We start from the raw sequence: 57,977 nt of genomic DNA on the forward strand, positions 1-57,977 counted from the left end.
GAAAGAAAGAAAGAAAGAAAGAAAGAAAGAAGAAAAAGAAAGAAAGAAAGAAAGAAAGAAAGAAAGAGAAAGAAAGAAAAAGAAGAAAGAAAGAAAGAAAGAAGAAAGAAAGAAAGAAGAAAGAAAGAAAGAAAGAAAGAAAGAAAGAAAGAAAGAAAGAAAGAAAGAAAGAAAGAAACCAGTGGCCTGAGTGTTGGACAAGGAAGGGTGACATTATCACCCAACAGGTGGCTTTTGGATGGCCTCAATTTCACCCCTACCCCTACCTCCACTACTTACCCTGCCCCCATAGGTGGTGAGCTCCCCGTCCCCGGAGGTGTTTAAGCAGAGGCTGGATGTCTGCTTACGGGGTATGCCAGAATTGGGGTTTTGTATTCCCGTCCTGGTAGGAGAGGGCAGGCCGTCCCAGACACAGAACAGGTGGTGTAGGCAGTGGGTCCAGCACCCGCAAGGAAAGGAGGCTTTGCGCCACCTGGTGGACCTATCTTTGAACTGCAGGCCTTTCCAGGGGGAGAAGCCCAGCTCCTGAGTGTCCCCAGAGTCCTGGGCAGTGAAGACAGATTAGGCCTCTGACGGCCTCAAAGGGACCCGAGTTAGTGTGTGAGAGCTCGGCGGAGCCTCAGCGTAGATCCAGGCACCAGTAGGCTCCCGAGGGGCCACTGTTACAGGGAGGATTTATTAACAGAACTCAAGGCTTGCTAAGGCATGTGCCTGGGATTGGAGGGGACACAGCCCCCCTAAACTCAATCCAGATTCCTGGGAGGACAAACCGAGAAGTCACCTGGCAGGAGGAGGCTCATTTCTTCATTCTGCTTGCCTCTGTATCTGGGAGTGACCCTGGACTCTCTTTGCCCAGAAGTAAAACTTCCCAGTTCAGCTCCACATGAGCCTCCGTAAAACCACCCATAAAAAAGCAACACCTCGGGATGCCCGGGTGGCTCAGTGGTTCAGGGCCTGCCTTTGGCTCAGGGTGTAATCCCGGGGTCCCAGGATTGGGTCGGCATCAGGCTCCCTGCCTGGAGCCTGCTTCTCCCTCTGCCTGTGTCTCTGCCTCTCTCTGTGTGTCTCTCATGAATGAATAAATAAAATCTTAAAAAAAAAAAAAAACCTCTAAAAGTGTTTTGCCTGGTGGATGTCACGTCCAAAGAGTGTGTACCAAAGTGCATATTTTCATTATGTTTGTTATTGGATTGCATCATTCATTATCATCAAAGGCCCTTTACAACTGCTAGTAGAAGCCACGACAGGCCTTGCCCATCACCAGGACCACATGGCATGCCTTTAATTGAGCAAAAGCGTAGACGTTTGAAAGATCAGTGAGTCCATGCAGCCCCCTGTGAGGTAAGTGTTGGATTATGCTCAGCCCCCCTAAAACACTGAAATGGGCTCCAGCTCCCAGCCCAGCCTTCCTTCTGCTCTGGGCAGTGAAGCTCAGGGCTCAGTTACTCCCTAAGAGACATGTACTCCCTGCCCAGCGCTGGGCCCTGGCCAGCTGCCCTTCTCACCACTTCTCCTTTCATTTTCACTTCAGTTCTGAGAAGAGGGCATAGTTTTAACCAACAGTTCATCCCAAGCCTGGTCCTGGGTGACAGAGGCCCATCAGGATCCTGCAAAGTGGGGCAGGGAACCCCGGTCCAGGACCTGGGGTTTTCTCCTGAGTGAACACTTGAAGGCCCCCTGTGTGAACTGGCTCTAAATCATGTCTTTCCCCAGCATCAGCTGGCCCATGAAGTGGGGTATGTGCAGTTGGTGCTGTTGGGGTTGACACAGGACAGCCCCTGCCTGTTCCCAAAGGCTCTCTCCTCCCCCTTGTGATGATCTCAGCCCCAGTCCTGGTCTATTTTCCCGCCTTGTGAACAAGGCTGACCCAAGGATGTAACTCGGGGACCCCTTTGCCCTGGCCCAGGAACGGGCCTCTGTGGTCAGCCCCTGACCTACCCTCACTCACAGTGATCAAGAAGCCCACAGCCCCACCACACCTCCAGGTTCTCCAAAAAAAGGGAAAAACAGAGCAGAAGCCTATAGGATCCTCCTAAGGGGCACTCTCTCTGGCACCTCCCAAGCAGAATTCACCAGTGTTTTGTCCTCACTGTCTCCAGTGGGCATGGACTGTGACAAGGTCTAATGTGTGAACTTCCCCAAAGGCAGGGCCACATCATCCTTCCTATGCCACCCCTATATCAGCAATGAACTTACAAGGATTTGGGAATTTTAAAAAATTAAGTTCATGATTAAAATATTTTTAAAATATGCACATTCTGATTTTCAGAACAGCATACTCAAAACTCCCTGCCCAAATCTTGGAGCCATCCCAGGGCAGCTTAGTTCAATAGTCCCTCCGGGTAGCCAAGTCAGCACACAGGAAGGGACCTGGCATTCCACAGACTCCTTCTGAGCCAGGATCACCTTCGTATTTACCGCCAGAAGCTGGATAGTTTGGAGGTATTAAGACCTCGCTCTATAAATGGATGTGTCTTCTGAGCATCTCTATAAAACTTCGGAAAAGAACGCTTGAGTAGAAAATGTGGATTTACACCATAATGAGGGACCAGAGGAAGAAGCCAAGGAGAGTTGTCACTACTAGGCTCCTCCAGGAGAGAGACGATAGGTCACCAGCATCAGCCCAGGCTTCCCATAGGAGCTCGAGAGGTGGCAGGGCCACCAGGATTGAAGGAAGTGCTAGATGTTGTCACCTCAAGTTTACACCATGTTATACGTCAATCATATCTTGGGGAAAGCCAGGGAGAAGTGGAACTTCCTTGCAAGAGAAAAAGACTGTTGGCAAGAATCCATGTAGCAGAGATAGAGAATCACGGAGCCCATGCTTTGGGTTCATGCTGTAAGTGGCTTGACAAGATGGTGACAGTGACTTGTGTCATTTATTTCATTAATGAACTTCTTTACACACTCAGTTTTTAAATAAATTATTTATTTACTGTTGACTTTAATATTATCTGTGAAAAAAAAAAAAAGAAAAACCGACATGGCTGGCTCTTCTTTCAAACTATGAGAATGTATCTCTTGCTTTTGAAAATTATGTGAGGAAATCCGTTTTGACATGTTTTCAGTGACCCATCACTTTTCGGGAATCTGTGCCAAAAATGGTTGTAAACCCAGAGCTTCACCTAGTTCCAGGTACACAGCAAGTGCTCAGTTAATGTTGGTGGAGGGAAGGGCTGAATGGATCTTTTTATTCCTGGCACCCAAGTATACATCCCAGACCCAGGCCTAACATGCATGGGGAGGTGGGGAAAAGGTGGACTTTCCCCTGGGGCTGAGTGGGGAGGCTAAGGATCTGGGCTCTGGGGTGGAAGAGTCTGTCCTAGCCCAGGCCCCTGTGGCCCCAGCACTGGGTGAGATTCATCGCCTTGGGTAGAGACATATTCCCTGGGACACACAGCTGTTGACAACCATTAACGAACGCCAGGCAAATGCCAACATCGTACCTGGAAGAAGTGACTTATGGGGCAACGTTAGGAGTCAGTCAGGCTGAGCTGTTTGTCCTTGAGCAAGTTACCCACCCTGCCACCACCATCTCTGGCCTCAGTTGCCTTATCAATAAAAGGAGGGGCTGGACAAGGGAGGTTTCAACAGTCTTTCCCCGTCCAATTGTGGAGTTCTGGGTTAGAGATGCTGAGAAACGCTATGGAGCACAGGTTCATCCTGGTCCAAAGCGGAGGAGATGGAACCGTCTCAAGGAAGAGGAAAGAGGCCAAGGATTTTCATACTGAGCCTTTATGCCAAGGCCACCTTGCTGTGGCCCGGCCACTTCTGGTGTGGAACAGTCGAGGCCCGGGACGGGACTAACCCAGGACAGAAGCCCTGCTCCTGAGTGATCAAGCTCTGAGTGCCAAAGTCCAGGAATCCTTCTCAGCTTCTGTGTGGTGACTCAAAGCCAGCTCAGGCTGGGGATTTCCTGACCTGCCCAGGGGGTGAGAGGCAGAGGTTTCCTCCTACCAAGAAAGAAGATGTGAATCCAAGAAGTTCTGTTTTCGGTGAAGTGAAAACATCCCTTCCCTTTCTCCCCCAAATCTTACTGGAGGAGGTCACAGGGCAGAGGTTCTGACCCCCTCCCAAGCCTCCAGCCACTCCTAGGGGCGTTGGGGAGAAGAGAAGAAAAGCTGAACCCATAGCGCAGAGGCATTTTCAAGCTTCAGAGTGGTTTGGGATTTGTGGAGTCACCAATGTTGTCACCAATGTTGTCGTATGGAGATTTCTGGCAATCCTGTGAGGTCAGCTCAGAATAGCACCTGCATTTTATGGGTGAGAAGCCTGAGGTTCCAGGGAGGGGAAACCACCTGCCCAAGGTCACATGGCAGGTGCAGGTCCAGGAGCAGGAGCACAGGAAACCACAGATACTAGGAGGCAGTGGCAATCTCCACTGGGCCATAGTCATAGTGTCACCAGAGGACTGAAACCTCAGGAAAGAAGGTTGGGCCAAGTGAGATGAACCACTCAACAGAGACCCTGAGGGCAGAGAGGCAGGGCCATGGCTTCTGCTTAAGTAAAGTGCCCCATACACGCAGAGTCACTAAAACAAATGCACAAGCCAAGTAACAGTGCTGCCTTCTGGAGAGACTTCCCAGCTCTGTAAGCCTCTGCCTCTGTTTCCCCATCTTTAAGCCTTGGAGGTTTGGAGGGTGAATTGAATGAGATAAAATGTGGGTAGGAACCGTAGCACAAGGCCTGGCATGTAGTGAGCGCTTACATGTCAGTTCGCATTATTATGTTGCTATTACTAAGACTGATGAAGCCGTGTCCCTTTCTCCCAGGCCAGCATCAGCCCCCTGAGGGCAGGTCTTCAAGAGCATGTCCCTTTTACAAACTAAGGCTCAGTGAGGGGCCTCTGCTTCCTTCTTCTGTAAGTTGATGGAGCTGGGCCGGATGCCCTCTCAGTGCCCCGCTACCTCTCCCAAGCTGGGCAGGTAACAAGGGGTAGGGCAGAGAGGGTTCACACCCGGTGCCCCACTGAGCTCCAGGGCTGCCTACCCAAGGACGATGCCCACCATGATGCCCTGAATGTAAGGCTCCCCCTCCCCCCGCAGTTCTCAGCCTCCCGGGTGGGCAGGCAGCTTTGAGGTCTGGGACAATAGCTGGGATCTCATGAGTGCAAAACCCCGTCAGGGATCCCTGCTGCTCCGGGAGGAAGGCGGAGACCACCATACAGCTAGCTGCCTTCAAGGGAGACTCAGTTTCTGGCCTGTCACTGCTTGGTGCCCAGAATCCACCTGCCCCTCACGGAGAGACTTCCAGCATCTCCTCCTTGAAATCCATCCTGTCCTGCTCCTGGCTCTCCGGCTGTTCCAGGTGGCTGCCCTTGTCCTGGCTGACCTTCCTGGGTGTCTTCAGAAATCTGGAATATTCAGGCCCCAGCTGCAAGTCAGCCCCTGCCCCATCCGCTGGGGGTTTCCAGCCCACCCAACCACTGCTTCCCCTTTCCTCCTCAGCCCCTAGGCTACTCACCTGAATAGCAGTTTTTGCCCAGGTTCTTTCTTAATGATGTTCAGCTTATAGTAGTGGCGCAAGGCACGTGACATCTTCTCATAGGTCATGTTCACCCGGTTCTAGAAGGCAAAGCAGTCCCACATCATCCTCCGCTCCCCACCCCATTCCCTCCGGGCCTCAGTTTCCACACCTGGAATGGAGCAGGTTGGGGGCACCTGGGTGGCTCAGTAGGTTAAGCATCCGACTTTTGATTTTGGCTCAGGTCATGCTTTCAGGGCAGTGAGATTGGCCTCAGGCTCCATGCTCAGCGGAAAGTCTGCTTGAGATTCTTCCTCCCTCCCTGTGTCCCTCTCCCTGCTCACATTCTCTCTCTCAAAAAAAAAAAAAAAATGTCTGTCTCTGTCTCCTTGCCTCCATCCTCCACCTCCCACTCTACCCCATTTCCTTTTTTTTTTTTTTTTTTTAAAAAGGAAGAAAGAAAGAAACAGGTTGAACCAGATGGTTTCTTAACCCCCCGGAACCAGAGTTTTGCGAGGGCTTATGAGAGCTCTCTTGAGTTTGGAAGGAGACAGGCAGGGGAAGGTTGGAGGAGAAATAATGAGTACCACCTACAGGGCTCAGGACCACAGGGCAAGAATGAATCACATGTTGCTTTTATTTATTTATGTTTTAAGATTTTATTTATTTATTTATTTATTTATTTATTTATTTATTTGAGAGAGAAAGAGAGCACAAGCAGCAGACAGGGAGAGGGAGAAGCAGGCTCACCACTGGGCAGGGAACCCAATGCAGGGCTCAATCTCAGGACCCTAAGATCATGACCTGAGCCGAAGGCAAACATTTAACCGACTGAGCTGTCCAGGCGCCCTTCATATGTTGCTTCCAAATAGCAAATGTCACAAGTAGTATATATATATATATCTCCTTGCTACCTGCCCCCCAAGTGAAGGGTGTTGGCGCTCTCTCTCTCTCTTTCTCTCTCTCTCTCTCTCTCTCTCTCTCTATATATATATATATATATATATATATTTTTTTTTTTTTTTTTTTTTTTAGTTGGAAATGCAGTCAGAGAGACAGAATGGAAAGGGAAGCACAATGGTAGGGGTAGCTCGCCATGAGCTGCGTGACTTTAGCCAAGTCATTTTATTTTTCTCTGAGGTGTGGGCACTGCAGAGTAAGGCAACGAGGCTGGGCTTTAGTGTCAACGTAAGCCCCAGCTCCACCATGTGGCAGGTTCGTGGCCTTGGATAAATCTCTTCACCTCTCTGCATCTGTTTCCCCAGCTATAAAATGAAGATGAGAGCACCCATCTCACAGGTTTATTGTGAGGATTAAATTAGCTAATCCATGGGAGCACTTAGCACAGCACTTGGCATGGGGTATATATGCTCATTAAATGGAATCGCTGCTCCCTGGGCCGCAGTTCCCCTCCCTATACTAGAAGGGGATTGGACGAGGTGAACACACCCAGGCTTGAGTCATCTGCATCCGTTCCAACCACCAGCACCACAGAGAGGCAACAGAAGCAGATCATTTTGAGTACCTGGGTGGCGCGGTTGGTTGAGTGCCTGACTCGTGGTTTCTGCTCAGGTCGTGATCTCAGAGTTCTGAGACTGAGGCCCACATGGGGCTCCTTGCTCAGCAGAGAGTTTGTTTCTCTTCTCCCTCTCCCTCTGCCCCTCCCCTCACCATAAATAAATATATAAATCTTTAAAATAGAGTGGAGGCAGAGGCACACACTCTGTGTTCAAGTCCATGCTCCGCCACCTACTGGCTGCAAACTCTTGGACAAACTACTTTGTGTGCTTCTGTTTCCTCTCTGGTGTCTACTTCACGAGGTGTCCTGAGGATTAAACGAGTTAATGCAGGGAAAGCCCTCAGAGCAGTGCCTGGTGATCAAATGCTATACCATTTTAGGAAACGCTATCTATTATAGATTACCATGATTGATTGCTAATAGTTTTTTTAAGACTCTTTTTATAGCTAACTGAATTTATTTATAGACAAGGACACTTGCTTTACATCATCGCTGTAAAGCAAGAGATTGACGTCATAGTTAAAAACTTTTAATCCCAATTCTTACTAAAATAAATAATTAGTAAAATTTGGGGTAAACCACCTAAAATCTTCTGGCAGATGCCCTTTTAGGTTATGGGCATTCCTCACATTGGGAATGCAGACCTCAGTGCTTAACAGGCTTTCCCAGCCCTGATACCCAATGCTCCCACACAGCCTGAGACCTGAATCTCTACCCCAGCTCCCCCACCTCACCCCGGGAAACCAGTTTCCTCACCTGGCCTAATTACCCCACAGCATATGCAGTGTAATTCATGTAAAAACGCTTTGAGAGTCTCAAGAACTAAGCAAAGGTGGGTTTAAGTGAGTAGAAGGGCAAGATTCCTGAGTTTCGGGGACAGTCCCCATCCTCAAGAAGTAACTTCTTGTCCCTTAGGATCTCCCAGAATAAAATGATCCCAATACTTCTGGAGCTGCTGGTGAAGCCCCTCACCCCCACCTCTGTCAGTTGAAAACCGTCCCCTAGTGCTGAGGGGTCCACTCTGAACTCCTGCTCTGTCTCCTTCTGGAAATGTGGAGGCCAGCCCACATGCTAGCTGAGGTTTACCTTATGGTTTCCCCAGAGTCTGGCAAGCCCATTTGGATCCACAACTCTGAAGATCTTGGCGTTCTTATCTTCCCATCTGATGTAGGGCTCATACCTGGTGTCACAGAGCAGCTGGTACACATAATCCCACAGCAGCCGGCAGTCTACGATGGAGCACAGCCATTTGCGGGGGCTCATTGTCTCATTTATTCACCTTAACTCTAGGAAGTGCCCCCCCTTAAATAAATATATAAATCTTTATCCACAGCGAGATATGACGAAACAAGCCCAGAGAGGTATGGACATATCCCAGTCACCAATCTCCTGAGTGACACACAGACTGAAAAGACTAACTCAGCTCTGCAAACATGAGAGCCAACACCCTTCACTTGGGGGGCAGGTAGCAAGGGCAGGCAGTGGGGATGCTGGATGGCGGCCAGTGGCCTGCACCTGCTTCCAGATCCCTCTCTGCCCTTTGCCCTATTCTCTGTTAAATCAGGATTGTTAAATCCATCCTGTCAAGTCCTTTAGTGAGAAGCTTGAGAAAATCAAATCATCATGGAGGGCAAGTGGCCAAGGGAGCCTGGGAGCAAGAGCTTAAGGCCTCCTACCTGGGCCACCTGGCTGGGTCATTTCAGGCAGATTACCTAACCTCTTCTGAGCCACAGTATCTTTGTAAGGGATGATATGAGGATTGAGTAACATAATAAACCCAAAAGCCCTTAGCACTGTGCCTGGTACAGAGTAAGTGCTCAGAGAATATTAAGCATTATTATTAAAAAGATCAAATGCTTGTGCTTCAGTGATTCCCAGGCATTTCCAACCCAGAAGCCAGGCTTAGTGGTGTCTTAGGACAAATGTTATTGCCCTAGCGTGGCTCAAAATTATGCTTTGGAAAGGCAGGCAGGGGGTACCTGGGTGGCTCAGCGGTTGAGCTTCTGCCTTTGGCTCAGATCATGATCCCGGGGTCCGGGGATCAAGTCTTACATCAGGCTCCCTGCATGGAGCCTGCTTCTCCCTCTGCCTGTGTCTCTGCCTCTCTCTCTCTCTCTGTCTCTCAAGAATAAATAAATAAAATCTTGTAAAAAAAAGAAAGAGAGAGAGAGGAAAAAAAGGCAGTTTATCTGTCAGTTTTTCTGGTGGCCTGTTAGTCAACACTTTAACAATGAATGTAGAGTGGAAGTGTGTTGCCTGCTTAGAGCTCAGGCTCTGGAGCCAGACTGCCTGGGTTCATGCCCCAGCTCTGGCACTTACTGCTGTGTGATTGATCCTGGGGGAGTCACTTAAGTTCTCTGTGCCTCATTTTCCTTCCTATAAAATGGAGCTAATACTAACCTCAAAAAGTTGGTGTGGGATTAAGTAAAGTTCTCAGAACCATGCCTGATACACAGTAAGCACCCAATTGTTGAAAAATAAATAAATAAAAATTTAAAGAGAGGAATACTCCATGCCAATCTCACTATCTGACTGTGACTAGTTTAACTGTCCCTGCCCTATTGTGGCCAGATTATGGCAAGCACATGGGACAGTCACCCTAAACTCTTCTAAAAGCTCAGCACAGACTCCATTCCTCAGCTCAAAACAAACCTCTGCCCTGCCACCACCCACCCTCTAGACTTGGCCTCAGCCTACCTCCCAGGGGCACACAGCCTCCTACTCACCAGAGATCCTGCCATCGATGGGGGCCTGTGGCATCGTGGGGGAGGAGCAGTCTCCCTCAGTCTTGCAGCCCAGCTCCTCACAGTGAAATACATCGAGGGACTCCTCCCTGCCAAGGGGCCACTTAGACAGGGGGCTCAAGAAGCTGGCAGGCCCCAGATGTGATGGCTGCTGCAGGAGATCCCTTTGGGGGGCCAACTGAGGGGGCCCGGTCCCCTCTGCAAGCAGATAAGCACCAATTGATTCTGTGGGGAGAATCCTGAGCCTCCCCCAGCTCAGACCCCTCAATGCCATGCCTGGGAGCCCCGTGAGGCAGCACTCCCAATGCTCTTCTTCCATCTGGTCCCCAGGTGGAAGGTCAAGGAGACATAGGGTCCCCGAGCTCTGGCACAGGTGAGGGCCAGACAGCACAGGGGCCAACCTCAGCTCTGAGACAAGTAACTTAATCTCTCAAACCCACCCCTTGCAAAGCCAAGAGGTGACAGAACCAGGTCCAGAATCCAGATGCTTGTATCTTAGTCCTGTATCCTCTCCATCCACCCAACAAATATTTATTAAGAACTTTCTGTGAGCCAGGCATTGTTCTAAAGCATGTGGGGGACATATCACTGAACCCAAAAACCCATATCACTGAACCAAAAAAACCCCTTCCCTCAAGGAGCTTATATTATAGTGGGAGGGTAAGGGGGTTGCAAACGGAGAGAATGTGTAAAATAAAAAAGGAAATAGTATACAATATGAGGGGGGTGAGAATAAAGCACTGTAAGACAGATAGGGAATCCTGGGAAAGACAGGTACATGATGGTAAGGGAAGGTCTCACTGAAGTGTTAACATCTAGTAGACATCTAAAGGAAAGAGAGGAGTGAGCTATGTGAGAATCTAGAAGAGGGAATGCCAGGCAGAGGGAGCAGCAAGAGCAAAGGCCCTGAGGCAGGAATGTGTCTGGCTTATTCAATGACCATGGAGGCTGTTGTAGCTAGAGCAGCATGAGCAAGGGGGAGAGGGTTGGGAGAGGACAGCAGAAGGCAGGAGTCATTTATAAGGACTGTGGCTGGGCAGCCCGGGTGGCTCAGCGGTTTAGCGCCACCTTCAGCCCAGGGTGTGATCCTGGAGACCTGGGTTCGAGTCCCATGTCAGGCTCCCTGCATGGAGCCTGCTTCTCCCTCTGCCTGTGTCTCTGCCTCTCTCTCTCTCTCTGTGTCTCTCATGAATAAAGAAATAAGATCTTTAAAAAAAATAAGGACTGTGGCTTTGACTCTGAGTTTGATGGGAGCCATTGGAAGATTTTGAGCAGAGAAGTGACATGATCTGATTTATTAATCTCTCTGGCTACTCTATTGTGAATAGATCATAGGAGATCAAGAGTGAAAACAAGGACATCAGTGAGGAGATTCTCTAGAAGTGATGAGGGCTGGGCCATGGGCAGCAATAGAGGTGTGTGAAGTGATTGAGTTCTGGATAGATTATGAGGGTAGAGTCCACTGGTCATGTTGATGGTTGGGATTTAAGTGGGAAAAAAAAGAAAACAAGCAGAGGTGACATCCAACATTTTGGCCAGAGCAGTCAGGAAGATGATGTTGCAGTCTGCTGAGATGAGGAATCCCAGAAGAGGAGTAGAGTTGTGGGGAGAGAGGTGGGACAGGTGTTTGCTTTAGGAGCTCTTAAGGTTGAAATGCCCATTAGACATCCCAGGGGAGGTATAGGGTAGGCAATGTGGGGTGTGAAAGTCTAGAATTTGCAGGGGTCTGTAGGGGTATATGTAGGGGTCATCAGTACTAGATGGTATTTAACACTCTAGGTCTGAGTGCAGATAGAGAAGAGGCCCCTTGAGCCATGGGGTACTCCAACATTTAGAAGAAGGAGAGAAAAAGAAAAGCCAGGAAACTGAGGAGTGACCATGGGGTGTTCTGGAAGTCAAGGGAAGAGTTTGAGGGGAGGGGGTATGACCATTGAAGGCCATGAGAGGTGACAGTGAATAAGTATTGACAGTGGACAGAGACATCCCCACATTCAGGTTTCTAGAAAAGAGTTTCCACAAAGAGATCAGGAGGAGAGGGAATAGGGACACCAGACAACAATGCTTTGCTAGAGAGGAGTGCAGAGAAATGGGGAGATGGGTGGTCTCAGGAGACCCACAGGGGCCAGGGGTGATGGCTTAGGAGGCAGGGCAGAGGGGAGCTGGGAGCCCAGCCCACACAGCTGCCTCTTCCTTTGCCTGGAGGAATCCCTGTTCTTCCAATGAAGCCAACTTGGGGTAGGGTCCCAGAGCTCTGAGAGGAGCCTCCTCACCTTTCAGGAGGCAAGGGTAGCGCTGAGTGGGCATCTTCTGCCTGAAGGCCCCTCCAAAAAAGGGCCCACACACCAGGGCTTGCCTCTGGGTCTTGATGTACTGGAGCAGCTCATACAGGACGTCCCCTAGGGGTGAAGGCAAGAAGCAGGTCGGTCACCTGCCTCTTGAGTGAGGTCTGGGATCAGTTACAAGCTTCATGCTGATGAGATGAGAGGCAGCAGAGTGGAAAGGGTTAGGGGAGACAAGAGCTGTGGGGAAGGCGAGGGGAAGTGACAGTAGGACAGAGCTCTGGGGCTCTGCAAACAACACCCAGATTCCTTTGCTGCAGCCTGCTTTTGTGAGGAACCACTAGGCAAACATTTATGGAAAAGGGGATGTCTGCCATGCTGGAAGCTGAGAATGCTCCTCCAACCAACACGTCCATCTCCCTCCAGCTTCCTCCCTGGGCCTACCTGGTTTTCATCGGAATGTTTTAGAGGGAATTCAGTGAGTTTCTCTGACCTGAACCAGGTGCACGAAGCCGGAAGTCATCCTTGGTGAGGATGCAGAGGGCTCGGCCATTCATCTCAAATCCATGCTCCCCAGTGCGCTCCAGAGAGTACTCCTGCTCTGCCCAACGCAGCCAGTGCAGTACGTCCTCCCTGCTCCAGAGTGCCGGCTGGATGCCTGCAACCAGAGGGACAGGGACTGAGAGAGAGCACAGGGTGGGGACAGGAGCTCTCCCCTCAACAATCACTCATCCTTCCATTTCAGGCCCTCTCTGGAATATCACCTCCTCCAAGAAGCCCACTCAGAACGCTACATCTGAGCAGATGCTCTGCTGTCCTGTCTCCTCCTTTGTCACCAGGTCCTGTTCTTTTACTTCCTGGTACCTTACTTTTCCTCGTCATTGTACTTGATATGGTCATATGTTTAAGTTAATCATTATCTATGCATTTTGTATATGTTCACTTATTTTACTTTGGGTACCCCCTCCCCCTGGCCTGTTTTCCAACTATTAAGTCAACAAATATTTACTGAGGAACTATTATATGCCAGGCACCAGGCTGGATGTGCTAGGGCACCTTGTTCTATGTATTCAGCACCCAGGACAGCGACCGGACCACAGGAGGCGCTCCACAGACATGTGTTGAGTGATGGCATGTATGATTAGACGTGAAGAAAGGGTGTTACTGTGACTGTTTCCCCAATAAGGAAGCTGAGGCTCCCAGAGGCTAAATGACTAGCCCCGGGTTACACAGGTAACACGAGGTACAGCCAGGCCCAGAATCCAGGTCTGTCTGGCTGCCCCACTCTTCCGCTCTCTTGTACCAGCTCAGGTCTGGGTTTGCTCAGAGAGCAGCCCAAGGGACCAGGAAGTCTCCTGCACCCATTTTAAGTTTGTGTGTTCTTGCCTCTGGCAATACCCAGACAATGAGTTGCTTTCTTTTATTCCTTCTCTCTACATGTCTACACTGCCTGGACCTATTATGCTTCTAATGCCAATTATTTGCCTCACTCATCTGGGTTGCATTTAAGAGGGCCACGTGACAACTTTCACGGTCCTTGGTACTCTTGCTTATAGGCCCTTTCCTTCCCTAAAAAATATTTTTAATTTTATTTTATGACTACACTGGTATAAAGACGAGTATATTGTTATGTATTAAAACATTTTCTTCTGCCTAAAAGTTTTTTTTCTCCTAATTTTAAAATAAATCAGAACATTTCTGTTGGCCCCTAAAAATACTGGGGCCCCCAGAACTGTGCCCACTGTGTTGACAACCTGGGGCTTTGCTTTGTGTGGTGTTTCTCCTCTCAAGAGCATTTCAACCCTGCCAGGATCCTGGCCACGTAACAGTGGAAGGAGCTCAGGGTTCATCAGGGCTGGTATGACAGGTAGAAAGCTGAGGCAGGGGAGATACCTGTCCATGGCCATATCTTGGCAGTGACAAAGATGAAGCCAACCTGTGACTACTTTGGTCCCAAATCAGCACAAGAGATAAAACTCATTTTCAAGTTTACGAAAGAAAGAAAGAGAAAAAAGAAAAAGTGCAGTATCCACTTATTCATCAATTCAGCCAATATCCCAGGCAAAGTGAGGCTGGCAGGAGGGAGGTAACCAATGACTATCCAATGAAATCCTGCTCAGCCATGCAGAGGGAAAGAGCCCTGAGCTACAAACACAGAAAGCAGGGCAACACAGCCCAGCATGGGAGGAAGGAGGGGCTCCTTACTTTATTTTGGGACTGAAGAATGAATAATAAAGAAGAAATTTCTGAAACTGACTGAAAAATTATTTAAGGGGGAAAAAAAAGAACAGACGTGGCAACTGGCCTTCATGGTACTACATACCACAAAGCCACGTAATCAAGATCTGACGCTATTACCTGAGACTCACAAGTATCATTGGAAAAGAAGGAGCCCGAAAGTGTGAGGTGGGGTTTTAATTCAGTGGGAAAGGATAGTGACTTTAAGCTATGGTAAAAACCACATTGGTTGTCCACCTGGAAAAAAATATATCTGGACCTTTACCTGTCACCATTTACAAAAATCAGTTCCAAATGGGATTAAGCCTTAATATATAGAATAATAGAAACTCAATAGAAAAAAATTAATTAATTAAAAAAAAAGAAACTCAATAGAAGTGGGGGCACCTGGGTGACTCAATCAGTTAAGCATCTGCCTTCAGCTCAGGTCATAATCTCAGCGTCCTGGGATCGAGCCCCAAGTCGGGCTCCCTCCTCAGTGAGGAGACTGCTTCTCCCTCCCCCTCTGCCTGCCACTCTCCTCAGCTTATACTCGTCCACCCTCTCTCTGTCAAACAAATAAATGAAATCTTAAAAAAAGAAAAAAAGTGGAAATAGGGGGAGTACTTGACGTCTTACTTGGAGGAGCATGCAACTTTTTATTTCAGGGTTGTGAGTTCGAGCCCCATGCTGAGCATAGAGATTACTTAAAAATAAAATATTTAAAAAGCAGGAATAGGAAACCCACATGCATTCAATAAGGATGGGGGAACCTCAAACCTCAACCATGACAGTAAACTCAGAGGCTATAACATTATGTGGAGGATGCACTTGACTACATTAGGTTTTGTATGTGTGTGTATACCATAAATGAAACTAAAAGAGAGCAGAATAAAGGAAAATAATTTGCAATGTAGATGACAAATAAAGGATGAATGTCTATCATAAGTGAAGAGCACCTTTAAATTGATGTTTTTTTTTTAAGACCAAACATCTTACCAGCAATTCAGGTGGAGCAATCAGCCTCGGCACTTCTGACACTTTGCACCTGATAATTCCTTGCTGTGGGGGCTATCCCAAGCTTTGTGGAATGTTCAGCAGGATCCCTGGCCCCTGCCCACTAGATGTCAGCAGCAAACACACACACACACACACACACACACACACTGAGATGTGACAACAAAAAATGTCTGCAGACACTGGGCAGCCCTGGTGGCTCAACGGTTTAGCACCACCTTCGGCATGGGGTGTGATCCTGGAGACTCGGGATTGAGTCCCACATCAGGCTCCCTGCATGGAGCCTGCTTCTCTCTCTGCCTGTCTCTGCCTCTCTCTCTCTGTCTGTCATGAGTAAATAAATAAAATCTTTAAAAAAAAAGTCTGAAAAAAAATGTCTGCAGACATTGCCTCGTGTCCCCAAGGGAGAGGAGAAAAATTGCTTCCACTTGAGAACCTCTACAGTAGAACAATCCACTAATAAAGATGCGCCAAGACATGACACTTCACAGTCAGGGACAGGCATAATCACAGAAGAATGAGATATCATTTTAATGATAACACCTACACCTGACAGGAATGCAGGGGAAAGGATGCCTTGCTGGTGGAAATAGGAATTTAGAGCCTCCATGAGAGATCAGTCCAGTAATCACAGAAGTGACTGAGACACAAAAGCTGAGTGGTATGAAAGCTGAAGCCACCTGACAGTAAGATTCAGGAGTATCAGGGGCAGGCCCATCAGCCAGCCAGGGCTTCTGGGGCTCTGGGAGCCCACTGGCCATTGCATTTTTGCGGGATTGCCTATTTCATGATATTTGAGGCTGTCATCCTGAAAATTCAAAACTATGTTCCAGAGTCAGAGGAAAACATGGTCCTGTGTTTGGCCAGAGTGAGGGGATGGAATCTACCCCCTCCAGCTGTCCTGCTTCCAGAGAAACACTAAAACTACAGAAAGAGGAGGAAACCATGAACTTGGCAGATAGTATCAACCACAGATGTGGTCCTGCTACCAGGTCTGGAGACAGGGGCATAGGACTTCCCAAGCCATCTGTGACTGACTCTAAGGTCACACAATAGTACCTGAAAGTGAAGCCAGTCGTCACTCCGGAGTGAAATTTGGTTTTTCTTTCATTACCTCTTCTTCTCTCCTACCCTCACTTTTCATCCCTCTGCTGTCAAAACCTCCAGTCCAATAAATACAGAAAAAGGACCTTCCGGTTCCTTGTGTCCTCAAAGAATACTAGGGTCACAAAAGGCTTTCCAATAGGATTTGAGCCCCCAGGGAAGGACCAAGTTCCAAGCAGTGGCTCAGCCATCTAGTTCTGGGCCAAACCTCCAACCCCAGGGTCTGGGTCCCAGCTCAACCCCTTACTAGCCAAATCACCTACAAGGTGTTCTTAGCCTCAATCCCCCCACCCCTGTAAAATGGGATAAAATTTCACTGCCTGAGTGGGCTGCTGGGCTGTATGAGGGGCAGGATGGTGGAGGGGTTAGGGACCCAGGCTACATACTATATCATTCAGCATCTCACCCCTACGTAAAGACCCAAGAGACATGGTGGGAATGCATCCACCAGAAGACATATATGCGAATGTCCGCAGTGTCAGTTCATAACAGACAAGTATGGAAACATTCCAAATATCCATCAGCCAGAGGAGGGACAATCAAATTGTGATGTGTCCACGCAATGGAATGCTGCCTGGCCATTAAACAGAGAGTATAAGGCACTGCTAATCCATGACACATGGATTAAAGTTTACTGATATATTGAAGGAAAGAAGCTAGACGTAAACATGTAATCAAGAACAGATACTAATCTAGGGGGAGAAATCAGAGCAGTGGTTGCCCTTTGTAGGGGAAGGGACCGGGGAGAGGAGCAGGGGAACTTCCTGGGACACTGGAAAAGGTCTAGTTCCCGATCTCACTATGGCTCACAGGTGTATCCAAACATAAACATAGGGATCCCTGGGTGGCGCAGCGGTTTGGCGCCTGCCTTTGGCCCAGGGCACGATCCTGGAGACCCGGGATCGAATCCCACGTCGGGCTCCCTGCATGGAGCCTGCTTCTTCCTCTGCCTGTGTCTCTGCCTCTCTCTCTCTCTGTGTGACTATCATAAATAAATAAAATCTTAAAAAAAAAAAAACAGAAAAAAAACAAACATAAACATTTGTAGACTCAAGATCTGTACACATAATCTTATGTAAATTATACCTAAAAGAAAAGGAGAATCATACAACAAAAAGGATCAATGATGTTGCCAGACCAGCTGAAAACTGGCAAAACAACTATGCTTCAGTGTCCTCACCAGCACATCGAGGGTGGTGACGAATACAGTACTAGCAACATGGGACTGTCATGAGGGTTCTACAAGATCACCAACTTAAAGACCAGGGTCTGGCACGTGGTATGTGCTTTCCAAGACAAGTGGAGCTCCTGACACTAGCTGAGGTGACACAAGTAAAATGGTTGGCACAGGACTCAGCACAGCCTAAGAGCTTAGCAATTGCTGACGAGCATTATCTAAGGTGTCCACTACCCACCCACCCTCACACACACAATGTCTTCCTGACCTCATTACTGGGATGACCCTAAGAGTCTCCCCTTACCAGTCTAACCACCTTTCAAGGGCTTTACCTGCAAACCAACCCATGCTTTTCCCTCTCTTGGATGTGATCCACTGTATTTTCAGTTCCTCACATCAACCATCTTTGTGTCTCAAGACTCCAGCTGATACCACCTTACTCTCCCTGCCCCAACTACATGCTTACTGGGGATTTCCAGCTTGGCTGGTTCCTGACTCCTGGGACAGATCTGGACAGAGCCGCCAGCTGGGAAAGATGGAGGGTTCATGTATCTTCCTGAAGAGTCAGCACTGCCTCCCACCCACCCCCAGAGCAGGGCAGGACTCAAGGGCTACCCTCCCCATCCTGGGCCACATTATCCTCTTATTACTTATTGCTTATTACTGGGCATCCTGCTTCCTTATGCAGTCACGGCATCCCTCGCTAGAATGTCAGCTCCATGACCACAGACCTTGCCAGTCTCGGTCACTGCTGTCTCTCCAGCACCTACAGCAATGCCCAGCACACAGGAGATGCTCAATAAATATAAATTGCTTAAATGAGTGAGCTGAAGGACTTCTAGGCATCCTGACCAACTCCCAGTCCTACCCCAACCAGGTCTCTTTTCTCATAGCATCCCTTTCACTCTCTTGCTCAAGAAACTGACATGGCTCCCAACAATCAACCCCAGCAAGTCAAAAACCCTCTGTCTTGATTTCCAGACTCCCTCCAGCTGCCCCTTCCCATGTGACCAAAGCTATTTCCCAGCTATTCCTTACCATACTCCTGCAGTTTGCTGGATAGAGTGACCTCCAGAACAACAGAGCTGGACCAATCATTAGCAACCAAATCAGAACTAACATCTGGTTTCTACCTTCCTGGCAGGGTTCTCAGGAGGAATGCAGGAAACTATGAAGTACTTGGCTAGTCCTTTAAAAATGAAAGCTGTCATCATCCCACAGTGGAGGCTGATGCTCAGAGTAAATGACAGCTTCAGAGTCTGACGTACCTGAGTTTGAATCCCAGCCCCCCATCTTTTTACTGATGGGTGACTATGGACAAGATAATTCTTTTTTTTAAGATCGTATTTGTTTATTCATAAGAGATACAGAGAGAGAGGCAGAAACATAGGCGGAGCGAGAAGCAGGCTCCCCGCAGGGAGCCTGGGATTACGCCCTGAGCTGAAGGCAGATGCTCAATCGCTGAGCCACCCAGGTGCCCCAAGGACAAGATAATTCTCCCCACTCTAAGACCAATGTTCACATCTATAAGATGGGGATAATAAAAGAATCTATTTTCCAGGCCTGTTCAAGTGTATTTAATCAGACAGTATATACAACACACCCAGCACAATGCCTGGTCAAGAGTAACAATTCAACAAATGGTATTTATTATGATTATCAGCATCCTCATTGGTGGAGCTTGCCTGAAAATAGAGGGACTAGCTTGTTTCTCTGCTCTGATGACCATAGTTTAGCAATTACCATTGTCCTTGGTTTACTGAGAGTCACTGTCCAGCAGCCTCAAATCCATCACCCCATTGTTTGCCCTGTTAACTTAGCTAATATTGCTTTTCTTGGCAATCATACTCAGCTTTATATTCACCAGACAATGGGGCAGGGCCAGCACACACAGTTGTGTTGTGTCTTGCACAAAGCCACCATTAAGGAAGGAATGGGAGGGTAGAGATAAAACCAAGGGCTTTGGCTTAGCTTCTTCCAAAAGTGAGGTTCTTTTCAATCGGCACAAAGATGCACACAGTCTAGTCCAGGCCCTGACTTGAGGGAGGAGGAAGCTCTTGGTTTCCAAATTGTTGGGTTTGGGAATCTCCCATCTGTTTGTTGTTTGCCATATTCCCTTTCATTGGCAGGTGACAAACATCATTGTCTATATTCAAAGCTTCTAGGACATGCGCTTCTAGTCTCCAGACTCCCCATTCCACCCCATTCTACCTTTGTCTTGGCACCTGCGTCCATCTAACTTACTACTTGTCATATGCCACCATCTAGGGCAAAGTTTCTCAGACCATTCTGACCTCAACTGGAAGTAAAAAAAAAAAAATGCATTTTATATCATGACCCATACTTATAAAGAGCCCAAAGTATTTGTAAAATGTTCTATTTCATTTTTTAAAGATACTTATTTTGATCCATTAAATTGATTCCACTCCTTAGTGAATCCTGACCAAACACTTTGAAAAGCACCATTAGGACATAGCTATATAAAATGAGGTCCTCAAATGTATTTCTAGCAGCAGCAGTGTCACCCAGGAGTCTACTAGAGATATAGCTCTCTAGAAGCTATGTCCCACCCTAAAGCTACTGAATCAAAATCTGTGTATCTAGCAAGGCTCACAGGAGTCTCATTTGCATGTGAAAAATTGAGCCACCCTGGTCCAGGAGAGGAGGAAGCTACACTCTGTTAGAATTGTATATATGAAAATGAGTGCCCAGAGATTCTGTATAGGTGAAAGATATGAACTTGAACAGCAACACGAACACCTGTTAGAGTTCCCCCAAGGGCCTCTTCCCTTGTTTTATACTGCCAGGGAGTTGCAGGGATGTGTCATCCCTCTGCCTTTGACATTTGAAAATTGGACAGGGTGTGCTTTGTGGTCTCTTCCCATGGCTTACTCACAACTAGGAGCTTTGAAAGTCAATTTCAAAATGCAGAAATCACAGTTCTTCTCCATCCAGCAGTGGGAAGTTGACAGAGTTTTTTTCCCCAGGGAATAAGCTCCAGCAAAATGCAAAGACATGGGACCAAGGACTAAGAGTCCAAGGTGTGAGGCCCTATCTGGCCATTAGCTGCACAGATGACTTTCTCACATGGCGTCTCAGTGTCTCTGTCATCAAATGTGGCTGTGCCAGTGACCATCTCTAAACTGCCTCTTCTCAAAATCCCCTGAGCAGTCCCCTTGAGGTTGCATCATTTCCTCTCAGACTTACTCCCCAGGGACCTCTGCCCAGCCCCTGCCAGTGGTCCCTGGGCCTGTACTGTCTTCACAGCTCCTGACTCACCCTGGCCTTGAGAAAATCCTTGTGGATGCAGACTGGGGGATGGGGAAATGAATTCTCTTTCACTCTCCACTTCCAAAGAGGGAGGAATCATTGTGAATCTCCTTTTGTGAGTGCAGGACACAGTGCTGGAGCCTCGTGGATCCAGCCCCTCAGTCCCAGCCTACTTCCCGTCACTAGACAGGACAGTCATCTTTGGAGTGAACTCTGCACTGCTCTAATGAACATCTTTGTTTGTCAGGCAAATAGGCACGGAAATGTAAGCTCTACAGGGAAGTTGTGTGTGCTCCACTTATCACCAACTCACAAAGCTAAGCAAGATTTGTTTTGTTTATTCACCTTCCTGAGGAGGCAAATCACCCTGATGATTAGAATAGAAGCCAGAGATGGAGGAGGGAATGGGGTGGGCAATTGGGGATAAATGTCAGAGAGATGCCAGGCAATGGAAACCCAATTTCAGGAAACAGGGATGACATCACTCCAGCCATTTGAAAGGTCAATCTCTCATTAGGTGTCAGGAGTTTGCTTCTTTGGGATGTTGTTGGCAGGAAAATGAGTCATTTAGTGTGCCCTATCTTTTAAGATTGTTAGATATTTACTAAAGGCCAGAACCGTGTTGCCTGAATATTTTCAGAAGTAAATATGAGTCATGAAATCTAAGATGAGAAGTATAGAAGATGCTGCTGGGGTCCTGCTCAAGGCCCTTAGCTCTCACCTCTACTCCCTGAAGGCCACTGAATGCTGAATGTCAGCACCTGACTCTGCATCTGACTTAGCCAATGCAGAGGACAACTTGGAAAGCTGAAGAGGAATGAGAAAGTAGGGATGAAGCCAAGCCAATCCCTGGCTGGGTTTGGCTCCACTTCTCCGCAAAGGAGGGGTCTTTCCAATTTGCTGTAGAATCAAGGAAGCAGCCTCACCCCATCATGGATGGGAAGTGGGTAGATGAAGAACCTGCCTCTTTATCCCTGGGCTAGCATGACTCAGGGGGTGCTCTCACTGTACCCCAGAAGTCCCCTCTGGGAGTGAGCTCCAACTGCCCACAGTGCTACAATTTAAATTTCTTTTTTTTTTCTTTTTAAGATTTTATTTATTTACTTATTTATTTAGAGAGAGCACAAGTGGTGGGGGAGGAACAGAGGGAGAGGGGGAAAGAATCCCAAGCAGACTCTGGGCTGAACATGGAGCCCAACATGGGTGGGATCCCACAACCCTTAGATCACGATCTGAGCCAAAACAAAGAGTCAGACACAACCAACTGAGCCACCCAGCCACTCCTACAATTTAAATTTAAATGGAATTTCCTTCTCTCTCTCCTCCATGGGGAAGTTTTTCCAGGTCTGTTTCTGGAGAAATCTAACCAAAGGCTATAGCACTAGTACCTCAGGAGCTCTAAATAGATCAAATGACCTGCACCCTGAGTTGAGTAACAGGGAATAAGGCTGGCTGAAGAGGGGAGGACGTTCTTGTCACTAGAAATGTGCAGAAAGACCTGGGGACCATCTCAGAAGGGACCCACCAAAGGTGACCTCAAAAAATTAAAAGCCCTGCATAACTGCATTTACCAAGATGATGACTAAATTTTCTAAGTCCCTACTCCCTCTCCTGTACCCTCTTACCCAATAACCTTGAGCTAGACACCCAGAAGAAGGGAGGTGACCAAAGATTACTTGACCTTGGGCAGAACACAATCTTCTGGCCCTCAATTTCTGGAATATAAGTGAGTTACCTGAGGCAACATCTAGGGTCTCTATCAGTGTTGACATTCTAGAACTTGGTGTGCAAGTTATGGGGGCGGTCTTTGAATATGGGGGAGGAAATGGGGGGTAATCTAGAGGGCCTTGTGGAACCTGCAAAGTAGCCCGTCCCTCTCTGAGAATCGGGGTCCTCAGCTGCCATGAGATGACATCAAAGCTTCTTCTCAACAGCAACACTCAGGGTCTTCAGGTCTGTCCCCAAAGTTCCATTTTTCCTCATTGCCATGGCTTGGGTTGGGTCAGAGTCCAAATTCTATCCTCTATGTAACCGTTGCCAAATATCTCCTTGGAACAGCCCTGAGCCCCGAGCTACCAGTCAGGGCAGGCATTTGGACAAAATGAAACAACAGAGATTCTTTATAGAGCTCCATGCCCGCCTCCCTAAATCACACTGCCACTTCCTCCACCACTGCTCTGAGGCATGAGGGCATCCTTCACACTCTGTGGTTCTCTCATATCCATGAGTCCTCCTCTTATCCTCATTAAAAGAATACCAGGCTGTGGACAGCAGGGGTATTTGGGGGGTATCCAGGTCTTCCCAAGGCCTGTAAAGTCATACCCAACATTCTGCTCAATCCTGTTGGTGGCTCAAAAATCAGGTCGTGGCCAGGAAATCAGAAGGGTATGAAATCGGTGTTTCAGACACTGAGTGAGTTGAGCAAGAAGTGGCCTGGAGGTTTCACAACTCACGTCAGATGTAGCTACCCACAGCTGCCCCAAGAAGATTAAGACCTTCCACTGGCAGTCGGCTTGCTGCCTATCCCATGATTTCCATGGCTTAGGAAGTACATTTAAAAATCTCTTGGAAGATTATCAGCAGGACCAAGGTTTGGCCTTAGCATGGAGAGCCCATGTGCTCTTGAGCATGTCACTTAGCTTTTCCACCTCTCAGCTCTGGTCATTGAAATACAGACATAAATACATGAATCTACAGCCTGTTCTATGGTTATGAGTTTACTCAGACAAGAGCATTACTTAGGAAAGTGAAATAAAAGGATATGGCCAGTATACTTCCCGTGGCTCTCTTTGGGCAGATTTGATTATTCTACCTATTCTTCTTATGCTTCCCTGCCATTTCCCATTTTTTTATGATAAGCACATGCTACTTTTGTAACAATAAAAATTAAACATAATTATTTAAAAGAGAGTTCTACATACATATAGCTGTTGCTCACTGATTAACCCTATCTGGCTTCCTCATTAGCAATATCCCCAACTCTTTGTCTTTAGACTGGAAGAGAACCCATAGCTCATTTGATCCCAGCCTTCATCTTACTAATGAGGAGACTGCCGGCCCTAACCTTTGGCCATGGCAGCTGCGCTCTCTGCAGTGAGAATTCACATTTACATCCTCTGACTTTCTCACCAAGGAAAAGTTAAATAAAACCCAGCAAAGAAATAGTAAATGGAGGGAAGGCAGTTCCTTAGGTAAGAAGTTTATGTGTCACATTTATGTCCTTTAAAAACATCAGCCTGGGGCACCTGGGTGGCTCAGTCGATTAAGTGTACAACTCTTGATTTATGCTCAGGTCATGATCTCAGGGTGGTGAGATGAAGTCCCATGTTGTAGGGCACCACACTCAGTGGGGAGTCTATTTGAGAGTCTCTCTCTCCCTCTATCCCTTCCCACCATATTCTCTCTCTCTCTCTCTCTCTCTCTCAAATAAATAAACAAATCTTAAAAAAAAAAAAAAAAAGTCAGCCTTTTCCTCCTCTCTACTCACGGAGTCTTCCTGGCAACTTGCAGATTTCCCCTTCACCCAGCAAGTTCATTCTAGCTTCACATCTGGCCTGGGCTCCTGGGGGTGGTGTGGCTGCCTCGGGGCTCACAGAAGAGCTGGCCAATGCTCCCTCCTAGAAAGAGGAAAAACCAGGGCAGTCAAAGACAAACCTTCTTGGTGAAGTCTCAGTCATCCTTAAACGTATTAAGAACTTTTCTCAAAGGGAAAGAGCATCCATCTCTGCATCCACCTTAAAGGTAGGAACCATGTGGGGTGCCTGGGTAGTTCAGTTGCCTGGGAGTCTGCTTCTCCCTCTCCCTCTGCTCCTCCCCCCTGCTTACTCTCTCTCTCTCTCTCAAATAAATAAATGAGAAATTAAAAAAAAATTTAAGGTAGGAACCATGCGCGTCTTCAGCTTGATATCTTCAACATTTTGTACAGAGTAGACACTTGATAAATTTCATCTTTCTGATTCAAGTTTTTCATGCATATGCGTAACCCCACCAGAAGGCTCCCCTGCCAAAATTTGACTTGTAAGATAGAAATCTGAGAGTCTAGAAATATCTACTGGGACCTTGGTGAGAGGACACAGGGGACATGAGGGGCCAGGATAAAAAGACCTTAAGTTGTAAATAAATAAACAAGTAAATGCTTATTTTAAGGGAGAAAAAGGAAGGATAAATTTCTGAATCCCAAAATCCCTCCAAGGGAAGCCTGTATCTTTACAATTTTATAACCAGCTCAGCCCCAGAGGTGATTTGGTTCATCCCTCAGGATGAGGGGATGAAAAAGTGACAAGATTTTGTAGAAACAGAAGTGGCCTTGGGGCTTATGCCCAGCTATATAGGTGCCACTCCGTGAAAAGTAAAAGTGAAACTAGTCCCAGCAAGTCATTTTCTCAAACTAGGATCTTCAAGAGCATTACATTCATCTCTTGATGTCTGAGAAGGGCAACCGGCAGTGAAAGACTGTGGATCTGGAGCTGCAAAGCAGAGGAGGTTTTAACACCTTTTGGGGTAGTTCTCACTGCATTTCTGGCTGGTATCCCCAACCCCACCCTCAACCCCCTCCAAGGCTGGTGCTATTTCCCAGGTAACCCAGCCTCTTGAGGCTGCCACCTAGGAGCATTGGCTTGCCAAGCTGGAGAAGGGTCTAGGGTCTCATGCTTGCAGGAAAGCCCCCTGTGGACTCCTCTAGCCTCTTCCAAGCATTAGGATCAGCCAATTCTGGAGTTTCAGCTGCCTGGAAAATACCAGCCAGGGAGCTACTGAGAGAACTCTGGGCTTCTGCATGAAGGCCAGGGGGAGGTCTGATAAACTGTGGATATGGATCTGAATCTTCTTAGAGAGAGGAGGTGGAAAAGGGCCTTGGAGGTGGGAAGGGGACCAGCTCTGGGGCAGTTCTGAAGCTGCTGGTGAAATATGGCAAATGGAGAGGGACTGCTTGAGTGGGGGCCCCTCTGCAGTGGGCTTTTGTCAGCTATTAGGGTCGCAGGAACTTCCAGGGACGTCACAACTGGATGATCCAAGGGTGAGGAGGATGTAAGGAGGAGCAGAATAGAACACAGAGAGGTTCCGAGGAGAGACAGTGAGGCTGGAGGTGAGTGAGGAGGGAGGCCGGTGAGGGATGAATGGTGAGGTTTGGGGAAATGTTGGAGAGTGAGATTCCAGGCAGGAAAAAGGTCTGATAACTTGGGTATGGAATTTGAGGTGGCGGAGAAGGGATGGGGGTGCGGAGACTCGGCGCGCTGAGGGGTTCAGCCGCCAGGCTCTTACCTGCATTACAGGTGGAGGTGGGAGAGCCGCCGCGGCCGCTGGGCGCTCTCGGGCCCTCCTTCCCACCCACCCCGCAACGGGCCCCGGCACTGGAAGGCGAGGAGGAGGAAACCTCTTTGGAGAAGTGCCGGGCAGCGTGCCCTCGGGTTCCCCGGACCAGCAGGCTCACAGGGCGCTCGGGTAATCGCTGTCCTTCCGGGAAACGAAAACGAAAGAGCGGGATCTGGCTTCCACTCCCGCCCCGGCGGCTCCGCGGAGGGCAGGCGCGGCGGGCGCTGTCGGGTCGCCGCCGCGAGGCGTGGGTCCGGCTCGCGTCCTCCCAGGACGGCCTGGCGCTGGCTCCCGGGGGCACGGGCGTGAGATTCTGCGGGACCTGGGGGGCCGAGAGAACCAACAGCCACAGACCAACTGCGTGTCACCCCTGTGTGTCTCCGCATTTGGATGGAGGGGACCTTCCATGCTGCCCCCTGGCCGGGGCCTCTCCCCTTAGGGATGAGCGACCCCCCTGGTCCTGCCCCCACCCCGGCCTGCCGTTTGGCCCGCCGTGCCCCACCACCCAGGCAGAGCCCCATCATCAGAGCGGCTGTGCTACTCCCCCCGATAGACCCTAGTGACTGTGGATCCCGGCTAGCGCCTTTCCCCAGGCCTCGGCTCCTCCAGGCACACCCGCACACCCGCACACCCGCACACCCGCACACACGCACACACGCACGAGAAAAGGAGGGAAGTCTGAACCTTCTGCGGAAACTTCAAGGTATACATGGGGTTACAAAGAAGGCTTAGCGCTGATACAGCGTGAGCTCCCAGGAACTAGTAAGAACAAGGCCAAAAACCCAATAGAAAAAATGAGCAAAGGATATGAATAGACCGTGCACATAAAACAAAATATCGAGGCAGCCCGGGTGGCTCAGCGGTTTAGCGCCGCCTGCAGCCCAGGGCGTGACCCTGGAGACCTGGGATCGAGTCCCACGTCGGGCTCCCTGCGGGGAGCCTGCTTCTCCCTCTGCCTGTGTCTCTGTCTCTCTCTCTCCTCTGTTTCCCATGAACAAATAAATAAATAAATCTAAAAGAAAAAAAAAACTTTAAAACAAAATATCGAATGGCCCTGGGAACATAAAAGAAGATGCTCAGACTCACCCGTTATAAAAGATAAGCACATTAAAGTTTTTGAGATACCATTTTTTTACCTGTTAAGTTGGCAAAAATTCAAAAGTTTAATAACATAGTCTGCTGGAGAGGCTGAGGGGAACAGAGAACACCGGGCAACCCATGGAAGGTAGTAAGGCAAGATCTGGCAAAGTTACAAATACATGTACCCTTCCCCCAGCAATCCCACTACTGGAAATGTATTCAATAAATCTACCTGCACATATCCAGAATGCACCTGCTATTTATTTCAGCATGGCTGTTGATAATGATTAGAAACAATCCAGGTATCCATTAAAAGAGGCTGCTGAGGGGCACCTGGGTGGCTCAGTGGTTGAGTGTCTGCCTTTAGTTCAGGGCGTGATCCCCAGGTCCTGGGATGGAGTCCCACATCGGGCTCCCTGCATGGAGCCTGCTTCTCCCTCTGCCTGTCTCTCTGCCTCTCTCTGTGTGTGTCTCATGAATAAACAAATAAAAATTTTTTTAAAAAGAGGGGAGCTAATGAAATAAATTATGGTAGATCCCTTTAACAGAACACCATGCATCGTCTGAAAGAGCTCTCTGTGTCAGATGGCAAGCTCTCCAAGAGGTAGTATAGTATAGCAGTTAAGAATCTAGATTCTAGGGACACTTGGGTGGCTCAGCAGTTGAGCTCTGCTTTCATCTCAGGGCGTGATCCTGGAGTTCAGGGATTGAGTCCCACATCGGGCTCCTTGAGGGGAGCCTGCTTCTCCCTCTGTCTATGTCTCTGCCTCTCTCTCTGTGTGTGTCTCTAATGAATAAGTAAATAAAACCTTAAAAAAAAAAAAGAATCTAGATTCTGGGGGCCCATGGATGACTCAGTTGGTTAACCCACCAACTCTTGATTCCCATTCAGGGTTGTGAGATTGAGGTTCCACTTTGGGCTCCATGCTCAACACAGAGTTTGCTTGAGACTCTCTTTCCCTCTGCTCCTCCTCCCCCTAATAAATAAATAAGTCTTTTGAAAAAGAGGGATCCCTGGGTGGCGCAGCGGTTTAGCGCCTGCCTTTGGCCCAGGGCGTGATCCTGGAGACCCAGGATCGAATCCCACGTCGGACTCCTGGTGCATGGAGCCTGCTTCTCCCTCTGCCTGTGTCTCTGCCTCTCTCTCTCTCTCTCTCTCTCTCTCTCTCTGTGACTATCATAAATAAATAAAAATTAAAAAAAATATTTTAAAAAAGAGAAAAAGAACCTAGCCTGGAATTCCAGCTATGTCACTTACTGGCTATGTGCCCTTATGGAAACTAGTTAACTGCTCTACTTCCTCTCTCTATTAACTGCCTTAGTTTCCTTAACAGTAAGAGCTAATAAAAATAATACCTGTCTCTTAAGGTTGCTATTAGAAGTAAATAAGTTAACATTCGTAAGACTACTGATCACCATGCTAAGCAAAAAAAAAAAATCAAGGTACATAACAGTGTGTACTACATACTTCCTTTTAGGGTAAATATACGTATGTGTGTTTATGTTATGTATTTGTACATAGAAACTCTAAAGGGATATGTAACAAACTATTAGACATAACTGGGATTCAGGATAGAAAATAAGAGCAAGAGTTTTCATTGGAAACCTTTTTATATTGTTTTGATTTTTAACCATAGGAATAAATACCTATCAAAAGAGTAAATATAAATAAGAAAGATGTTCCAGCATTCATCCATCCATGTCAGCAAACCAAAACCTAAATAATGATGGGACTGTATAGGCATTACCTGCGACAAACTGGAAAATTGGGGACATTTCCCTTTTGGAAGGACAAAGGTGATGCTACATATGATCAAAGTCTACAAAATTTTGAACCCAAATGAGCAGGAATAAGTGGAATCCCTCCTTCACAAAAGAAATATGCACAGTTGGAGCACTTGGGTGGTACGTCAGGTAGGCATCCAGCTCTTGATTTCAGCTCAGGTCATGAACTCAGGGCATCATGACATCACACTCACATCCACTCCATGCTCAGCACAGAGTCTTCTTGTCCCTCTTCCTCCCCCTCTGCCCCTCCCCCAGCTCTCACTTGCTCTCAAATAAATAAATAAACAAAATCTTTTTTTAAAAAAAGAAATATGCACAGGTGTTTCATGTTGAAAAAATAACAATATTTATTTCATTTTTAAATTATTTATTTTTAAATAATACTTATCCTACAAAGAACTCAAAAGGTATATATAGAACTTATAATTTATAACCACAAACTTTCTTAATACTTGTGATACTTCAAAAAGGGGGAAGAGAGGGAAGATGAGGTAGACAGGTGGAAGAACAGGGCACTGGAGACCTGGGCACAGGCAACAAGGGGGGACCAACAGATCACTGGAGGGCCTGGTACCCCAGGAAGGGGCAGGAGAAAGCACCCATTTCTGTGACCTCTGCTTTGAGGATGAGGTTCAATTTTACTCATGGAAGAAAATGTTTAAGATTTCCTTACAAGGAACACAGGGACCATCCACAGCGCTGGTGTTCTCTAAGTGTCATGGCCATCTTGGGCTTTTCCAGGAGGCAATCACAAACATCTCATAGCTGGTTGCTCTGCACAAACAAGTGGCCGATGAGTCTGCATTTCTCCAACAAACCAGGTGTGAACCAACAGTGATGGGTAAAAAAGAAGGAGATGGAGAAGGGTTTTCTTTCATCTGTTCTAGTAGGATTCAGGTTTTCTCAGAAGACAGGAGCAAAGCAGGAGTTGGCATTTACATTCCTTTTACAGCAAATGGTTATTCCAGAGAAAGCGCAGCAACACATGAACTCCTCCAAAGAAAAGCAAGACAAAATGAGCCAGTGCCTCTCTGACTTCCTGTTGGAGATCCTGTTTAACACAAGAATGAGAGGGGAGGGGGTTAAAAAAAAAAAAAAAGCAATAGAACAATCAGTAGATAGAAACTCCATATTAAGATTAATTCAATCAATGTCACAAACAAGCTTCTTGGGCTGCTTTATGAACTGTATGAGCCGGACAATATCTTGGTCTGTTGTGTAATGTCCACATCCTCTGCATGCCCTGGGAAGTCTTCCTCTGGGCGGGTTTTCCCATCTTAACCATCAGCAATCGGGGCACTCTTTTCAGGGCTGATGACCTCTTCCTCTGGCTTTGCAGAGCCTTTGCTTTGTTCTCTCAAAGAAGCAAGATGTTTGCTTTGGGGTTGAAAGAAAGGATAGGACATAGATGAGTGTGTGGGGGTGAATATGAGCCAAGTTGGAGGTAACAGAGCACAGCAGGTCTGTGGAGCAGTAAGCACACACCACTGTTTATTTGTGAACATCAAGAGAACAAGGCTGAGGGTCAAATACAAATGGGTCTCCCTGTCCCTGTCCCTCGTCCGGCAGTCCCTTCTCAACACAGCAGACTTGGTGGGCCATGAACTGTGCTCCTCTGCTCAATGCTCTCCAGCGGCTCTGCCTCAGTCCTCAGGGGGACCTCAGCGCCCTCCCTCATCTGCCTCTACCAACCACTCTGACATAGATTTTACTACTTTTTCTCCTACTCAGCCTCAGCCTCATTGCTTCCTTGCTCAAACATGCCATATCTGCTCCTGCCTCTGAGTCTCTGCTTTCGGCTTGCCTCCACTGTTACCCCACCCCACCCCACTCAGGACCCAGAATCTTGGGGTCCTGAGATCATCCAGGGCTCCCTCCACACCTCTGTCAAGGTTTTGCTCAGAAATTACCCTCCCAGTAAGGCCTTCCCTCCTCAACTTAAAACTGTAAATCCTCCAACACTCTTCATTTCTTTCCTTGCTTTATTTTTCTCCACAATATTTATCAGTGTCTGATAAGCTATATACTTTATTTGTTCACTTATAGTTTGTCTCCCTTTTAGATTATCAACTCCATGAGATTAGGGAGTTGTCTCATTTTTTAAAAGATTTTATTTATTTACTTGAGAGAAAGAGAGAACATACACACGGGGGCTAAGGAGAAAGGGAGAGGGAGAAGCAGACTCCCCACTAAAGCAGAGAGCCTGACAAGGGGCTCAATCCCAGAACCCAAGATCATGATCTAAGCCAAAGGCATCCACTTAAACAACTGAGCCATCCAGGTTCCCCAGTTTTGTCTCTTTTAATCTCTGCCATAACTCCAGTACTTAAACAGATCCTGACACACAGTAGATACTCAATAAGTGTTAGTTGAATAAATGAATGAATGAATGATAAACCAATAGTAGCAAGCTAAAGAATTTAGACTGTGTCCTGTCAGCAACTGGGAATCATTAGAGGATTTTCCCCCCTTTTTAGTTGATATCAGTTAGGAAAATTGAACGAGTTTCCTTCCAGCAATGTAGATGAGAAAATGTATACAGCACCAAGTCAGATGCTCATATATTTAAATTCTAGTTTTGTCACTTAATTGCCAAGTGACCTTAGGTTACCTAATCTCTCTGAGCCTCAACCGATTTCTCCTGAAATGCTAATCCACTAACCCATAAAATTATTGGGAGAATTAAATGAAATGTTTAAGAGTCTTTCAAAGAGCACCTGCAAGAAATTGTTTAATAAACATTGGCTTCTCTCCCCTCTTTCTAACAAGCTAAGATATTCCATATGCATTATTGTACCAATGAGGGTCCCAGAGGGAACAGATGGCACACTGCAGAGTAGGATAATTCAGAAAGAGGGGTACTTGGGTGGTTCAGTTCACTTGGGTCATGATCTTGGGGTCCTGAGATCAAGCCCTACATCAGGGTCCCTGCTCCATGGGAGGCTTCTCACTCTCTCTTTGTCCCCAATCTCGTGCTCACTCTCTCTCAATCATGCAGTCTCTCTCTCTCTCATAAATAAATAAAATCTTTTTTTAAAAAAAGGATAATTCAGGGAGAGTTAAATAAAGAGACTATCTACAAAGGTGGGGGACAAACAAGGTGATGCAGTTCCCCAGGCTAGTAATGTCTCAATTATTGCCTACTCCTAGGCCTGTAAGGATGGCAGGGGAGGCAAGGGCACAATTTCTAGAATCCAAAAGGAAAGAGTCCTCTAGAGAAAAATTCCAAAGACATATTTAAATCCTAAAAGTGATAGGAAGACTATTTTAAAACATACTTTAGGGGGGATCCCTGGGTGGTGCAGCGGTTTAGCGCCTGCCTTTGGCCCAGGGCGCGATCCTGGAGACCCGGGATCGAATCCCACGTCAGGCTCCTGGTGCATGGAATCTGCTTCTCCCTCTGCCTGTGTCTCTGCCTCTCTCTCTCTCTCTGTGTGACTATCATAAATAAATAAAAATTAAAAAAAAAAAACATACTTTAGGGATACCTGGGTGGCAGAGTCAGTTAAGCATTCAATTCTTGGTTTTGGCTCAGGTTATGATCTCGGAGTTGTGGAATCAAGCTCCACATTGGGCTCTGCACTCAGTGTGGAATCTGCTTGGGATTCTCTCTCCCTCTCACCAACCCCCTTCAAAATAAATAAATAAATTTTTTCTTAAAATAATAAAAATAAAACATACTTTCTACCTAGGAAAATTACATGCCCTGGATGGGGGGGGGGGGGGGAAGACCAGGTCCTTGAACCAAAATCCCGCAAAACCCCTAAATAGCAAAATAGAAGATGTTTTTTTTTTAATTTTTATTTATTTATGATAGTCACAGAGAGAGAAAGAGAGGCAGAGACACAGGCAGAGAGAAGCAGGCTCCATGTACCGGGAGCCCGACGTGGGAATCGATCCCCGGTCTCCAGGATCGCGCCCTAGGCCAAAGGCAGGCGCCAAACCGCTGTGCCACCCAGGGATCCCAGAAGATGTCATTTTTGAGAATCAAGGCCTATTTGAAAATAAAGAACACTTGCTTAAGTGAAAACCGCAAGAAATCAAATTACATGGCAGCTCAAGGACAATCCATTTAGCAGACAAAAGCTGCTCCTTGTTAGGGAGTTTCAAGAGCAAGAATAAAAGTTTCTTTAAATACACCAAAAGCAAGAAGACATCTGGAGAATCACTGTGGCCACTTGATTAAACAGAGTACAAAAGGTAAATAAATGATGACTATATATGAAATATACCATTCCAGGTTTGAAATTCTGTTAAAGTTGCTTGATTTAAGTCTTGAACCAGCAGAGTAAAGCCTTGAGCATTTTAGAGCCAAACTTCAGAGGTATTTTTTAAATTATTTTTTAAATGTACTGTGGTCTATTTATAAGTGGTCTAAAATGTAATTTTGTGGTCCAGGACAAGATATCTTTAACAGTCTAGGGCAAAGCCAGCTTTGAAAAATGCTGCAGGGAAAGCTAGGGCAGGCGTATAGATAGACACACAGATCAATGGAATAGAATGGAGAGTCCAGAAATAAACCCTCACATTTACAGCCAAATGATTTTTGACAAGGATGACAAGGCAATTTAATAGGGAGAGAATAGTCTTTTCTTTTCAACAAATAGTGCTGGGACAGCTGGATACCCATATGCAAAGGAACGAAGATGATCTTTTAACTCATACCATATGTAAAAACGAACTCCAAATGGATCAAAGACCTAAATATAAGGGCTAAAACTAAATCTCTCAGAAGAACAAATAGGTGTAAATCTTCATGGCTTTGGATTAGGCAATGGCTTCTTAGATATAACCCCAAAAGTAGCAGAAATAAAAGAAAAAAATACATAAATTGAACTCCATCAAAATTAAAAACTGTGCTTAAAGAACACCATCAAAAAAGTGAAAATGGGAGAAAATATAAGGAACCTCCACCTAGAATGTACAAAGAACTCCTACAACTCAATAATGAAAAAGAAGAATAATCCAATTTTAAAATGGACAAAGAATGTGAATAGACATTTTTCCAAGGAGATATACAAATGAGCAGTAAGCACATAGGAAGATATACAACATCAGGGAATCCCATCAGGGAATTGTAGATCACTTGGGACTCCACACCCACCAGGCTGGCTATAATAAAAAAGACAGTTAACAACAAATGTTGTCAAGGATGTGGAGAAACTGGAATCCTCACATCCTGCTACTGTGCCACAATGTAAAATGGTGCAGCCACTTTAGAAAACCACCTGGAAGTTCCTCCAAAAGTTAAACATAAAGTTGCCCCATGACTCAGCAATTCCATTCCTAGATATACTCCACAAAGAATTGAAAACATATTTCTACACAAAAACTTCTACACAAATGTTCATGGCATTGTTATTCATAACAGTCAAAGTTTAAACCACCAAAATGTCCATCAACTGCTGAATGGATAAACAAAATGTGATACATACATACAATGGGATAATGTTCAGCAATAAAAAGAAATAGAATAGGGCGCCTGGGTGGCTCAGTTGGTTAAGTGTCTGCCTTCAGCTCAGGTCATGATCTTAGGGTCTTGGAATCAAGCCCCACATAGGGCTCCCTCTGCCTGCTGCTCCCCATGCTTGTGCTTTCTTCCTTTCTCCCTCTCAAATAAAGAAAACAAAAAGAAATAGAATACTGATAGGTGTTACAATATGGAAGAACCTTGAAAAAAAACATGTGAAGTGAAAGAAACCATACACGAAAGGCTGCATATTAGTCCACTTACATGAAATGTTCAGAATAGGCAAATCCATGGAGATAGAAGGAATTGGGTGGGGCTGGGAAGAAAAGTGGGAGGAAACAGAAGTGACTATTAACTATTGGGTCTGAGGTGTCTTTCTGAGGTGATGAAAATGTTCTAAAGTTGATTCTGATGATGGCTGTACAGCTCTGTGAATATTCGAAAACCATTTGTCGTACAATCTCAATAAGTGAATTGTATAGTATGTGAATTTTATTTTTCCATAAAGTTATTTATTTTTTTAAAAAGCCAGGAGAGTTCAATGTCAACTTATTAAGCTGTAGCCGTAAATTTAAGACATAAGTTAATTATACCTTCAAAGGGAAGGGAAAGAAAGAAGGAGGAAAATTGAATAGGAAGTTAGGTAGAGCAGTGCCCTCTTGACTGGGTTGAGGCAAATACAGAAAACAGGTCGCTGTGCTTTGTCCTCCTCTGTTCTCTCCTCTTGAAAGAAAAAAATTATAAGGAACCATGAGTATTCAGAGTTTGCAGATAAAGAAGCAGGAACATTGAGCTAAGGATCTTAATTCATAAAGTACAGTCATCTGGGAAAACTTTCCTACAGAAGAGACTGCGGCCTGGAAGGGAAATGGTGAATAACAGGAATATGCGGTGATAAATGATCCATAGCAGAGGTGGTCAACTCCAACTGGGAAAGGGCGAAGGCAGAAAATTAGTTCATTCTTGGCTGAGATAACATTTAGTCATCATTTTCTGTGGCTCAGGCTCTGTTCTAAGTGATTTACATGAATTATCTCATTTAATTTTCACGACAGTGCTCGCTTCGGCAGCACATATACTAAAATAATTTTCACGACAGCCTACTCTCTGCCTGGCAGCCAGTCCTTATCCTAAATGTAGATCAATCAGCTCATGGCACTCTCCTGCTCTCTCTTCCCTGAAGCTTCCTTTATCTCTAGGGTAAAACCCAGACACCTTACCACTGCCTCTAACACTGAGACCAACTTCTGGACTTCAACTCTCTCCACTCCAGCCTCCTTGCTGTGCCTTAAGCCTGCTCCTATCACAGAGGCTTTGCACTCCCTGTTCCCCAGCCCAGAACACTTTTCCCCACAGGTATTCCCATGGCTCATTCCCTGATTTCCACTCTCCGCTCAAATATTGCCTCCCCAAGAAAGGCCTTCCCCAAAGTCACTGTGCATCACTCAGCATCCCCCATCCTTCTTTGAGCCTGCACCCCTATCTGACGAGTCATCTGCTTTACTGTCCCCCTCCTACATTACAAGTTCAACGAGTGCAGGCTCATCTGCTACCCTGCTCTCTGCTCTGGCTACCAATGCCTGGAACTGAGTCTAGCATACGGTAAGCACTAAATAAAATGTGTTTGAATGAAAGTTGTCCATCAAATATTTTATTTGACGCTCTGTGTTTATTTCCTCTTTCCTTCTCACTTTTAGTAGTTGGGATGTTTAGTCTCAGGGAATGTGTTCTCTGAGGGAAGGGCTGAGTATTGTTCACCTTTGGACCCGACCATAAAAGAGGGCATGGCACTCCCTGAAGCCAACATGATGGCAACAGTAGTGATGAACAAGAAATCATCACAGGACAGGTCCATTTGAGGGAAAGAAGTTGAGCTCTGAAGGCAGCCCCTCCCCCACCCAGCCCCACCCCCTTATGGAGCAATTATAGGTTGTTCTGGTGGACTTGAACACCTCTTAAGACATCAAACGGTAATCATTCTTCTTTCCCGTTTCCCCTTATTATCTCTTATAATAATCAAGAGAAACAAAGAAACCAGAGGGGTAGGGTTATCGTTATCACCTCTGGGTTGGTTCAAGGAGGAAAACCATGACAAAGCAAAGGCTTTCTTCCCTGAATGAGTATTAGATTCACCTGGGGAGCCTTTTTTTTTTTTTTTTTAAGATTTTACTTATTTGACAGAGAGCGAACACCAGCGGGCATGAGGCTCCCCAGTGAGGCGGGGAGCCTGAGGTGGGCTCAACCCCAGGACCATAGGAATCAGGACCTGAATCGAAGGCAGGCACTTAACCGACTGAGCCACCCAGGTGCCCCACCACCTGGAGAGCTTTTAAAGTACCTGATGTCGGGCAGCCTGGGTGGCTCAGCGGTTTAGCGCCGCCTTCAGCTCAGGGCCTGATCCTGGAGACCTAGGATCGAGTCCCACGTCGGGCTCCCTGCATAGAGCCTGCTTCTCCCTCTGCCTGTGTCTCTGCCCCTCTGTGTCTCTCATGAATAAATAAATAAAATTTAAAAAAAAAAGTGCCCAGACCACACATCTCATGCCAATTAAATCAGAATCTCTCAAGGTAGGGCCCAGGCGGCTGTTCTTCAAACTCCACAGGTGAATCTAATATGCACTCTAGTTTGAGGGTGTGGAGCAACGTTTCTCACACCTTAATGTGCACACACATCTCTGGGGTATGTGTAAAAAAGTAGATTCTGATTCCAGCACTGAGGCTGGGGACTGAGATTTTGCACATTGACCAGTTGCCAAAAGCTGCTGCTGCTATACAGCTGTCCATGTACCACAGTTTGAATAGCAAGTGTGAGATCAAATACTGGCTTTGACTCACGTTCACAATTTTCAGATCTAATGTTCATACTCTAGACATTACTAATCCATGTGTTCTGTTAATTCCTGGGCATCCCAGCCACTTGACAGCCATTGTTCTGTTTGCTTTTCCTCGCTACCTGACTGACCGTGGCTGGGGAAAACGAAGACCCACCTCTTGAACCATCCTACGATCAATGCTGTCTCCAGTGTTTCTCAACTGCATGGCCAACTTGTGGATTATTTCCTCCTGGTGATGGTTCTGGCCAATGCTACTCTCCTTAGGCTGAGAAGGCAGACTGTGATCTACATTGACAGGAAAGAGTTCAAGAGAGATGATTAACTATCTGTAAATCACTCCCCACTTGTCACTAAAAACTGTCTCAGGCAATGAGAGGGATGAAATCTCATCATCAATGATTATAGAAATGCAAAGTCTTGCCTTGGAATAGATTAATCTAGATTTCAAATCTTTTAGAAGTAACATCAGAAAAAATAATTTTAGTAGTATATTTTACTTAAGACAATACAGCCAAAGTATTAGTATTAAACATATAATCAATAGAAAATTATTACCAATATGTTTTGCATTCTTATTTATTATACTTAAGTCTTTCAAATCCAGTGTTTATTTTATACCTACAGCAATCTCAATCCAGGTGCTATCTTTTCATTGGAAAACCTTAATCTGTATTTTGATTTCATGAAATCTACAGTTTAAAGGTAGATATATACAACCCAGTTGTTCCAAACATACTTAAGAGTTTTCCAACAATGAAATCAAGTGTCAGGTTTTTTGTTTGTTTTTACTGAAATTTGATTTGCCAGCATATAGTGTAACACCCAGTTACAAGTGCTCTCCTCAGTGCCCGTCACCCAAGTGTCAGTTTTTACATTAAATAATTTAAAAATAAAAAAAAAAATAAAAATAAATAAATAAATTAAAAATAACGAAAACTTAAAACTCAGTTCCTCAATGGGCCACATTTCAAGCACTCAGGAGGCAAACATGGTTAATAGTTACTCTGCTGCACAACTCAGGTCTCTATCTTTATAGTTTTGTAAAATAGATTTTTCCATTTCATGCTTATATCCATGGTCCTTGAATGAGTTCCTCCTTCAAGTGCTCCTCCTCTCCTTGAATGAGTTCCTCCTTGAATGAGTTCCTCCTTCAAGTGCTCTCTTCAGTGCCCGTCACCCAAGTGTCAGTTTTTACATTTAAATAAATTAAAAATAACGAAAACTTAAAACTCAGTTCCTCAATGGGCCACATTTCAAGCACTCAGGAGGCAAACATGGTTAATAGTTACTCTACTGCACAACTCAGGTCTCTATCTTTATAGTTTTGTAAAATAGATTTTTCCATTTCATGCTTATATCCATGGTCCTTGAATGAGTTCCTCCAAACCTTATTTGCTTTTAACAACCAATGAGTGTTTTTAAGCAATACTATGAGTAAACTACTGTGCTGGATGCTTTGGGGAACTTACAAAGATTAAGACAAGGTTTCTGTCCTTAAGTTGTGTACAACCGGGATCCCTGGGTGGCGCAGCGGTTTGGCGCCTGCCTTTGGCCCAGGGCGCGATCCTGGAGACCCAGGATCGAGTCCCACGTCGGGCTCCCGGTGCATGGAGCCTGCTTCTCCCTCTGCCTGTGTCTCTGCCTCTCTCTCTCTCTGTGACTATCATAAATAAATAAAATTAAAAAAAAAATTAAAAAAAAAAGTTGTGTACAACCCTCTGGTTGGGATGAAACAATTACCAAGTGCTTCAGGCATACAGAGGAGGAGCAAATAAATTTGGACTAAAGTAGATATAAGTATGGCTTCATAGACACAGCAAATTTTGCATTGAACCTATTTTGTTTCAATACAATTTGAGGACTTTGATTTTCCAGGCTTTGAACTGAGAGAGTAAGTCCTGTCCTCAAAAAATCTAGCAGGAGAGAGACACAAACTACAATTCAACATGTTATATATAAGAGCAAGGTCTACACAGAGGAGTCAGGACAGATGACCCTAAAAAGTGATAACTGAATTCAGTCTTGAAGAATGAAGAATGAAAAATTAGCCAGGAGAAGGGAGAGATGGGGGTGGGCCCAGCTGGGAAGGAATGGCAAACGAGATCTTTCAAGCAGAAGTGTCAACTGAGCAAAAGCACAGGGATGACAGTGAGGTTTTGTACATAAAGTCTAAGTAGGGCTATTGTTGAAAGGCAGGCGATGATGAGAGACAGAGGTAAGAGAGTAGGCAAAAGTAAAATCATAAAGGCACAGAAAGAGGCTTGGACTTCATCTAGGAGAGCAGGGGACCCACCGAAGGATTTTAAGCTGGAAATTACAGGATCAGATTTCTTCTAGCTCTTTCCTTCTGGGATTGAAGTGGAGATGGGTAAAATTTAAGACAGGGAATGCAGTAAGAGGCTACTGCAAAGTACTGCAGAGAGATGATAAGGAGTTGCCTTATAATAACTAGCTTGCCTACCCCACGCCAGCATTGTCTTACTAACTACTTCCTCACAATGACCCCCATGTGGTCATAACCGCAGGGTACAGATGAGAGAACTGTGGATTAGGGCAGTCCTTTTCAAACTTGGCTCTGGCTTGGAATCCCTTGGGAAGTCTTTAAAAATTCACACAGTTCAGGCCTCACTTCATTCCAGTGAAATCAGTTGAACCAAGCAAGCAGCAGTATTTTATTTAAAGCTCCTTAGGTAGTTGCCATGGACCGGTGATTTAGATGGGTTGAGTAATTTGCCCAGGGTTTGAAAGCTAGTAAGTGTGAGAGCCAGGATTTAAACCTAGGTCTGCCTGGCTGCAGAGCCCATATTCTTAAACCTCACCATACAGAGCTTGAACTAGTGCATACACACCTGAAGCAGTACTAATAGGGGTGAGTGGTGAGAACAAATCCTATAAATACTTGGGAAACAGAATAGGCCAGAATTTGGCAATAGATTAGCTGAGAAATGTGAGGGAAAAGGAAATTCTTACTTTTCCAGCTCAGGACACTGGAAAGGTGATGGCATCATCAGCTGTACAGAGAATGAGGGTCAAGGGCGGACAGGTATAGAAGGTAGAGGAGGCAGGTAGAAAGAAGAAGAAGCTAATTTTGAGTTCTTTTATACATTTAAGGTACCTGGTAGGACATCTTAGCAGGCATCTGGAATATTTCTGAAGCAAAAAAACAAAAAAAAAGCAATATATCCAAAGCTCAAGGGATGTCAGAACTCAAAGATTTATGAGTTTCATTTATTTATTCAATAAAAATGTAGGAGAGAGTAAGATCTTTCTGAGCTTATATAGCTGATGGATAAGATTGATGATTAACAAGGTAAGCAAAGGAACAAAAGACCATAAAAATGACTGAGAAGGAATAATGAGAGAAGTAAATGGGAAAGCAGAAGAAACAGTGTTTTCCTAACCATTTTTAAATGCCTTTTGAAAATTTCCTTCTCAGGGAACCTGGATGGTTCAGTGGGTCAAGCATCTGCCTTTGGCTTAGGTCATGATCCTAGGGTCCTGGGATTGGGCTCTGCACTCAGTGGGGAATCAGCTTCTCCCTCCCCCTCTCCTTTTGCCCTTCCCTCTGCTCATGCTCTCTCTTTCAAATAAAATATTTTTTAAAAAAAGAAAATTTCCTTCTGAAATATATTATTGGGCATCGTTACTTGTAACTATAGTATATTGACTATGACTCTGTGTGTGCATGTGTTGATGAGGATGATAATGATTCTGAATCCTGAAACACACCTTACAGTCCTTTCATTAAAGATGCCCATCTTTAATGTGATGTCCACATCCCCTTCCAAAAGAATCTGCCATGTTGCCTAAGCAATCAAGCTCCTTCCATGTCCCCACCCCAACCCTAGGCCACAGCTGTTTGGATCAGAGATGAATACCTGACCTAAGCACATACACTGGCTGGCCAGGTAGTCAGAACCTAGCCTCTCAAGAGAACACGGTCCCTTCACCTCTGTTCAATGTTCAAGAGACTAAGGGAAAAGTTGTCAGTAGGACAAGGAATGCCACAGGATTATGTCAGGCCTAGGATAAGTCAAAGCATTTGCAAATGAAAATTATGAAGGGGAAGGAAACATTTAAAGGAGAGATAGAGGAAGCTCCCAACAGAGAAGAAGTAAGCAGAACAAACATTCATTAGAAAGCAAGACTCAAAAAAGACTGGGCCCAGAACTGCCTCAGAACCTGAACCCTCCAAGTTCAGTTCTGTTTCATAAGCGTTCTCACCAGCAAACACAGCTTTTTGGAGGTGACTGGAGTAAGTTTCTTCCCTGCAACCAAACAAATAGTCATCAATATCCATATCAATTTCCAAAGCTGTCAAATATAGGAAAAACTGTGTAGGAAATTGTGTTGGCAATAAATCTGCTTCAGGGCAGACTCCAAAAGTGAAATTTAAAAATTAGTTTCCGGGCAGCCCCGGTGGTGCAGCGGTTTAGCGCCGCCTGCAGCCCGGGGTGTGATCCTGGAGATCCAGGATCAAGTCCCACGTCGGGTTCCCTGCATGGAGCCTGTTTCTCTCTCTGCCTGTGTCTCTGCCTCTCTCGCTCTCTCTCTGAATAAATAAATAAGTAAATCTTAAATAAATAAATAAATAAATAAATAAATAAATAATAATAAAAATAAAAATTAGTTTCCTGGGGTGCCCAGCTGGCTCAGTCAATGGGATATTGACTCTTGATCCCGGGGTTGTGAGTCCGAGCCCCACACTGGATGTAGAGATTACTTCAAAATAAAATCTTTAAAAAATAATAAAATAAAATAAAAATTAGGTTCCTGGCAGCTTGTGTTTTGGTTCTGATCATTTAGTCATTCCTCATAAAAGTTGAATGCAAGGGCGCCTGGGTGGCTCAGTCCGTTAAACATCTTCCTTCAGCTCAGGTCATGATCCCAGGGTCCTGGATAAGACTGAACCCCTTGTCTGGCTCCCTGCTCAGTGCTGAGTTTGCTTCTCCCTCTCCCTCTGCCCCTCTCTCCCCCGCTCCTTGTGCTCATGAATGCACACACACACTCTCTCTCTCTCAAATAAATAAATAAAATATATTTTTTAAAGTTGAATACAAAATGGCTTCAGGGCTCTGCTGTACTAACCTGTTTAGTCAGCATTATTTGCTGACTCTTAAAGAGAGACTGATATCCCTGTCCTGCAGACATTTACGCAGCAAAATAACTATGTCACCATATTATAATAAATATTATAAAATTACAGGTAAGAAATTGTTAAATCAAATTTCTAAAACAGTTATATGTTGAAGAAGTGCAAAGTCCTGTGACAAGATAACCAAAACAAATTAAACAAAAAAGTAAATAAAACTGTATTTTCCAAGTATTGAATTTTTTATATCCAGAGGGGAAAAGTATCTTGCTCTATGCTGAAAAGTTGTATGGAGAAATATATATATATTTATTTATATAAATATATATTTTGTATTATGTAAATATAATATATTTATATATTATATTTATAAAATAGTGTATAATCATATATATACTATATAACATAGTTACTATATATACATATAATAGTATATATAGTATTATACTATATAACATATATACTATATATATGTGTGTACTATATATATACACACATATCTCCACACAGAGTTCTGAAAATAAAATCACAGTCTAAATGGGCTACTGGGAAATCTGGGACAATCATGTGATTAATCTTTTTGCAAGAATAATTCCTTCATAAAGCAAATAATAAGCCTCAATGTATTGTAATTTTAAAAAACACTGCTGTAAAAAAATAAAATAAAAAACACTGCTGTGTGTTAAGAATCCTACATAAGAAACTTTGACCACCTCTCCCTTCAGTTGCACTCAGGAAATCTTCTAAGCAAATATGGTTTTATAAGTGTTTCTCTGCTGCTAGCTATAATGTGAATATTTTAATTTCTCATATAGTGATCATGCTTTCATAAGCTTGATTTTGTTCACTAAAAGTAGAGGTCTAGGGACTTCTGGCTCAAGGCTGAACACAAGCATTGGCCTCCCATTGCCCCTAATCCCTCCCAAGACATCACCAAAATGAATGTATGAAAAAAAATAAATAAAGCCACAAAAGTGAAAAGAATGGAAGACTGGGTCAACAGCAGATGGGAGATCTGTACATGTTTCTGGAAGGCAGAAAGCAGATGAGACAAGATATGGACCAATAAGCCAGGCAGAGAAAGCACCAAGACTTCACCACAAGAGTTCCTGAGGCTTGCAAGGTCATTTACTCCACTAAATGGAGCCCTTCCAGGGCTGGGAGAAGGAGATGTGACATTGGCTGGAAATCTGATGGGAATCACCTGTATCACTTGGTGGCCTCGACACCCCCAGGCCACTCACTATACCCACACACTTCAGGCAAAAAAAAAAAAAAAAAAAAAAAAACCCAGACCACTCTTCTCTAATGGAAGAAAACAAATCTTGTGAAGAAAGCTAAGGTTTCTTTAGGAATGTTGGTGCCTCAAATTAAAGATCTCCTTGTTCTAGTATTTGGGGGACCTGGGACCAGAAAGTGAGCTCCCTAACTCATCTCCCTAAAGCACCCCCAACTCAGAGCTCTCCTATGCCTCCATATGAGTCTCCACTCAGCAGGGAGCCAGTTAGGCAGAGTGGTAAAATTTTGAAACCAGATCACTTGGGTCCAAATACAAAACCCACTACAGATAACACTGTGAAACCCGGGACAAGTTATTTAATCTCTCTGTGCCTCAGTTTCTCCAACTGTAAGATGGGAATAGTAATGTAATAGTAATGTATTAGTAAAACCCTAAGATTTTTTTCCAAAGATTTTATTTATTTATTTATTTATTTATTTATTTATTTATTTGAGAGAGAGAGAGAGAGAGAGAGAGAGCATAAGCAGAGGCAGAAGCAGAGGGAGAAGCAAACTTTCCACTGAGCAGGGAGCCCAATGTGGAGCTTGATCCTAGGACCCTGGGATCATGACCTGAGCAGAAGGCAGGTGCTTAACAGACTGAGCCCCCCAGGTGCCCCAACCCTAAGATTTTTTAATGCCTCTAAAATCAAAATATATTTTATAACCTATGGCATGTCATATTTCAACAACATTTATCTTCTTAGTAGTAAACAACAATGATGGTATATTTATCTTCTTAGTAGTAAACAAAATGATGGTATATTTTACAATTGATGGAATGTAATGAAACTTAAAATATCATAGTAACTACCTCATAGAGTGGTATTTGAGATGATTAAATGAATTAATATATTTAGCTTGCACAAGGCAGTGCCTGGAACATGGGTAGACACTACATAAATGTTAGCTACTGCTACCATCTAAGAAAACAGTCCTACTCACACAAAGCAGAGAAAAAAAAACACACCAGCTACCCAGTCCATATTTCTTTAAAATAACACAGGATCACTAGGCAATTGAGAAGGACCAAAGAATGCAAGAAATACCAGAAAAACAAACTAAGCTAATCCTAAAGAAAATATATAATTCAGGGAATGGAAGAGAATGTTTGCAATTTCTAATGTATATATTTTGAGAGATTTAAGAAAATATTACATTCAAGAACAAAAAGAGAATGCTATGAAAAAAGAATAATCCTAGAGCAAAATCTTTCTGATTTAAAAAATATGATTGCCAAAATTAAAAGCATAACAGTTTGTCTGAAAAAATAAAGTCAAGGAAATCACTCAGAAAAAAAATCAGAAGGTGAAAAATATGAAAGAAAAGATGACCTAGAGGGCCAATATGGAAAGATGAGTATTTGATTTATGGGAATGCCAGAAAGAGAGAAATGGGAGGGGGGGCAGATTTCAAAGCAAAGAACGTAAGAGAGCTCCCCAAAGCTGAAAGACACCAAACTTCAGATTAGAAAGTAACCCCCACACATACACACGCACATACACACAAAAGCCCCACAAAGTTCTCAGGACAACAAATGGGGAAGTAAAAACCTCACTTCTAGAACATATTAAAATTTCAAAATAAAATAAAATAAAATAAATAAATAAATAAAATAAAATTTCAAAACACTAAGCATAGGAGATGCTAAAAATCTCCAGAGAAACATTGATTTGTTTGGCAACAGACTTCCCATGAATGCATGAGTGAATGAATGAATGAATATAAAGGAACTATTTTTGCCCTGAAGAATCTTATAAAAGATTATTTTCAACCTAGAATTCCATGTCTAGCAGAACTCTCAATTATATGTGAGAGGTGAATAAAGATATTTGCAGATATATGAAGGTTTGGGAAGATTTTCTTCCATCCAAAATTCCTGAGGAGGTCTCCAAAAGAAGTCTTCCAGTAACACAGACTATGACTAAACCAAGAAAGAAAAAAATTTGGCAGAAGGTGAATCCAACCCACATGATCTGGGAAAGTCCCCGGATGACAGAGGTGCAATACGCCTAGAAAGAGACTAGATGGGAGTTAGAGAACAGCTCTAGAAGGGAAGTCTCCCGGGCAAGGAAGACTTATAGAAGAGCCAGTACAGCTGAAAATTGGGGGAAATTCAAAGAAATGGAAACTATAAATCATGTGGCAGAAGAGAAGGTGGGGCATCTGGGGGGCTCAATTGGTTAGGTATCTGCCTTTGGCTCAGGTCATGATCCCAGGATCCTGGGATCCAGTCCCCAAACAGGCTCCCTGTTTAGCACAGAGTCTGCTTCTCCCTCTCTTCCCTGCCCCTGCTCATTCTCTCCCTCTCTCCCTCCTTCTCTCTCTCTTTCTATAAATAAATAAATAAATAAATAAATAAATAAATAAATAAATAAATAAATAAATTCCTTAAAAGAAGAAAAAAAGGAAAGGCAATAAGAAAGTCCAGAAAACAATAAAAGGTCATACAGGAAGTTTATGGTCTGAATGTGAAGCAAATTATAATGTGGCTTAAGTTGAAGATGAAGGAATTGCTTTATAGTTCCTTCTAACAGGGCATTCGTCTGTGTTAAACTTCATGGTACTTACCTGTATGACACGGCAATTTTGTCCCTGTTTCAATCACCGGGAAGTGATTATACTTAGAGAAAAAAATCCTTCCCGTACATATGGATTTTATTGCTGGTGGCCACCACCCCTAAACTTCAGGGTCTTGAACAACCGTTTACCTTTGGATGCTGACACAACAAGTGGACAGAACTGAGTGTGAAGCGTCTGAAGTCTTGGCCTCTCCACATGTGGGACCATCTGCTTCCAGATTGGAAAAATACATACGTCTCCTTTGCAGAAACAAACTACCTTAGTGAAAAGTAAGGCCTCATCTCAAACTCAGTGAAACCTTTCCTTTTAATTGAGGAAAGTGGCATCTTTTAAGAGCACTTTAAGCCATTAAGTAGTGCTGTAAGTTCAACTACTTTGAACATTTAAATCTGCCAAGTGCAAAATCAGTGGTCACTGCCTCATCTCAAAGGTCATCTTTTCAGGGGTGCCTGGCTGGCTCAGTTGGTTGAGTGTCTGCCTGTGGCTTGGGTCATGATCCTAAAGTCTCGGGACTGGGCCCCACATTGGGCTCCCTGCTTGGTGGGCATCTGCCTCTTTCTCTGCCCCTCACCCTGCTCTCATGCTGTATTTCACTCTCTCTAAATAAATAAAACTTTTTTAAAAAGGACATCTTTTCAAAACCAATTAAACATATATAGTTGAATGTTCAATAGCTAACAATACCCAAGCTGAATAACAATTTCAAAACAGTTTGCTTAAATTTAGCGAGACCACTATAATCAATCTCAGGAAAGCTCAAATCTCTCACCAAGGACAAACTGCTCTTTTCAAAAAGGACTGCTGGTATCACCCAGGACTGAAGTAGAGCAAAAGAGAATTGTTCATACAGTAAGGATGAAAAGAAGTTTGCATGACAGCGAAGTGTGAATTTGAGCCACTAGACTGGATTTAGCGCCAAGAGGTATAGACTACTCTTCCAAAGGGTGCCCTGATGAAGGAAGGAGAGAGAATAGGCAGTAGCAAAAAGAAGAGATATGTCGAAGGAATTTCCTAGGTTGAGAGTCCTGAGCAGGTTTTGTAGGTTGAGGAGAGGAATTAGAGCAGAAATAATGGCAATGAAAGATAGAGTAGAGCAAATTGTCGAGGGAACATCCCAGAGGTTTAGGAGCAATGAGAATAAAAGTACATGGAAAGTTTATTAATTAAACTTCGATTAATTTTGAATCGAAGGTGGGGGGTGGGGAGGAGTAGGGGGTGTGCCCTTCCTCTGAGATAGAATAGAAGGAGGTAAGTTGTGATGTTGGTGTAAAGAAGTCTGGAGCAAGGGAGAAGGAGATTCGGGTGTGTACCCCAATGACATCAATTTTGTACATGAAGCAGAAAACTACGCCATCAGCTGAGAAAGAAGGGGATCCTAAAGTGGCTGAAATTAGTTACTAACAGAAATGGAAAAAAGAAAACTGATCAGAGTTGTATAACAGGAGCTGAAGACAAGCATCACCTCCCCCACCCCCAAAAAAAGAGAAAGAAAAAAATGTGTATATATCCTTCATGAGCATTCTCTTTCCAGCCAGTAGGTGTCCTAACCTTGAATCTAAACAAAAGAAATTTCTATCCCATCCTCCATAGGGGAAGCTTCAAGGTTTGGCCCAGTTACTTTCTAATTTCCTGTTCTTAAGCAAGATACTTAGATTCTCTGGGCCTCAGTTTCCTCATTTGTTAAAAAGGACTTTAAAATTATTATGAATATTAGGGGCACCTGGGTGGCTCAGTTGGTTAAGCAGCTGCCTTCGGCTCAGGGCATGATCTCACAGTCCTGGGATTGAGCCCTGAGAGGCTCCCTGCTCAGTGGGGAGCGTGATTCTCCCTCTCCCTCTGCCCCTCCTCCACACTTGTGCTCATTCTCTCTCTTTCAAACAAATAAATAAATAAAATATTTCAAAAAAGATTATTATGATATTAAAAACTGATGTTCATAGGTGCCAGGTATACAATAAGGCTTATATATCTTATTGACTACCACTAGACTTGGTATTTGGCAGTATTTACATAGGTACAAAAATGTAAACCAAGGTTATTGGTTTCTAACTTTTGGACTCAGCTGATGGACAAAGCATGGAAGAGTTGCTTGTGGCTGGAGGCCAGAATGTAAATGCTAACAACTCTGGCTATATAAAAATAAAAAAGTGTAAGGGACAAAGAGCAGGGTGAGCAGAGGACTGGAAAGTTAGTATCTGCCTCTTATAAAATGGGGAGTCATGTGATCATGCTGAAAATATATGAAATAAGGAGTTTAAATTGCTTAAGTTTACAAAGACAACGAAGAGAAGTGTTACAATAATAATTTAACTATTAAACATGAGAAGAGAGGGTATGATCTGTCATGTTAAAGAATCAATAGGAAAAAAAGAATCAATGGATGGCATCAATTCGATAAACCAAGAGATAGATGAACAAACACATTATTTAGAACAGTACTTCTCAACTCTGGCTATACATGATTATTGACTTGGAGACAAAAAAAAAAAAAAAAAACAATTTGGGGGACGCCTGGGTGGCTCAGCGGTTGAGCAGACATCTGCCTTTGCTCAGGGCGTGATCCTGGAGCCCCGGGATCAAGTCCCACATCAGGATCCCTGCATGGAGCCTGCTTGTCCCTCTGCCTGTGTCTCTGCCTCTCTCTCTGTGTGTCTCTCATGAATAAGCAAATAAAAACTTAAAAAAAAAATTGGGGGGATGCCTGGGTGGCTCAGGCAGTTAAGTAGTCGGCCTTCAGTTCAGATCATAATCCCAGGGTCCTGGGACTAAGCCCTGAGCCCTGTATCGGGCTCCCTGCTCAGCAGGGAATCTGCTTCTCCCTCTCCCTTTAACCCTCCCCTCTCCTCCTGTGCACCTGCACATTCATGCATGCTCTTGCACACGCATGCTCTCTCTCAAATGAATAAATAAAAAAACTTAAAAAAAAAAAACACTTGGTTGTTCTTGGAATAAACCTACACATAGGTTGTTTTTGTTTTGTTTTTTTAAAAAAGCTTCCCAGGTGATCCTAACATACAGAGTTGAGACTCATTAATCTACACAACTGAAAAACAGCCAGTTAAAGAGTTTCTCTTCTGGAAATGGGACAGTGGGATAGGGTAGAGGTGAAAGGAGAGGCTGGATACTAATTTAGCCTTCATTCATTCATTCATTCATTCAACAAATACAGTAGAAGGCCTTCAGGCCCTTTTTACCAAACAACCTCTCTAATCCATGATTTGTTCTCATGGGCATGAGTGCCTGGAGAAAAAAAAAAATGTAATGCAATGAAATACATCATCATTACCTGATTCCATACATTTATTATTTTTTTATCTTATTTATTTATTCATAAGAGACAGAGAGAGTGTGAGGCAGAGATACAGGCAGGGGGCGCCCAATGTGGGACTTGATCCCGGGACTCCAGGATCACACCCTGGGCTGAAGGCAGACGCTTAACCACTGAGCCACCCAAATGTCCCTGATTCCATACATTTAAATACATTGGGCAGCCAGTGAGAACCACTTCTGCCTGAGTACAAAGTGTATCACCTATGCAGGGTAATACAGTTGGAAAAAAACAATCTTTCACAAGAGATCAGCCAGGCTGTGAGCAGCCTGGGAAAAGATGAAGGGGAAGAGTGTCTAAGGGCACTGGAGAGCACCCACTCCACTTCACAGGCCCCCTTTCCTTCTGCCAGATGCCACTGAGCCAGGGCTGCCTGACTGGGTTCAAAAGTAAAGAACTCTGAAAGGTGCCGGAGTAGTTCCTTTGGTTGAGCCTCTGACTCTTGATTTCGACGAAGGTCATGTTCTCAGGGTCCCATGATGGGTTCCATGCTCAATAAGGAGTCTGCTTCTCTCCTTCTCCCTCTCCCCATTCGCTCTATCTCTAAGATAAATAAAATAAAATATTTTTTTTAAAAAAGCTGTGAGGGCAATGGCCCTCAGAGTTCCTGAACCCTACAACAGAGTAAAGAGGGAGAGGGCGAAGAGAGGGGGCAGGGAGGGCTAGGGTCTCAGTACAATAATTTGCCTCAGCCAAGAGTAAGCCCCTACGTAGGTGGCTTACATAGTAGCTGAAATATATGGCCCTTTGATAAAAATTGCAACCATACTGTCATTTCAGTTTCTATTGCTGTTTTCAAGAGTATCATGAAACCTACACATATTAATGACATTCACATCTCAGGCCATCTTGAAATAACACCCTAATGATTAGTTGACACCCAAACGAAGGGTTGAGGGTATTAGTGAGGACTGAGAGCCTCCCCAGGAGAGAAGGTTCCCAGAAAGGAGAAATACTATCCTCTCTGGGCACAATCAAGTAGAGAGATCCTCCAAAGGGAGGTCACCTACTTCGAAGTGGTAAGGGCCAGCCCTGCCTATGCCAATCAAAAGCATAATGACTTGCATCTCTTAGTTTAACTCATCAATTAACTGTCATCTGGGAAATACAAAATCTAGTATCTGCATTAGGAAGATGGAATACAAGTTGGATATGTTTCAGTAATGGACAATAAGAGAAATGAGGAGCTATATGAAAGGCAACAAGGCTTGGGTAGCTCAACTGGGTAGGCAAAGGGGCAGAAAAGGAAGGACATGGAGGTAGGATGCAACAGAGGATTGAGTGTGCCAAAGCCAGAGATGTGTTTTGCATTCTGGAACTCAACATAATAACTATTCATATTTTGTGCATGTCTGATCAACTGAACAGTGAATTCCTTGAGGATTCTATTTCATAACTCTGGAATCTTGCTCAATGCCCTACACATAGAAGGTATCCAACAGATATTATCGATTATGATTCTAAAGATGCGGTTGCATAAAGGGAGTGGAGAGAATGGGACAGAACATAGGGTTAGACGAAAAAACATTGGCTATTCTATAAGTTTATCTAAGAACAGCCCTACCTTTTAGTTTCTCTTGAAGACAAATATTTCATTTAAACTTGTACAACATCAACAATAATTCACATTCACATATTATTGCCTCTTGGCATACAACTTTATCAAAAGCCTGAAGATACTCCCACAGTTGATGGGAATGAAACTGGAACAACTTCTGTAGGGGGCAATGTATCTGTCAAATTTTACAAATGCAAATATGTTCAAGATTATTTGTTGTAGGGATCCCTGGGTGGCGCAGTGGTTTGGCACCTGCCTTTGGCCCGGGGCGCGATCCTGGAGACCCGGGATCGAATCCCACATCAGGCTCCCGGTGCATGGAGCCTGCTTCTCTCTGCCTATGTCTCTGCCTCTCTCTCTCTCTCTGTGACTATCATAAATAAATAAAATTTAAAAAAAAAAAAAAAGGAAACCAAGTTGGATTCCTTAAAAAAAAAAAAAGATTATTTATTGTAGCATTCGTGTCAATAGTAAATGATTGGAAACAACCGAAATGTATATCAAGAGTAAACTATTTAAATAAATTATGTTATATTCACACAATGGAATATTATGCCTTGTAAATAACACTGTATTAATGCAGAAAGATCTCCAAATCATATTGTTAAGTGAGAAAACAAAGACAATGTGCTTTGTATGCTACCTTTTCTCTAAAAAGGGAGTATAAAAATCTATACTCACAATTATTCATATTTACATAAAGAACCTCTAGAAGAATGTCCCAAAATCAAGAACAATGGTTGCCTATAATAAGAAGTGCTGAGAGTGGCAACTGAACAGACAGGGAACAAGAATGTAAGACTTTTCACCATATGCCAAAATTTTCATATTCTTTGGTTTTCCACTCATGAAAATGTGTTTTTATAAGCAAACACTTGTATAGCACTTAATGTCTCAGTCATTGTTGCATGCTATTTAAAATTAGTAACTCATTTATTATTGATATGTTAATGTGAATACTCAAATTTTAATTTAAAAAATATCTCAGGGATGCCTGCGTGGCTCAGCAGTTAAGTGTCTGCCTTCAGCTCAGGGCATGATCCTGGAGTCCCGGGATCAAGTTCTGCATCAGGCTCCCTGTGAGGAGCCTGTTTCTTCCTCTGCCTGTGTCTCTGCCTATCTCTCCCTATCTCTCTCTCTCTCTCTTTCTCTCTGCGTCTCTCATGAATACATTTTTAAAATCTTTAAAAAATAAAAAAATAAAAAATACCTCATGAATGTCATAATTGTACTGCGGTTATGCAGAAAAATCTTTGTTCTTGGGAGATAAATTTAGAGATAGAATTATTTAGAGATGAAGTTAGTATATCTACTTTATCTAACTCTCTTTGTAGCAAAGAAAAACATCTGTACATCCATTCACGAGTATGTGTGAATGTAGAGAGAGATAAAAAGATAAAGTAAATGTGCCACCTCCCCCCCAAAAATGGTAAATCCATGTAAAAGGTATATGACTAACCATAGACTTATTTATGCAACTCTTTTGTAGATTTTAAATTTTCCAAGGTAAACACTGGAAAGGAAAAAATATCTCAGGAAAGTCCTTAAAAGTGAAATAAAACATTTCTATTTAGTTTCTATAAACTCTTTGGACTGGTTTTCAAGGCGCTTAGATCACATCTCAATTCATCCATCCAGCCTTCTTATCCTGTTTGACCAAATCTTACCTTTGAATCACATCTCAAAAATTACTTTCTCAAGATGTATTTTTTGAATCTTCCAAAAGACTGTGTTCTCTTACCACTTTGAATTCCTGTAGTGCTTTTAGTTCTGTTGAGATATAGCATATTCTAAATGGTTATAATCATTGCATGTTTTTATTATATAAAACAAGAGATGATAATGTATATTAGACGCATATATTGATTTTTAAGATTTAATTTATTTATTCATGAGAGATACAGAGAGAGAGGCAGAGACACAGGCAGAGAGAGAAGCAGGGTCCCTGAGGGGAACCTGTTGTGGGTGGGATTCTATCAGGGAACTCTAGTATCAGGCCCTAAACTGAAGGCAGATGCTGAACCACTGAGCCACCTAGGCATCCCTAGATGTGTATAGTGTATACTTACCTACTGTACATACATTGTCTATAACAATAATTATAGGTTATGAGTCACTCCCTAAGAACTTAACAATTGAATGATAAAAGTGTCTTTGATAACTTGGAAGCAAGATTAATTTATATGTGGTGGAAAGGAGTGAGAGGGGCAGTCACTGGAAGGGGAGAGGCTATCAGCTCTCCCTTGGCCAAGCTGCTCCCTCCGCCTGCAACTCCCACTGTCCTTAACTCCTTCAGGTTCTCAGGCCTGGGTTACATCTTGAGCGAAGCCTTCTCTAATCTCTCTGCTAGGTCAAAGACCCATTATAGCACCTGGACCTCTTCTTAGCACTAATCCCATCATATTGAACATTACTATGTTTAATTGACTACTATCTGCCTCCTTTACCACACAGTACGCTCCGGGGTGGAAGGCACTGTTAATGTTTTTGTTCATCACTGTCATCCCAGTATGTAGCATGGCATCTGGAATTCAGTAGGCCCTAGCAATTTTTTTTTTTTGAATGAATAAAATAAGAAAATGCGTCCACCTAGAGGAAGAGGGAGTTGATGAGACTTAGGAGAAGCAAAAATGAGCACCCAAGCACTCTCAAAGGGAGAAAGAGGCTGAATAACTGGACTAGACTTATACAATCCACTTATCTCATTTATACCTAGACACACACTTACGTCATGCTGCCCTCCCCTACCAGTAATTATTGCACTTTTTATAAGTGGAAAAGCCCTATTTTGTTTTTACTAATTGTTTCCCCAAGAGTTTCTCATTTCCCTTAAATGACTTATCAGGACCTCCCAAGGGGAGGGGATGCCCAGAGGGGATGCCCTGGACTTCCCAAGATCCTCCGCATCCCCTCAACTTTTCCAAGAAAAAGTGGTTAAGTTCCCCTCACAAAAATTGCTTCCTTGGGGACCCCTGGGTGGCTCAGCGGCTTGGCGCTGGCCTTCGGCCCAGGGTGTGATCCTGGGGACTCGGGATCGAGCCCCATGTTGGGCTCCCTGCAGGGAGCCTGCCTCTCTCTGTGTCTCTCATAAATAAAATCTTTTTTAAATAATTGTTTTCTTTCTCCGAGGAGTTCAACGTTCAAACGTGTCTATTTCCCAAAAGTAACAAGAGAAACAGATGTGGGCTTCACACTGCATAACGACTGGTGATTTCCACTTCCAGTCTGTGTCCAAAAGCCAAAAGAGGGGGAAAGGAGACCTTTCCAGAATCAGCTTCCTCATAGGGGTTTTACGTTGAGCAGTACTTAAGGCGTTTTTTGGTTCTTTTGTTCTCGTTCTTGTTAAGGTTCCCAGCGAGACAGCTTCCGCAGGCCCTCGGAGCGACCTCCCGCGACCCCACCAGCCCCTGCAAATGGCGGTGGCCCAGCCGCGCTCTCCCGCGGCGCTGCGAGCCAGGTCACGTGGACCCGCTGTGGCCAATGAGGGGCGCGCACCGCGCTCCCAGGCGGCCCGCGCGCTCTCCGGGCCCCTGGCGGCGAGCGGGAGACGTGGGCTGCGTGTCCGCAGGACTCCGGCCGGCGCCTCCCCTCACCCTGCGGCTCGGCGCTCCTGACGCCGTCCGGACACCTCCGCGGCCCTCTCACAGCGCCGCCCTCAGTCTGCGCGCACCTACATGCCCCCCAAAGGCAAAGGGAGAAGCGCGCGGCAGCCTCCTGGGCCGGGAAGCGGGTGGGAAAGAAGCGGGAGGCTCGTGCCGGATCCCAGTCCCCTGGACGCTCGCCGCTGGCCCGCCCGGGGGGCCCAGCGGGTCGGCGCCGCCCTCGGCCCGGGGCGCGATCCTGGAGACGCGGATCGAGTCCCGCGTCGGGCTCCCTGCGAGGAGCCTGCTTCTCCCTCTGCCTGTGTCTCTGCCTCTCTCTCTCTCTCTCTCTCTCATGAATTAGTAAATAAAATCTTAAAAAAAAAAAAAAAAAAAGACCAGTCCCGAGTAAGGCTTTACATACAGAGCGAAAACAAACACGTCGACTGGTTGTTGGCGGTCACCCCGTACATCAAGCGGAGGGGCTTTGGTTTTCACCCTGCTTCTGCGTTTGAGGCGAGACTAATTAGGAAAGCATTTGGACCAGCCTCCCATGGGGCACCTCGGAAGGGGCCCGAGGAGGAATCTGTGAGGATCCAATGGTTTCGCTGAGTGTGAAAACGTACCAGGAAAAGTTTACAACATTAGTTCCAGAACAGTGATTGCGATTGCGCAGCCTTATGAATATGCTGAAAACCACTGGATTCTGCCCTTTAAGAGGTTAAACTTTATGGTGTACGGGGTTACATCTCAAACATGTTCTAGAAGGTATTCACAGGTGACAGTCTCAGGCTTTAGGCAATCATTGTTGACACCTGCACATACCAAAATTCAGTATTTCAGTCAATTCGGGTCTTTCTAGAAGATAGCTACCCTATTTGATATGGTGGCAAGAGACTATCAGGATGCCTGAAATTGCCACTTTCTCAGTGGCTTATACTTCTTTTTAAAATGGAGAATAGTCTGAAATTAGCTTTGATTATTCCTCTCAGGTGTTTAGCATATTCTTAATCTAAAAGTCTAAGAAAAAAAAACATAAATTTAACACCTGATCCTAATATCCTTCACAACATAAGGCTTTAATTTTCCAACATTCAGGGACATTTAGTAAGCGTGCAAATTTTTGTAAAACAATAATTCAAGCTTATCTTTCCTTCATGTTCTTTCCTATATTGGCAAAATCAAAGAGGAACCTAAAGTGTATTTTCCCTACTTAACATGGACATTGTCAGGTCAAGTTAAAGACGAATTTGTATTAAAAGACAAATATGATCTATTTTAGTTAATTTGGGGTCATCTGAATGAGTTGTCACATCAACAATTCAGAGCTAATAGACACTAAGAGATTTAGTATCATGAGGCAAAGTCAGCTTTAGATTTTTACCACCGAAGAACATTGATGAATAGATTTACCACTATCTTCTTACAGTTAATGTTTAAATAATCTATTTAAGGCCCAATTTTATGTCCTCAATACCAAGCAAAATATGTGCTAGATAGAATATTTATCTTAGCTTAACACAAATAATATCTTACCTGGGTTCCTTGACATGGCTGAAACTGGCTGGGAGCTGACAAGTCGGGTCATGTACTCCTTCTGAAAACTGTATTTCACCCACAGGGATTTGCAACAATTTGTTACTTTGGGAGAGGGATTCAGAAGTTCTTTAGGTTCACAAACAATGGTATCATGTTTTTTCTTCATGTTTTTTCCCTGTTGAAAAATATATCTTCAGAGAATTTCCCCCATCAGTATATATTCAGTATGTTTGATGAATATTGGTGTTCTCACAATACAAGCAGCCTTTATTCTACATATCTAAGGGTTATGGTTTAGAGTGGAAAATGGAACAGGGTAATTAAGGTCTTTTTTCAACTTAGATAAACATCTTTAAGACCTATGCTGTTGGTCTTTAGATCTGCAACACCACCCCACATCCTCATCTCCAAGCAGTTTTTCTTCAATAGCCACGTTCTACCAACAGAGCAGTCTAAATAAGTATGCATAGAAAAAGGCAGACGTATTAACATCACCAAAAAGAAAATAGATTAAAATCATAGAGATGGGGAGGGTTGGAGATGAAATACATTTTTGTCCTACTTCCTTGTGTATGTATGATTTTGTATTATCTCTTTATGTCTCCACATACACAAAGTCCATCTCTACAAACACTAATGAAGACTATTCTCCTGTCCCACCTTTTTCTAATACTGTAGCACCAACCCAATACATTGAAGAATTGAACTGAGACTTTTCATTGTTTACCAGTGCCTTTAATTCTCTTGACTTAAAGGTTGGCCACAGAGTTTCACTTTCTAGTTTACCTTCTAAATCTAAGCAGTTACTGAAAGGGAAGGAATGGTTAAGAGCAGTCAGACAATAAAGAACAACAAAAAAAAGTAACAGGAGAAAACTTCAGGAGTCTTAGATCAGTGCTACCCAATACAAATTTGTGACTCAGATATGTAATTTTAAGGTTTCTAGCAGCTACACTAAGCAAGTAAAAAGAATCATGTAAAAGTAATTTTAATGATATATTTTATTTACCCAAATATATCCCAAAATAAATCCAGATATTATCATTCTAATAAGTAATCAGTATAAAAAATTATTAATGAAATATCTTACATTCTTGTTAATGTACGTCTTCAAAATCCAGTATGTCTTTTACACTTACAATACATCTCAATTTGGACTCAGCCACATTTCCGGTACTCAGTAGCTACACGTGGCTAGTGGCTGCATTGCAGCTTTAGACAAAGAAACAAGAACTAAAAAGAAATGACTGAGAGAAAAGTAATAAGCAGTTATCTTGCAAACCAAGAGGGGGTGGGAATCAGCAAGTAGAATTCTGACTCATTATTTTTCAAATATACTACATTTTCCAATGCAGAATGCTACATGAATATTTTGATTTTTATAATTTGAGCCAGATTAGGGAAAGGGGAGCTGTGGGTTGAAGGGTTGTGAGTGCCTGGGCATTTTTGATTTTTGGTACCTTGGGCAGCTTGATAGTTGTTTTGTTTTCTTTTTTAAATCCCTGTGACTTCTTTATTTTATCACTGAAAATTTGTGCTTCTTAATCCCCTTCACCTATTTTAACAGCTTGACATTTTAACTATATGCATCAGGCAACCTTCTGATCCTAATTTGATTTCTCAAGTAAACTTTACATTGCAAAAAAGGACATGCTCTCTAGGTAATGCATCACAGCCAAATTAGCCCTGAATAGAATTATTAAATATTAAATATTAGTTTACTAATATTAAGTATTAGTAAATAGTC

General features: G+C 44.4%; 2 protein-coding genes across 6 annotated transcripts; both read right to left on the reverse strand.

Annotated features, from left to right (window-relative positions):
* Window positions 1–2,908: 2,908 nt before the first annotated feature.
* Window positions 2,909–26,303, reverse strand: ETV7 (ETS variant transcription factor 7). Of its 4 annotated transcripts, none has more exons than XM_025418578.3 (8): window positions 26,050–26,300; window positions 24,278–24,407; window positions 12,499–12,663; window positions 11,997–12,122; window positions 9,709–9,924; window positions 8,069–8,211; window positions 5,464–5,564; window positions 2,909–5,353 (listed from the first exon to the last, which is right to left on the reverse strand). In XM_025418578.3, exons 1-8 carry the CDS (start codon window positions 26,053–26,055, stop codon window positions 5,236–5,238), a joined length of 1,005 nt encoding a protein of 334 aa, XP_025274363.3. In that variant the 5' UTR covers window positions 26,056–26,300; the 3' UTR covers window positions 2,909–5,235. The 4 variants fall into 4 exon arrangements, with proteins under 4 accessions (XP_025274363.3, XP_025274364.3, XP_048948023.1 ...); XM_025418579.3 differs by lacking the exon at window positions 26,050–26,300 and adding an exon at window positions 25,200–25,735; XM_049092066.1 differs by lacking the exon at window positions 11,997–12,122 and having other exon boundaries at window positions 26,050–26,303.
* Window positions 26,304–29,586: 3,283 nt separating this feature from the next.
* On the reverse strand, window positions 29,587–57,459 carry PXT1 (peroxisomal testis enriched protein 1). Of its 2 annotated transcripts, none has more exons than XM_025418582.3 (4): window positions 57,321–57,456; window positions 56,228–56,405; window positions 37,426–37,556; window positions 29,587–30,019 (listed from the first exon to the last, which is right to left on the reverse strand). In XM_025418582.3, the coding sequence occupies exons 2-4, from the start codon at window positions 56,394–56,396 to the stop codon at window positions 29,915–29,917; spliced, it is 405 nt and encodes a 134-aa protein (XP_025274367.3). In that variant the 5' UTR covers window positions 56,397–56,405; window positions 57,321–57,456; the 3' UTR covers window positions 29,587–29,914. The 2 variants fall into 2 exon arrangements, with proteins under 2 accessions (XP_025274367.3, XP_025274368.3); XM_025418583.3 differs by lacking the exon at window positions 29,587–30,019 and adding an exon at window positions 30,027–30,345 and having other exon boundaries at window positions 57,321–57,459.
* Window positions 57,460–57,977: the final 518 nt, after the last annotated feature.

This window comes from Canis lupus, chromosome 12 (assembly GCF_003254725.2).
Source record: "Canis lupus dingo isolate Sandy chromosome 12, ASM325472v2, whole genome shotgun sequence".
Classification (NCBI taxonomy): domain Eukaryota; kingdom Metazoa; phylum Chordata; class Mammalia; order Carnivora; family Canidae; genus Canis; species Canis lupus.

Bases quoted from the DNA above. Each gene is read 5' to 3' on its own strand.
- ETV7 (XM_025418578.3), bottom strand. The intron at 5,565-8,068 runs GTAAACCTCAGC...TTTGCCTTCTAG, and splicing joins GACTCTGGGGAAACCATAAG to AACCGGGTGAACATGACCTA. The intron at 5,354-5,463 runs GTGAGTAGCCTA...TGAATATTCCAG, and splicing joins GGGCAAAAACTGCTATTCAG to ATTTCTGAAGACACCCAGGA.
- PXT1 (XM_025418582.3), bottom strand. From the start codon at position 56,396: ATGAAGAAAAAACATGATACCATTGTTTGTGAACCTAAAGAACTTCTG. The intron at 37,557-56,227 runs GTAAGATATTAT...CTGTCAATGTAG, and splicing joins AGCCATGTCAAGGAACCCAG to ATCACAGTCTGCCTTCTCAG. The intron at 30,020-37,425 runs GTGGGTCTTCGT...TGTGTTAAACAG, and splicing joins ATCGTAGGATGGTTCAAGAG to GATCTCCAACAGGAAGTCAG.